This window comes from Capra hircus (assembly GCF_001704415.2).
Source record: "Capra hircus breed San Clemente chromosome X unlocalized genomic scaffold, ASM170441v1, whole genome shotgun sequence".
In the NCBI taxonomy this organism is placed as follows: domain Eukaryota; kingdom Metazoa; phylum Chordata; class Mammalia; order Artiodactyla; family Bovidae; genus Capra; species Capra hircus.
The window spans coordinates 51,668,192-51,740,280 of record NW_017189516.1 but is presented as its reverse complement, the minus strand read 5'-3'; the positions used below and the strand labels follow the sequence as shown (position 1 = coordinate 51,740,280).

At 38.3% G+C, this 72,089-nt stretch overlaps 1 protein-coding gene across 1 annotated transcript; it reads right to left on the bottom strand.

The window, feature by feature from the left end:
- Window positions 1-20,712: 20,712 nt before the first annotated feature.
- LOC108633251 (sex comb on midleg-like protein 2) lies at window positions 20,713-71,157 on the bottom strand. Its single transcript, XM_018043706.1, has 7 exons — window positions 70,989-71,157; window positions 47,991-48,036; window positions 45,524-45,589; window positions 39,533-39,603; window positions 38,456-38,690; window positions 35,025-35,113; window positions 20,713-20,976 (listed from the first exon to the last, which is right to left on the bottom strand). The coding sequence occupies exons 2-7, from the start codon at window positions 48,010-48,012 to the stop codon at window positions 20,713-20,715; spliced, it is 747 nt and encodes a 248-aa protein (XP_017899195.1). The 5' UTR covers window positions 48,013-48,036; window positions 70,989-71,157.
- Window positions 71,158-72,089: the final 932 nt, after the last annotated feature.

Here is a 72,089-nt window from a genome sequence, read left to right as displayed (position 1 = left end):
CCCATGTTGTGGAATGTGACATGCTGGATAAGAAGCAAGGTCCAATGCTATAAAGAAGCCAGTATTGACCATAGGAACCTGGAATGTAGGTCCATTTGAATCAGGGGCAAATGGAGTGCGTCAAACGGTGATGGCAAGAGCTGACTTCGTACATTCTAGGAATCACTGAACTAAAATGACTGCGACATGGGCTGAATAACTCGCAAATGACATTATATCTACTACTGTGGCACGAAATCCCTTAGAAGAAATGGATAGCCATTCATGGTCAACAAAAGGAGTTCGAAATGCAGAGGCCTGGTGTGCTGCAGTCAATGGGGTCTCAGAGTCGGACACGACTGAGTGACTGAACTGAACTTCACCAAAACAAACATAAAAGTCCTTTTTGACCTCTGCACCCCACTCCTCACTCTTCATTCATTTTAAAAGGTTTATTTGCTTCACAACTAATCACTACAAGGAAAAAAAATACAAAGGAAAACAAGATGTCTGATTTTTAGTGGTAACTGTTCTGGTTTCTATGGAGATGGGACTTGTCTTTTCAAATTTAACCTTTGCTAGACCTTGCAGCCAGTTACCTATTGCAACCTGAGGACTGCCCAGTTTCCTGCTCACTGAACAAACCCTTAGCTCCTCCACTGTCCTTCCTGATTGTCCTTCTTGACCCATGTAAGGTTTCTCTCAACACCAAGAACCACAGCTTTACAGTATTAAAAATACTTTAAGCATATAATAAAAGGTAACTAACACATAAAAGGAAATTCACTCAAAAATAAAGATCTTACTTAAAAGAATTTGCTTTTAAGTGACACAACTGAACTTACTTACAAAACAGAAAAAGACTTAGAAAACAAACTTACGGTTGGGAGGGTAAGGGATAGCTAGGGAGTTTGGGATGGACGTGTACACACTGCTATACTTAAAATGGATAACCAACAAGGATCTATTGTATACCACATGAAACTTTGCTCAATGTTATGTGGCAGTATGGATGAGAGGGAGAACTGGGGGAGAATGGATACATGTATATGTATGGCAGAGGATGAGATGTTAGATGGCATCACTGACCCAATGGACATGAACTTGAACAAACTCCTGGAGATAGTGAAGGACAGAGAAGCCTGGTGTGCCACAGTTCATGGAGTCATAAAGAGTTGGAAATGACTTAGTGACTGAACAACAACATGTGCATGGCTGAGTCCCCTTCGCTGTTCACCTGCAACTGTCACAAAACTGTTCATCGGCTATACCCTAATACAATAAAAAGTTTAAAACAAAAACAAAAAAGAACTTGCTTTTGGGGTCTTCAGAGTGCATTTCCATTTGGGAAGTGCTGCCATGTCTTTGGAGAAGGCAATGGCACCCCACTCCAGTACTCTTGCCTGGAAAATCCCATGGATGGACCTGGTAGGCTGCAGTCCATGGGGTCGCTAAGAGTCGGACACGACTGAGTGACTTCCCTTTCACTTTTCACTTTCATGCACTGGAGAAGGAAATGGCAACCCACTCCAGTGTTCTTGCCTGGAGAATCCCAGGGATGGGAGCCTGGTGGGCTGCCATCTATAGGGTCGCACAGAGCCGGACATGACTGAAGTGACTAAGCAACAGCAGCAGCAGCCATATCTTTTCTGGTAGTCATGTCCAACTCTTTGCAACTCCATGGATTGTAGCCCACCAGGCCCCTCTGTTCACAGAATCTTCCAGGCAAGAATACTGGAGTGGGTTGCCATGCCCTTTTCCAGGGGATCTTCCCAACCCAGAGATCAAACCAGAGTCTCCTGCATTGCAGGCAGATTCTTTACCGTCTGAGCCACCAGGGAAGCCCAGACAACTAAGTCAAAATCAAATACATTGAAAAGATCTGTAGCTTTGAATCAGTCTTTCCCCCCATTTCAAAACAAGGCTTGGAGATCTAATATAAAAAGATTAAAGAGAGAAGAAATTCTTCAAACACCTGCCTTATAAAATATAATCTGCATAGAATATTCCAACTTAAGGTGATTTAAAACATGTAATAATGTTTCTGGGAAAATTTTTCCAAACAAAATTGAAAGGATACAGGATAGCTCTCTAACTTATACAAATTGCAAAAGTCCAGTTAAATTTGTTCATCTCCAAGCCTAGGTGACAACACCGTCTTCCTTTAGCATACATGCAAAATTAAAATAAGAAAATCTATTAGTTGAATTTATATTGTTTTTTCCTACCCTGTTATATAATTATATCTTATATGTATTTAGTCTAGAAACAAAATCATAAAAATGCAAGAACAAGCTAGAAATCACAATTAGAATTTAGAAGGGTTTTAAAAGAATTGTTTTAAAAACATATTTGTTTTTGACTTGCAGATCATAGATGCTTTGTAAACCAGTCCCTTCAGCTTCAAGGGTGGTGCTTTCCATGATCATTTTAATTCAGTTACTACTCCTATCTGCTCAGTTCATAAGAAAACAAGATTTTGGTTAAAATGACATTACTGAAGAAGATAACAGTTACCAAAACTAACAAAAGAAAATTTTCAAAGGAAAGTTTGCACAAAAAGAAGCAACTTTAGTTGTGTCAGGTCAATTCATATCATCTAACAAGACTCAGCTTTTAAAAGTCACTCCATTTTTAAACCATAGTTTTTTCTTATCGAATGACTTCTATAGAGTGACTTTCATTATGCTCAAAAAAAAAAATCACAGCAGTCACCACCATAATTTCCACAAAACACATTAAATGTATGATACAATATTTAATTAGCAAAATATGTTATATACATTTCTATATCATAAAAATCCTCTTAATAAGTCTCATGTAATACCAGTGAAAAACCATGCTGAATTCCTCAATGCTATAGAAAAGTATCTGGCAACTTTTCATCACTAACTGGAGATTTAAATGATCAAGTTTGATTTACAATAAGGTTGTTCTTTTCTATTTTAAAATATTTTTATCACGGAAGTAACCAAAATCTGACTTTTCCTTGTATTATAAAACAATTTTTAGAAGTGACTAACCAAATAATTGGTGCCAACAATTTAGCACAGAATATTCAGAACAAAGTAGAGGATTTTATTGTTGTTAACAGAAATGCCTGCGATATTTAGTATACAAAAGCTAACAAATCAGACAATGAATCTTTAACCACACTTCAACTGCAACAGAAAGAAACTCTGGGGGTAATTCCTACCTTTAGAAATATTCAAGAGAAACAAGTTGGTGCTGTATTTACCATGAGGGTGATTTAGGTTCCACTTGATAGCCTTTCTCCTTTACCAGGAATAAAACTGCCTTTCTGGAGAAAGTGAGTTAACAAAGCCCATGTTGCTGGAGTAAGCCTGAATTTCTAGCAAATAGAGATGAAGCTATTTGCATTTGCTAGTTTGGGGAAGGGGAGAGTGGGAGGAGGGGACTAAGAGGACTGCTAAAGTAATTCACATATTGTCTGTGGGCCGTACAGACAGTGATCATCAGTCACCTGCTCAAACTTCCTTCACTCCTGCCTTCAGAAAAGAACCAAAGGTTATCCTGGGTCAGAGAATCTGGAAACAAATAAGAAGACAAGCAAAAATCTAACTGCCAACCCGATTGTGTCCACAGAAAAAGTTATCCCTGCTGGATTACTAAAAACCAAGACATTTTAATAGTCTCAAGAGGACTTGTTAAAATATATCATAAAACAGAAGAAAAAGCTTCAGGCTCTGCTTGCAATTACTGCAATACTTAGCTGAAGTACTTAAAGGACGGACATTTGTTTTTTCCTTCAAGACACTCCTTTGCATCATAATAGCTATCTTATTTGCACAAGCAAACATTTGTTCCAAGCTGTTCATGTGAAAAAGAAAGTATCAACTGTTTAAAATTTCTTGGCTTGTAAGTGAATAATTTGGGCTGACAGCATTTCTAACTATTTTATACCAAACAGGAAAAGCACTAAATATACTAAGCATCAATCGAGCATCAGCTGCTCAGTCTTGTCCAACTCTTTGGGACGCTAGGACTGCAGCACACCAGGCTTCCCTGCCCATCACCAACTCCCAGAGCTTGCTCAAACTCATGTCCATCAAGTTGGCGATGTCATCGAACCATCTCATCCTCTGTCGTCCCCTTCTCCTCCTGCCTTCAATCTTTCCCAGCATCAGGGTCTTTTCCAATGAGTCAGCTCTTCACATCATTTTATTATAAGCTACATTAAGGGTAAAACTCTAAGCAAATACTCAAATGTTTATTCAGAATCTTTCTGACAGAACTGATACACCTTGAATTTTTACAGCCTTAATTTTATGCACCTCTGTTATTTCTGACACACCATAAGAGAAATGAAAAGTGCTGCTTTATGTGATATTTACTCAACACAGTCATATAAAGAGGGAAAAAATTGGAAAAGATGTCTGAAAAACTATAAAATCTTAATTTTAAAATTTAGAGAGGTGAAGCACAAGTTATAGAAACCACATAATCCTCTGGTTACTTGAACAAAGAGCAAAAGCAGCCATAATTCGTGGCTTTGGTTTTTAAAAAATGAGAATGAGATGGGGGTGGAGAGTAAAGCTACTTCTTGTCCACACATAAAAGCTTTGAAATACTTCTCAAAAAACTAACTTTGAAAAAGAATGTGTGTGTGTGTGTGTGTGTGTGTGTGTGTGTGTCTGTGTGTATACTGGCTGTACAGTAGAAATTAACACAACATTATAAATCAACTATACTTCAATAAAATGTTTTTAAAAGATTAACTTTTAAATAGTTCCAAAGGAAAATGTTACAAAGGGCAAATTAAGACTATAATGTAAAATGACTAATTATATATTTTAAAGGATCAGAAGTTTAGATTTTAAAACCCACTCCCTTAAAATTTTAATTAAAAAACTAAACCATATACATGTGTGCGTGTTAGGGGAAGCACACTGACTGAAACTGCCCACCCTGGCCAGGCATCATAGTAACCATTTGCATGAGCTGTTTTACGACAGGAAGTCCTGGTAAAGAACATGGAACTAATAAGCCACCAGCAACCGGAAGAGTTTGGAAAAGGTCAAAAGGAGATACCACATGTCCAACCATCTCCCAGAATCCTTCTCACTGGCATCCATCTTGGCTGAACAAGGCATGCACCACCAGGAAGGACTCTGAGTCAGAATGACTGGCTAAAGATAACCCCGAAACTAATTCCATCACCATAAAACCAGAGACTGTGAGCCACATGGCAGAGCAGTTCTCCTGGGTTCCCTTACCATATTGCTCTCCTCCCAGGCACCTTTTCCCAATAAAATCACTTGCTTTGTCAGCACATGTGTCTCCTTGGACAATTCATTTCCAAGTGTTAGACAGGAGCCCAGTTTCGGGCCCTGGAGGGGTCCCCCTTCCTGCAACATGTGCATACACACAACATAAAATAAACCATCATTCAAAGAAGCAGCTAGTGTCCATGATAATCAATTTAAAACTTATTTTTCACTTGAATCTTAAGAAAAAAGTTCTTATTCATACAATTTATGTCTGAATTACCAACAAAGAAAATCTAATGTGCCAGTTCTATCAATTATTCATAATCAGAAATGTTTTACAAAGTTGTGAATGAAATGACATGTTACCAATGAGTTCCATTTGGAAATTAAAAGTTGTTTCCGTGAAAGGTAGGGAGTGAGGGACCCAAATAAACTGAAGGATTTGATCAAGAAAAGAGTTAAAATGATCACTGACAGCACACTGTGCCATAATACAAGAATGCTTGGCTACACTTTTCTGATTCTAGGTTTTCCCCTCCTCCACATTTCCCTTCAGACCAGAGGAATTCCTCTATACCCTTGGGATCCAGAAACTTTATACTCTAAGCATCTGGAAGCTTGCTGCCCTCTTTCCTGATCTGTATGGCCACAAATGCTTAAAGAATTAGACTACACGATGACATTTCACACCAGTGTGGGTCATTAATCTATAATCAATGAGGCATAAATCTGAAGCTAATAAAATTAATTTATTAATATTTCAGAAATTATACAAAGTTAAAGTTTAATTTATATAGTTAACTTTAAGAGTATTTAAGTACTTTTAAAGTCAGGTAGAATGGTTTGTAAGTATTTATAAAACAAAAAACTTTGAATATCTCACAATATTACAAAAAGTTAACAGTGAATCAAATTTTTTAAAAGAATCCTGTTTCTGAGTTTCCCTAATTTCTCAGAACACTAAAAACCTACATTTACTGTGTTTATAAAACAAAATGGCAACATAATTGTTTACAAAATTTTCCAAATAAAGACAAGAAAAAGAAGGTTTAAAAAAAAAAAAAAAACATAGCCTTTAAAATAATGATTGACCCAGCTCTGATTCAAAGTTGCTAGATTCCAAGTCTTATTCTTCATGTATTAAACATTTGGACTTTAATGAAATGACTGGCTATAAATTCCAGTAAGTGTATATGCTGGAAACAAAAGGAGGGCAATATGAAAAGAAACCAATAGTTAACCAACAGTTTACAGGGCATTCCTAAATTTATATCATTTATTTAGAAGAGAACTAAGATGTAAGATACAAAAGAAAGGGAGAAAACCAGAACAGAGAACAGCAAGATCAAATAAATTTTGCAAGAAAAAATCTACAATGGACTTTGTTTTAGTTTACTTGACTCAGCCTTAAGTTGCCAAGGACACAGCAGCACACACTTCCTTCCTCTTTCTCAGCAAATGCCCCGTTCAGGTCTCTAGAATAAATCTGATGAGCTGTGACAGCACCAAATAGAAGTAAAGGGCTTTGAAAGTAAAGGGTGAGAGTCATTAACAAGAGTCAACAAAGGAAAATTTAAATAAACAAGAGGGGAAAAAGCCACTCAGCTTGCTTTATTTCTCAGCATGTTTCTCAGAGGATTTCTATACCAATGATAGGCCTGATAAGAACTTAGCTCGTTCTGATTATAGAAGTGTTAACACCAGGGAAAAAATAGTTAGAAAAAGTTTTAAGGTAAATTAAACTTTATTACTATTCTTGAAAAGAAGAGCAGTAAAGCTTAAATAAGGTTTTTAATGCAAAGTCAAATAAAGTAGCACTCATGGAAGTGTCACTATATTTCTTTAAGAATTTATGCAAGTGAATTGTGTTTGCATGCATGTTAAGTAACTGCAGTCCTATCCAACTCTTTCTGAGTCCATGGACTATAGCCCGCCAGGCTCCTCTGTCCATGGGAATCTCCAGCCAAGAATACTGGAGTGGGTTGCCATTTCCTCCTCCAGGGAAATCTTCCTGACCCAGGGATAGAACATGCATCTCCTGCATCACAGGTGGATTCTTTACCATTTGAGCCACCAGGGAAGCCTGAATTGTCTTTACTCATTAATTATTTGAAAAGGTTTTATGTGCTATAGTCTTAAAAAAAATGGAAAAGCAACTAAAAAAAGGTTGAAAAAAATTCCAAATTGAGAAATATTCAAAACAAATAAAAACAATACAGATTTGAAAAATTCATGAAATTCTACTAATTTAATATCATTTGTCCCTTTGAAATTATTTAACTAAGCTCAAGTTATTTAATATTCAAGTCAATAAGTTTAATATTTCTGTACATTCTCTTAAAAAACCATCAGTTCAGTTCAGTCGCTCATTCGTGTCCAACGCTTTGCAACCCCATGAATTGCAGCACACCAGGCCTCCCTGTCCATCACCAACTCTGGGAGTTCACTCAAACTCACGTCCATCGAGTCGGTGATGCCATCCAACCATCTCATCCTCTGTTGTCCCCTTCTCCTCCTGCCCCCAATCCCTCCCAGCATCAGAGTCTTTTCCAATGAGCCAACTCTTCGCATGAGGTGGCCAAAGTATTGGAGCTTCAGCTTCAAAATCAGTCCTTCCAAAGAACACCAAGGACTGATCTCTTTTAGAATGGACTGGTTGGATCTCCTTGCAGTCCAAGGGACTCCCAAGAGTCTTCTCCAACACCAAAGTTCAAAAGCATCAATTCTTCGGTGCTCAGCTCTCTTCACAGTCCAACTCTCACATCCATACATGACCACTGGAAAAACCATAGCCTTGACTAGACGGACTTTTGTTGGCAAAGTAATGTCTCTGCTTTTGAATATGCTATCTAGGTTGGTTATAACTTTCCTTCCAAGGAGTAAGCGTCTTTTAATTTGACATTAAAAAGCAAATGACTGACAAAAAGCTTTTATTTTTATGACAAAGGGTTGATTATGTGCAACAAATGAAGCAGTCAAATCAACAAGGAAAGGAACAGTAAGAAAAAAGTGGGAAAAGGTAATTAGCAGGAAAATTATAAAGGAATACTAACAGTTAAAATACATGGAAACAAAAAGATTCAACTTCACTAGTAATCTAAGAAATAAAAAATTTAAAAATAACATTTTTTAAATTAGCAAAAATAAGATGATAATGCCCAAAGTTGACCAGAGAAAGAAAAAACATTTTCACCCACCACTGAGGGGAATGGATGTGAGTATACCTTTCTGAATGACAATCTGTCAGCCTTAGAAACATACCCTCTAACTCAGCAAACTTATTCTATGTAGATAATTAGAGAAGTGTGCAAAGATATATTCTTCATATCATCTAATTGAATAACATAAATGTGTAAAAAGCCTAAATTCAAACAAAACAGAGTTTGGATAAATTATGGTACAGCCACATAATGAAGCACAAAACAAGTAAAACTGAAATTAGAGGAAAGTACTTCACATGGTAATACAGTCACAGGATATCATGAAAATAGCAGACAAAAGAGTGGAGTATGCAGTATAATCTCTTTTCAAACTGAAGCCATGAATTAATCTAGACACAAATGTAACATACCAATACATTATGGTTTAAACAACAACAACAAAGCCACAGATAAAAGTCCCCATTACCATCCTTTCCAGAAATAATCACTATTACGAATTTGTATAGCCTTTCAGATCTGTTCTATGTATTTATTTACATATATCTATAGTTAAATATCGGAGAAGGCAATGGCACCCCACTCCAGTACTCTTGCCTGGAAAATCCCATGGACGGAGGAGCCTGGTGGGCTGCAGTCCACGGGGTCACTGAGTCAGACATGACTGAGCGACTTCACTTTGACTTTTCACTTTCATGCATTGGAGAAGGAAATGGTAACCCACTCCAGTGTTCTTGCCTGGAGAATCCCACAGACGGCAGAGCCTGGTGGGCTGCCGTCTATGGGGTCGCAAAGAGTTGGACATGACTGAAGCGACTTAGCAGCATAGTTAAATACAGAAATACATTCTTATTTTAACTTAATGGTATTCATATTGTATGTACTACGGAGGTTGTTCTTTTCAATTAATACATCATGGAGAGTTTCCTTTCTTAGTAAACAGGAACAGTCTCATTCTTCTAAACTCTTCTATATGATTTTTAAGAATAAATATACTATAACAACATTTTTCTACTGCTTTGCTGTGTCTGTATTCTTAAGCTATATGTGCAAAACAAAAATTTTTTTAAAGCATTATGAAGCCAAATACAGATAAAACTGTTTGCCATGGTTATCTCAGTATGGTTTTCTCATTGTTCTGCTTTAAGCATTTATTACTTTTTCTATTAGAGAAAAAATATATTAAAAATAATAAAAAAATAATTTTAAAACATTTTGCTTTCAAGGATGTATCACATTAGGATGTCTATGATGGGCCAATGGTTAAGAATCCACCTGTCAATGCAGAGGACACCAGTTTAATCCCTGGTCTGGGAAGATTTCACAGGCCACAGGGCAACTAAGCCCGTGTGCCACAGCTACTGAGTCTGTACTCTAGAGCCTGCAAGCCGCAGCTACTGAGCTCAGGCTCTGCAACTACTGAAGCTCACAAGCCAGCACTACTGAAGCCTGCATGCCATGGAGCCCAAGTTTCACAAAAAGAAAAGCCACCACAATGAGAAGCCCATGCACCACAATAAGAGAATAGCCCTGCTCACTGCAACTAGAGAAAACCTGCACAGCAACAAAGACCCAACACAGCCAAAATAAGAATTAAAGATTTTAAAATTTAAAAAATAAAAAAAAATTTAAAAAAAAGAACAACAACAAAAAAAAGAATATATCACATTATGTCTAAGAAATGATACTTCTATATTATAGCTGCCATTTAATGAATAATATATTGGCTAAAGTAAATGTTTTCTCTACTCAAAAACAGAGTATTTCAGCTTGTGTAAGTATAGTACTAACACTATTAATCTATCTGCAATTAATAAGCAATGCTTGAAAAAAATAAAAATGAATCATATATGCAATGTCTCTGAATATCAACTAACAACTTTTAACCATACTCTTCCCAGAATCCTAAGGTTCCTGTGGGAACATCCATGAATCTTTACATATCAGAATGTGGCACCAGGGGGTATATCTTTGTTTCTATTCTACTGCTTCCAAATACTATTTTGGCACAGGTTGGACTGTGTATGAAAGTCACTCAGTCATGTCCGACTCTTTGTAACCCCATGGACTATAGCCCGTCAGGCAACTCCATTCATGGGATTTTCCAGACAAGAATACTGGAGTGGGTTGCCATTTCAATTTGCAGGGGATCTTCCCGACCCAGGGATCAAACTCAGGTCTCCACCATTGCAGGCAGACTCTTTACCATCTGAGCCACCAGAGATGCCAGGTTGGATTATTTGTATTCAAAAAGTAGTTATAAATCAAGCCACAAAGCTACAGTAATCAAAACAGCAATGGTATTGGCACAAAACCAGACATACAGATCAGTGAAACAGAACAGAGAGCCTACGGTCAATTAATCTTTGACAAAGAAGGCAAGAACAAACAATGCAGAAAAAAATAATCTTTTCAACAAGTTGTGTTGGGGAAGCTGGACAGCTACATGTAAACCAATGAAATTAGAACACTTCCTCACACAATATACAAAAATGAACTAAAAATGGTTAAAAGACTAAAAAACACATGATACCATAAAACTCACAGAAGAGAATATAGACAAAACATTCTCTGATATTAATTGTAGCCATATTTTCTTAGATAAGTCTCCCAAAGCAAAAGAAATAAAGAGAAAAAAATAAACAAATGGGACCTAATCAAATTTAAAAGCTTCTGCACAGCAAATGTGACCATCAACAAAATTAAAAGGAAACCTATAGAATGGGAGAAAATATTTGCAAATGATATTTGCAAACCACCAACAAGGGGTTAAGATCCGAAACACACAAAGAACTCATACAACTGAACATCAAACGAATCAAAACACCAAACAAATCAAAACATCAAAAACACCAAACAAATCAATCAAAAAATTGGAATATGAGAAAACTCATACAGACATTTCTCCAAAGAAGACACACAGTTGGCCAACAGGCACGTGGAAAGATGCTGAAAATCACTAATTATCAGAAAAATTAAAATAAAAGACACAATGAGGTATTATCTCACACTAGTCAGAATGGCTATCATCAAAAAGCCTACAAATAATAATCAAGCATCTTCTCCGACCACAATGCTATAAGACTAGGTATCAATTACAAGGAAAAAAACTGTAAGAAACATAAACATATGGAGATTAAACAATATGTTCATAAATAACAGATTACTGAAGAAATAAAAAAGGAAATTAAAAAATTTCTAGAAACAAATGACAATGAAAACGCAACAACTCAAAACCTGTGGCATGCAGCAAAAGCAGTTCTAAGAGGGAAGTTTATAGCAATACAGTCCTACGTCAAGAAACAAGAAAAACATTGAACAGACAGCCTAACTTTACCCCTAAAACAACTGGAAAAAGAAGAACAAAAAAACTCCAAAATTAGTAGAAGGAAAGAAATCATAAAGGTCAGAGCAGAAATAAATGAAAAAGAAATGGAAGAAACAATATTAAAGATAATAAAACTAAAAGTTGGTTCTTTGAGAAGATAAACAAAATTGACAAACCTCTAACCAGACTCATCAAGAAAAAAAAAGAATCAAATCAACAAAATTAGAAATGAAAAAGGAGAAGTTACAACAGACAATGCAGAAATACAAAGGATTATAAGAGACTATTATCAACAACTATATGGCAATAAAATAGATAACCTGGAAGAAATGGACAGATTCTTAGAAAAGTTCAATCTTCCAAGTCCGAACCAGGAAGAGACAGAAATTATGAGCAACCCAATCATAAGCACTGAAATTGAAGCTGCGATCAAAAATCTCCCAAAAAACAAAAGCCCAGGACCAGATGGCTTCATAGGAGAATTCTATCAAACATTTAGAGAAGAGCTAATGCCCATCCTTCTAAAACTCTTTCAAAAATGTGCAGAGGAAGGAACACGTCCCAAACTCATTCTACAAAGCCACCATCCCCCTGATACCAAAACCAGACAAAGACAACACAAAAAAAGAAAACTACAGGGCAGTATCACTGATGAACAGATGCAAAAAACCTCAACAAAATTTTAGCAAACAGAATTCAGCAACACATCAAAAAGCTTATACACCATGATCAAGTTGAGTTTATTCCAGGGATGCAAGGACTCTTCAATATATGCAAATCAATCAATGTTAACCATCTTAACAAATATAAAAATATAAAAATCACATGATAATCTCAACAGATGCAGAAAAAGCCTTTGACAAAAATCAGCACCCATTTATGATTAAAACTCTTCAAAAAATGGGCATAGAAGGAACCTACCTCAACATAGTAAAGACCATATATAATAAGCCTACAGCAAACATTATTCTCAATGGCGAAAAACTGAAAGCATTTCCCTAAGATCAGGAAAAAGACAAGGATGTCCACTTTCATCACTATTACTCAACATAGTTCTGAAAGTCCTAGCCATAGCAATCAGAGAAGAAAAAGAAATAAAAGGAATTCAGATCAGAAGAGAAGAAGTAAAGCTCTCACTGTTTGCAGATGACATGATACTGTACATAGAAAACCCTAAAGATACTATCAGAAAATTCCTAGAGCTGATCAGTGAATTTAAGCAAAGTTGCAGGATACAAAATCAATACAAAGAAATCACTTGTATTTCTATATATAGTAACAATGAAAAATCAGAAAGAGAAATTAAGGAATCAATCCCATTCACCATTGCAGCAAAAAGAATTAAATATCTAGGAATACTTACCTAAGGAGACAAAAGAACTGTACGCTGAAAATTATAAGACCTACAAGACCTTTTAGAACTAACACCCAAAAAAGATGTCCTTTTCATTATAGGGGACTGGAATGCAAAAGTAGGAAGTCAAGAAACACCTGGAGTAACAGGCAAATTTGGCCTTGGAATGCAGAATGAAGCAGGGCAAAGACTAATAGAGTTTTGCCAAGAAAATGCACTGGTCATAGCAAACACCCTCTTCCAAAAACACAAGAGAAGACTCTACACATGGACATCACCAGATGGTCAACACCAAAATCAGACTGATTATATTCTTTGCAGCCGAAGATGGAGAAGCTCTATACAGTCAACAAAAACAAGACCTGGAGCTGACTGTGGCTCAGATCATGAACTCCTTATTACCAAATTCAGACTCAAACTGAAGAAAGTAGGGAAAACCACTAGACCATTCAGGTATGACCTAAATCAAATCCCTTATGATTATACAGTAGAAGTGAGAAATAGATTTAAGGGCCTAGATCTGATAGATAGAGAGCCTGATGAACTATGGAATGAGGTTCATGACATTGTACAGGAGACAGGGATCAAGACCATCCCCATGGAAAAGAAATGCAAAAAGGCAAAATGGCTGTCTGAGGAGGCCTTACAAATAGTGTGAAAAGAAGAGAGGCGAAAAGCAAAGGAGAAAAGGAAAGATATAAGTATCTGAATGCAGAGTTCCAAAAAATAGCAAGAAGAGATGAGAAAGCCTTCTTCAGCGATCAATGCAAAGAAATAGAGGAAAAGAACAGAATGAGAAAGACTAGAGATCTCTTCAAGAAAATTAGAGATACCAAGGGAACACTTCATGCAAAGATAGGCTCGATATAGGACTGAAATGGTATGGACCTAACAGAAGCAGAAGATATTAAGAAGAGGTGGCAAGAATACACAGAAGAACTGTATAAAAAAGATCTTCATGACCCAGATAATCATGATGGTGTGATCACTCATCTAGAGCCAGACATCCTGGAATGTGAAGTCAAGTGGGCCTTAGAAAGCATCACTATGAACAAAGCTAGTGGAGGTAATGGAATTCCAGTTGAGCTTTTTCAAATCCTGAAAGATGATGCTGTGAAAGTGCTGCACTCAATATGCCAGCACATTTGGAAAACTCAGCAGTGGCCACAGGACTGGAAAAGGTCACTTTTCATTCCAATCCCAAAGGCAATGCCAAAGAATGCTCAAACTACCGCACAATTGCACTCATCTCACATGCGAGTAAAGTAATGCTCAAAATTCTCCAAGCCAGGCTTCAGCAATACGTGAACTGTGAACTCCCTGATGTTCAAGCTGGTTTTAGAAAAGGCAGAGGAACCAGAGATCAAATTGCCAACATCCGCTGGATCATGGAAAAAGCAAGAGAGTTCCAGAAAAACATCTACTTCTGCTTTATTGACTATGCCAAAGCCTTTGACTGTGTGGATCACAATGAACTGTGGAAAATTCTGAAAGAGATGGGAATACCAGACCATATGACTTGTCTCTTGAGAAATCTGTATGCAGGTCAAGAAGCAACAGTTAGAACTGGACATGGAACAACAGACTGGTTCCAAATAGGAAAAGGAGTGTGTCAAGGCTGTATATTGTCACCCTGCTTATTTAACTTCTATGCAGAGTACATCATGAGAAACGCTGGACTGGAAGAAACACAAGCTGGAATCAAGATTGCTGGGAGAAATATCAATAACGTCAGATATGCAAATGACACCACCCTTATGGCAGAAAGTGAAGAGGAACTCAAAAGCCTCTTGACGAAAGTGAAAGAGGAGAGTGAAAAAGTTGGCTTAAAGCTCAACATTCAGAAAACGAAGATCATGGCATCCAGTCCCATCACTTCATGGGAAATAGATGGGGAAACAGTGGAAACAGTGTCAGACTTTATTTTGGGGGGCTCCAAAATCACTGCAGATGGGGACTGTAGCCATGAAATTAAAAGACGCTTACTCCTTGGAAGAAAAGTTATGACCAACCTAGATAGTATATTCAAAAGCAGAGACATTACTTTGCCGACTAAGGTCCATCTAGTCAAGGCTATGGATTTTCCAGTGGTCATGTACGGATATGAGAGTTGGACTGTGAAGAAGGCTGAGTGCCAAAGAATTGATGCTTTTGAACTGTGGTGTTGGAGAAGACTCTTGAGAGTCCCTTGGACTGCAAGGAGATCCAACCAGTCCATTCTGAAGGAGATCAACCCTGGGATTTCTTTGGAAGGAATGACGCTAAAGCTGAAACTCCAGTACTTTGGCCACCTCATGGGAAGAGTTGACTCATTGGAAAAGACTTTGATGCTGGGTGGGATTGGGGGCAGGAGGAGAAGGGGACGACAGAGGATGAGATGGCTGGATGGCATCACTGACTCGATGGACGTGAGTCTGAGTAAACTCCAGGAGTTGGTGATGGACCGGGAGGCCTGGCGTGCTGCGATTCATGGGGTCGCAAAGAGTCGGACACGACTGAGTGACTGAACTGAACTGAAATAATGAAAGAAATCAAAGATAACATAAACAGATGGAGAGCTATTCCATGTTCCAGGGTAGGAAGAATCAATATTGTGAAAATAACCATACTACCAAATGCAATCTACAGATTCAATGTGATCCTTATCAAATTACCAATGGCATTTTCACAGAACTAGAACAAAAATTTTCACAGTTCGTATGGAAACACAAAAGACCCCGAAGAGTCAAAGCAGTCTTGGGAAAGAAGAATGGAACTGGAGGAATCAACCTTCCTGACTTCAGATTATACTACAAAGCTACAATCATCAAGACAGTATGGTACTGGCACAAAAACAGAAATATAGACCAATGGAACAAGATAGAAAGCCCAGAAATAAACCCATGCACCTATGGATACCTTATTTTTGACAAAGGAGACAAGACTATACAATAGGGCAAAGACACTCTCTTCAATAAATGCTGTTGGGAAAACGGGACAGCTACATGTAAAAGAATGAAATTAGAACACTTCCTAACACCACACACAAAGATACACTGAAAATGGATTAAAGATCTAAATGGAAGACTAGAAATTATAAATCTCTTAGAGGAAAACATAGGCAAAACACTTGATGACATAAATCAAAGCAAAATCCTCTATGACCCACTTCCTGCTACTGCTACTGCTAAGTCACTTCAGTCGTGTCCGACTGTGTGTGACCCCATAGACGGCAGCCCACCAGGCTCCCCCGTCCCTGGGATTCTCCAGGCAAGAACACTGGAGTGGGTTGCCATTTCCTTCTTCCAATGCATGAAAGTCAAAAGTCAAAGTGAAGTCGCTCAGTCGTGTCCGACTCTTAGAGACCCCATGGACTGCAGCCTACCAGACTCCTCCATCCATGGGATTGTCCAGGCAAGAGTACTGGAGTGGGGTCCCATTGCCTTCTCTGGACCCACTTCCTATAGTAACAGAAATTTTAAAAAGGTAAACAAGTGGACCTGATTAAACCTAAAAGCTTTTGCACAGCAAAGGAAACTATAAGCAAGGTGAAAAGACAACCCTCAGAATGGGAGAAAATAACAACAAATGAAACAACTGACAAAGGATTAATTTCCAAAATATACAAGCAGCTCATACAAGCAGCTCTTGCCTGGAAAACCCCATGGAAAATAATAGCAAAAGAAACAACTGACAAAGGATTAATTTCCAAAATATACAAGCAGCTCTTGCCTGGAAAACCCCATGGATGGAGGAGCCTGGTAGGCTGCAGTCCATGGGATGGCTAAGAGTCGGACACGACTGAGTGACATCACTTTCACTTTCCTGCACTGGAGAAGGAAACGGCAACCTACTCCAGTGTTCTTACCTGGAGAATCCCAGGGATGGGGGAGCCTGGTGGGCTGCCGTCTATGGGGTAGCACAGAGTCAGATACGACTGAAGCGACTTAGCAGCAGCAGCAGTGTGTGTATGTATGTATGTATGCGTGTGTGTGTGTGTGTGTATATATGTATGTATGTATGTGTGTGTATGTATATATGTATGTATGTGTATGTGTATGTGTGTGTGTGTGTATATATATATATATATAAAGTGAAGTGAAAGTCGCTCGGTTATGTCCAACTCTTTGCAACCCCGTGGACTATACAATCCATGAAATTCTCCAGGCAAGAATACTGGAGTGGGTAGCCTTTCCCTTCTCTAGGGGATCTTTCCAATCAGGGATTGAACCCAGGTCTCCTGCATTGCAGGGTGACTCTTTACCAGCTGAGCCACAAGGGAAGCCCAAGAATACTGGAGTGAGTAGCCTATCCTTTCTCCAGCAGATCTTCCCCACCCAGGAATCAAACCTGGGTCTCCTGCATTGCAAGTGGATTTATTACCAACTGAGCTATCAGGGAAGCATATACACACACATAAACACACAGTTTATAGGATTACAAAAATACATAATTAAAATATACAACAGTAATAACATGAATTTCAGGGGCATAAATGGGTAGAATATTCTAAGTTTCCTTTATTGTCTTGATGCAGAATAAAGATATTAATTTCAGACTTCCTTTAAGAAAACATGTTAAAATTCCTAGAGTATTATAAAAACAGAAAATATAGTGTATAACTTCCAAACAAGAGGGGAACAAATGGAATAAGAAAAAATAATCCAACGATAAAAAAGAAACTAGAACATGGAAAAGGCAAGACAAATAAAAAGCACAAAATAAGATGGCATATTGAAAACTCAATATATTTGTGATTACAATAAATATAAATAGATTAAAAGCTCCAGTTAAAAAAATAGACTAGCCGACTGGTAAAAAAAAAAAAAATTAAAATCTAACTATCTGCAAGAAACGCATCTCTTTAGGACAGATAAAAGTTGAACATTATAAAGAGAGAGAATTATGTCACATTTGATAGTGTTGAATACTTATTTACTTAAAATCTTTTTCTCTTCTGCTGTTGGGGGAATCAATCTAACGAATCTTCTGCTGCTGCTGCTAAGTCGCTTCAGTCGTGTCTGACTCTGTGCGACCCCATAGACGGCAGCCCACCAGGCTCCCCCGTCCCTGGGATTCTCCAGGCAAGAACACTGGAGTGGGTTGCCATTTCCTTCTCCAATGCAGGAAAGTGAAAAGTGAAAGCGAAGTTGCTCAGCCGTGTCCGACTCTCAGCGACCCCATAGACTGCAGCCTACCAGGCTCCTCCATCCATGGGATTTTCCAGGCAAGAGTACTAGAATGGGTTGCCATTTCCCTCTCCAATGAATCTCCTACATTTATATATATTGTTTCTCAGTGTCCTAAATTGAATTCTATCATCTACCCATCTCTTACTCTTGTGCTTCTCAAAGTTTGGGCTTCAAACCACGTGCAATGGAAACACCTGTGCCCCACTCCGGACCTACTAATTCAGAACACCAAGTCATGAGTATCAGGGTATCAGCCTTTTAACAAGGTCTCCCAGTTGATTTAAGTATAAGAATTATTGATTTAAATGTTGACCCACAAGGTTCTGTCAGTCCTCATCTACCTTCTGTTACACATGCACCAAAAATCACATCCAAAACTTCCACCAGTTATTAACAGGATGTATAAGCTGCCTTACCTCCACAATCCCCACCACTGCCAAAAACTATAATCCCACCTGACACAAAGAGTACTTATCTGAATGAACGTGATGATTCTTAAAGCCGCTTTGTCAACCAAGACCTAACTTGTAGGCATAATACCTGCATGTGCATCAATCCAATGGACATGTCCACCTGGATGTCCTAAATTACCCTGAATCTATCAGTTAGGATTAAATTCAGCTAACAGTAACAGAAAAGCCTAAAATAGTGGTTTATATAACACAAAGTTTATTTCTCTCAAATAACAGTCTGGAATAGGTTAGTATAAAAATTCTGCTCCACAAAGTTCTCAGAGAGTCTGGCTCTTTTCTGCTTTCCACTTCAAAATGCCTAGAATATGGTTCCCATTTTATAGTTCAAGATAGAGCTCCATCCAAAACAACCACATTTCTAACAACGGAACAGAAGCAAGAAGGGAGAAGGGTACATTCACCTCTCTGTAACACATTATCTGTGCTTTTATCCCACTGAGAAGGATTTAAGTGTCAAGACCATAACTAACTGCTAAAGCTAGAAATCTAGTCTTTATGTTAGGCAGCCAAACTGTTACTAAGGGGAGAAAAAGGGGGGAGACCAGATACTGAATGACAATAGCATTCTTGACTACACCTTCAGAAGTTACAATGTCCCAACCTGAACTCATCAGTTTCCATAACACACTGCAATTTCACACCTTTGTGATGTCTCTATCTCCTACCTTTATCTTCATTCTGCCTGGCAAACTCCTTCTCCTCTCTTAATACTCACATCATGAATCTTTTTGTGAAGCGTTCCTTTACCCAACCACCTTTACCGCCAGCCTAAACAAACCAGATGTCTTTCGGCCACCTTCGTATCTATCATATATCTCTATCATTACACTGTTAATTTTGTATTGTATCTTTTTCAAAGTCTATCCCTCCATTCATCCCTCTCCCAGTAGAAGGTGAACTTCTTGAGAGCAGAGACTATGCCTTATTTTACTATCATATGCACATAAATCTGTATCATACTAAATTTTACAAAAATCAACCATTAACATATGTTACCTAAAATTATGACAGCAGGGAATGGGTAAAAAGAGGTACCTAATAAAAAGAACATCATGGTATGCAGTACTGTAGAATAATGGGATGTCTTAAAGTTCCAAATTACATAAGATTCTACTAGCAGTTACAAGAATATTATGGCTATATGCTCATACTTAAGTACTGCCTTCCTCTACACACATTACCTGTTCATTTTCTACACTCATCTTTCTTTTCCTTCTGGTATAATATAGTGGGGTAAATTTTAAGTAGATTTATATTTGATTCCACTAATAAGTTCACATTTAACTTGGATCAAACGATTGGGTTCTGTGCTTAGACTCCAGTTAAATCTCAGCAGTTATTTCATCACAGAAGACTGGGTCAGGTATGTCTATGTCCTTGGAAGAGTCAACCAAAGAGCTTCAATGTTTTGATGTATTTTTTCTGAAAGAAAATATCTAGGCTAGATAACACAGTACTCAACTTAGGAAGCACAACATTACAACTGATAAACACTTGACTGAAATAACATACTAAATAATATACTAATTTATAATGGCTTTCATAGTCAAAAATTTTTAACATGCATAAGTAAAATCTTTATAGAAGTGAAATCTTAACACTATCAAAGCACCAATTTAACTTGAAAAATCAACCAAAATCATGTAAAACATGTATAACAATTGCTATGCCCAACCTTTAAAAAAACTTCAAGATATTAACAATGGAATGCCATGTGTAATTTTAAGTAGGATATCAACTATAAACGTAGCTAAGCACCCCAAAATGCTTACAGCAACAAAGCTTCAACGGTGTAAATGTGGCCTGCAGCTTTGCCCATATTGGCCAGTGTGGTCTATCAATTCAGACCATGATATTGTGCTGACCCTCAAGAATTCTAATCATAACCTTTTACCCGAGTTCTCTAACCTGAACAGTGTCCTCACTGTTCTGCCTGCTGTTCCTCAGCTGGGCATGAAGTCCTACCTTCAATGTCAACAGCAGTTAAATCTAACTTCAATAAAATAAAAGAACATGTATTAGTTAGTTATTATCTTACCATTACTTCCTAGTGGTTGTAATGTATCTCCTGTCAGGTTACACCACCCAACTGGGAAAATATCTCGACAATCATACTTGCACCAATAATTGAAAGCTCCGCTCCAGCCATCAAATGTGATATAAACTTCATCTCCTTTAACATTTCCAATAGTTGCAGGGCAGATCAGATAAGGGTTCTTTCTGTCTACAGCTTCAAGTTTCATTCCCACTTTAAAATTATTTAGAGGTGGCTTTGGTGGTTCCTACCAAAATATTAAAAAAAAAAAGTTTTCATTGTTAAGATGTATTAAGAAGCATTTGCTCAACTGTATTCTTACAATCTTCAGCAACCAAAAATTAAGCTTCATGTTTATCAATTAAATACAGGAAGAGACAGTTCTCACAGATCCCTTTGAAACTCTGCTCTACAATATCTCACTTACTCTGGAGCATAGTCAAGAACCTAGAAGAAAACAAAACCAGCCTGATGGTCATTCATTCATTCAAGAAATATGTATTACATACTACGTACCAGGAATTTACCATTCATAGGTGAACAAAAATATCAAGATCCCTGTTCTTGTAGACATTACATTCTAATAGCAGTGGTTGGGAGGCCAGACAGAATGAAGGGGAGGAAGCAATAACAAGAAATTTTAAAAGAGGGAGTCAAACAAACCTAAAAATATGTAAATTATAGAGTAATTTGAAAGATAAGCCCGAAGAGAAGGAACAGCAACAGATAATATGTAAAAAGAAACTCAAAATATAAAATGTAGATACAAGAACATCAAAGTCACAGTCTGGGGTCATTTGTGATATGCAATCCAGAAACAAATATTTAAAAGCATTCCTTAATTACAAAAAGCTGAAGTATACAAATGCTAACAGGATTCTTAGACCAAGGGCTACATTAAAAGCAACATCATCTTTTTTTCCACTCTGCTTTTTATCCCAGTAAATGGCACCATCAGCAACCCAGTTACCCAAGTCAAAAACCTGGAAATGGCCCTAGACCTGTGGTTCTCAGCCTGACTAAACATTAGAATTTCCTGGGGCCACACTGCCAGAGATATTGATTAAACTGGTCTGACATGGGCAGGGTACATTTTAATTGCCCAGATGATTCTACTGTGCATCCAAGGCTGAGAACCACTACCCTAGATGCATCTTTTCCCCCGAACACTCACATTCAGAGACTACAACCTGCCAATTCTACCCCCTAAATCTTTAGAATAACAACATTAAAAGTTAACTTTCTCTTCATTAAGACTTCCAGAAATTAGAAAATAAATAATATTAGGGAACACATTATAAAAAGGTTAACCTTCAATTTCCTCTATTTCTTTGCATTGTTCACTTAAGAAGTCTTTCTCCCTGCTCTTCTCTGGAACTCTGCATTCAGTTGGATGTATCTTCCCCCCTTCTCCTTTGCCTTTCCCTTTTTTTCTCAGCTATTTGTAAGGCTTCCTCAGACAACCACTTTGCCTTCTTGCATTTCTTTTCCTTTGGGATGGCAAAGCAAAGACATCACTTTGGTGACAAAGATCCATATAGTCAAAGCTACGGTTTTTCCAATAGTCATGTACAGTTGTAAGAGTTGGACCATAAAGAAGGCTGAGTGCTTTCAAACTGTGGTAATGGAGAAGACTCTTGGGAGTCTCTTGGACAGCAAGAAGATCAAATCAGTCAATCCTAAAGGAAATCAATCCTGAATATTCACTGGAAGGACTGATGCTGAAGCTCCAATATTTTGGCCACCTGATGCGAAGAGCCGACTCACTGGAAAAGACCCTCATGCTGGGAAACATGGAGGGCAGAAGGAGACGGGAGCAACAGAGGATGAGATGGTTGGATGGCATCACTGACTCAATGGACATGAGTTTGAGCAAACTCTGGGAGATAGTGAAGGACATGGAAGCCTGGTGTGCTGCAGTCCGTAGGGACGCAAAGAGTCAGACACAACTTAGTGACTGAACAAAAACAACCACCTTCACTGTTGAGCATATGCACAGTTTAAATATTCTCTATATATTCATTTAATTCTCACAACAGACCTATGAAGCCAGTGCAGCTATTATACCCATCTTGCAGACAATAAAACTAATGTACAATGGCCTAAGACTACACCATAAGTATCAAAGCTAGATTTTAAGTCTAAGTAGCCAACCTTCTGGAACACTCTACACCCCAACATCTGCCAAGCCAATTCCAACTCTCCCGCACCTCAAAGCCCAGTTCTCCTGGTCTCTTTAAAGCTTCTCTGAACAATGCCTGCTATTCCGAGGCCCACCAAAGTGGCACTCATCTTCTATTGTGAAACTATTAAAATATGTTTACTCTTCTGAGATCGTTTTCATATTGTTATTTCCAGCACAGTACTCAATGGCAAGCATTTTTTAAATGAATGAACCGAAGAATCACCTGGAGTACAGTAAACAAGCTCTGAACTACCTTTCAACAAGATATAATTTTTAAAACCTATCTGGTAGATGGGTTCCTTTTAAAAATGTCCCCTTTATTGGCATACAATTGCTGATAGTAGTCTCTTATGATCCTTTGTATTTCTGTGTTGTCTGTTGTGATCTCTCCATTTTCATTTCTAATTTTAGTGATTTGATTTTTCTCTCTTTGCTTCTTGATGAGTCTGGCTAATGGTTTGTCAATTTTATTTATCCTTTCAAAGAACCAGCTTTTGGCTTTGTTGATTTTTGCTATGGTCTCTTTTGTTTCTTTTGCATTTATTTCTGCCCTAATTTTTAAGATTTCTTTCCTTCTACTAACTCTGGGGTTCTCCAACTCTTCCTTTTCTAGTTGCTTCAGTTGTAGAGTTAGGTTATTTATTTGACTTTTTTCTTGTTTCTTGAGGTATGCATGTATTGCTATGAACTTTCCTCTTAGCACTGCTTTTATAGTGTCCCACAGGTTTTGGGTTGTTGTGTTTTCATTTTCATTAGTTTCTATGCATATTTTGATTTCTTTTTTGATTTCTTCTGTGATTTGTTGGTTATTCAGAAGTGTGTTGTTCAACCTCCATATGTTGGAATTTTTAATAGTTTTTCTCCTGTAATTGAGATCTAATCTTAATGCATTATGGTCAGAAAAGATGCTTGGAATGATTTCGATTTTTTTAAATTTATCAAGTTTAGATTTATGGCCCAGGATGTGATCTATCCTGGAGAAGGTTCCATGAGCACTTGAAAAAAAGGTGAAATTCATTGTTTTGGGGTGAAATGTCCTATAGATATCAATTAGGTCTAACTGATCTAATGTATCATTTAAAGTTTGCGGTTCTTTGTTAATTTTCTGTTTAGTTGATCTGTCCATAGGTGTGAGTGGGGTATTAAAGTCTCCCACTATTATTGTGTTATTGTTGATTTCCCCTTTCATACTTGTTATCATTTCTCTTACATATTGCGGTGCTCCTATATTGGGTGCATATATATTTATAATTGTTATATCTTCTTCTTGGATTGTTCCTTTGATTATTATGTAGTGGCCTTCTTTGTCTCTTTTCACAGCCTTTGTTTTAAAGTCTATTTTATCGGATATGAGTATTGCCACTCCTGCTTTCTTTTGGTCTCTGTTTGCGTGGTATATCTTTTTCCAGCCCTTCACTTTCAGTCTGTATGTGTCCCTTGTTTTGAGGTGGGTCTCTTGTAAGCAGCATATAGAGGGGTCTTGTTTTTGTATCCATTCGGCCAGTCTTTGTCTTTTGGTTGGGGCGTTCAACCCATTTACGTTTAAGGTGATTATTGATAAGTATGATCCCGTTACCATTTACTTTATTGTTTTGGGTTCGGGTTTATACACCCTTTTCGTGTTTCCTGTCTAGAGGATATCCTTTAGAATTTGTTGGAGAGCTGGTTTGGTGGTGCTGAATTCTCTCAGCTTTTGCTTGTCTGTAAAGCTTTTGATTTCTCCTTCGTATTTGAATGAGATCCTTGCTGGATACAGTAATCTGGGCTGTAGGTTATTGTCTTTCATCACTTTAAGTATGTCTTGCCATTCCCTCCTGGCCTGAAGAGTTTCTATTGAAAGATCAGCTGTTATCCTTATGGGAATCCCCTTGTGTGTTATTTGTTGTTTTTCCCTTGCTGCTTTTAATATTTGTTCTTTGTGTTTGATCTTTGTTAATTTGATTAATATGTGTCTTGGGGTGTTTCGCCTTGGGTTTATCCTATTTGGAACTCTCTGTGTTTCTTGGACTTGGGTGATTATTTCCTTACCCATTTTAGGGAAGTTTTCAACTATTATCTCCTCAAGGATTTTCTCATGATCTTTCTTTCTGTCTTCTTCTTCTGGGACTCCTATAATTCGAATGTTGGAGCGTTTCATATTGTCCTGGAGGTCTCTGAGATTGTCCTCGTTTCTTTCGTTTTTCTTGTTTCCTCTCTGATTCATTTATTTCTACCATTCTATCTTCTATTTCACTAATCCTATCTTCTGCCTCCGTTATTCTACTATTTGTTGCCTCCAGAGTGTTTCTGATCTCATTTATTGCGTTATTCATTATATTTTGACTCTTTTTTATTTCTTCTAGATCCTTGTTAAACCTTTCTTGCATCTTCTCAATCCTTGTCTCTAGGCTATTTATCTGTGTTTCCATTTTGATTTCAAGATTTTGGATCATTTTCACTATCAATATTCGGAATTCCTTCTCCGGTAGATTCCCTACTTCTTCCTCTTTTGTTTGGTTTGGTGGGCAACTCTCCTGTTCCTTTACCTGCTGAGTATTCCTCTGTCTCTTCATCTTGGTTATATTGCTGCGTTTGGGGTGGCCTTTTTATATTCTGGTAATTTGTGGAGTTCTCTTTATTATGGAGCTTCCTCACTTTGGGTGGGGTTCTATCAGTGGCTTGTCAAGGTTTCCTGGTTAGGGAGGCTTGTGTTGGAGTTTTGGTGGGTGGAGCTGGGTTTCTTCTCTCTGGAGTGCAGTGGAGTGACCCGTAATGGGTTATGAGACATGAAAAGTTTTGGGATAATTTTGAGCTGCCTGTATATTGAAGCTCAGGGGAGTGTTCCTGTGTTGCTGGAGAATTTGCGTGGTATGTCTTGTTTTGGAACTTGTTGGCCCTTGGGTGGAGCTTGGTTTCGGTGTAGGTATGAAGGCATTTGATGAGCTCCTATTGCTTAATGTTCCCTGAATTCAAGAGTTCTCTAATGTTTTCAGGCTTTGGATTTAAGCCTCCTGCTTCTGGTTTTCAGTTTTATTTTTACAGTAGCCTCTAGACTTCTCCATCTATACAGCACCGATGATAAAACATCTAGGTTAAAGATGAAAAGTTTCTCCACATTGAGGGACACTCAGAGAGGTTCACTGAGTTACAAGGAGAAGAGAAGATGGAGGGGGTAGTTAGAGGTAACTGGAATGAGATGCGGTGAGATCAAGAGAGAAGAGAGCAAGCTAGTCAGTAGTCACTTCCTTATGTGCGCTCTATAGTCTGGACCACTCAGAGGCATTTACAGAGTTATACGGGGAAGAGGAGAGGGAGGAAGTAGACAGAGGTGACCAGGAGGATAAGAGAGAGGAATGAGTAGGAGAGAGACAAATCCTGCCAGTAACCAGTTCCTTAGGTGTTCTCTACCGTCTGGAACACACAGAGATTCACAGAGATGGATAGAGAAGAGATGGGGGAGAAAAGAGACAGAGGCCACCTGGTGGAGAAAAAGGAGAGTCCAGAGGAGGAGAGAGTGGTCAAGCCAGTAATCTCGCTCTCAGGTAAACTTGGGTAGTGAAGTTTGGGTTTTTAAATGTACAAAATTGACAACAAAAACCTAAGAGCAAAGATTAAAAATCTAGAGTAGAGGTTGGATTTTCAAAGATACAATATTAAAGAAAAGCAGAAGGAAAAAGGAAGAAAGAAAAAAATTATTAAAAAACAAACAAACAAACAAAAGAAAAAAAAAACACACCAACAACCATCCAAAGAGTATATATGGTGTTTGCCTTAAAAAAAAAAAATAGTAATAATAGGTTATAGAAATAAAAATTAGAGGAGAAATAGAAGACTTAACAATTTTAAAAAAGCTAGAAAAAAAAAGAAAAAAAAAACAAAAAAGCAAAGAGCAAAAAAAAAAAAAAGGAATGATTTTAAAAATATTAAAAATATATCTAGCCCTTCTCTGATGTTATGGGCCGTGTGGGCTCACTTCCAAGGTGGTTCCCTCTGTTTAACTTCTTCTGTTTGCTGGTTTTTTAGGCTCACTAGTTCAGTCACGCTGTGGGGAGGGGGGATGCTGCAAACAAACAGCACTGTCATGTGCACACCGCATCTCAGCCCCACTTGACCTGTCCTTTCTCGCGGCGCACAAACCGCTCCGGCTCTACGATGCTCAGCCGGGAACCGTCTGGGGCCGGCCCTAGGCTGCATGCACTTCCCCGGTCCAAGCCGCTCAGGTTCGGCGCTCAGGCAGCCCTCAGAGGCACAGATTCGGCTGGGACTGCGCTTTGTGCCCTTCCCAGGTCCGAGTAGCTCAGGAGTTTGGCGAGCGCGATCTCCGCGGCTTGTCACCTTTTCCGCCGCTGCCGCTCAGGTCTCTGAGTGGACCGCTGGTGCACCCCATGAGGCAGACTGTGACTGTCCAGCACCCCCAGAAGTCTTAGCAAAGGAGCCTGCTTGCAGTTAGGTAAGTAAAGTCTCTCCGGGTCTGCAATTGCCCCTTTCCAGTCCTTACGGCTCTGGCTGCCTGTCCCCGGCGAGGGATGGTCTGCAGCCGGCTTTTTCCGTTCCGTCCTTTGTTCTGTGCTCGGTCCTGGCGGTGTCTTATGTTCGAGTTTTTCGTGTGGTAGCTATCCCACAGTCTGGTTTGCTAGCCCAAGTTAGATCGTTCTGGTTGCGCGTGGGGCGTTCCTGCCCAATTCTTACAAAGCTCTGCAGCCCGCGCCTCCCGCGCGTCCCTGCCCTGCCCCCACTTCCCAATGGCGGACGCAGGCGTCTGTGCTGCTTTTCACCCACGCTTTCTCTGATCCCTTAGTCGTGTCTGACTCTTTGCGACCCTATGGACTGTAGCCCACCAGGTTCTTCCATCCATGGAATTCTCCAGGCATGAATACTGGAGTGGGTAGCCATTCCCTTCTCCAGGGGATCTTCCTGACCCAAGGATCAAACCTGGGTCTCGTGCATTGCAGGCAGATTCTTTACCATCTGAGCCACCAGGGAAACCCCTATTTCTTCTAAATTTCATGAATACCCTATCAAATTTTCTTACACAAATAAGTGTTAATAGAGCTCTAGAAAAAAACAAATTTTAATTTGTTTCGTAACAAATTAACTCTTTTTTCATAACATAGTAAATGAAAGGGCTTTATCACAAAACAACCAACCTCCTTCCAGATTTAGATAATTTGCAAAATGGTTCCCTCTGCTGTCAACAAAAGGTAACGATACAAAAGTTGCTTTAAGATATGTTTTAAAAGAATATAGTTTGTCATTATCCATTCTTGAATGACTTCCTAAACACAAAGATACAATCTGTAAAAGCAAAAGCTTATATAAACAGGGATCATTCTCTTTTCTTTTACTGTAAGAAAATGATTCTGTTCTAAAAGGTGGCTAGCAAAGAATGGCCTTTTAACCTCCCTTCTTGCTTACCTACAATATGGTTCTTCTTACAGGCTATTTTCCCCTATATCCCACTGATTGAAGCCAGTCTTAGCATTATCTACATTACCCTTCTGCCTGAAATATTTTTACCCTTGTAGTCTCAAGGTTCATTCTCTCCCTTTCTTCACATCTTCACTCAAATGGCACCTTCTCAGCAAGACCTTCCTTGCCAAACTATCTAAAACGTCACCCCTTTGTTCTCCTTAGCATATACAACTATCAAGCATAATACAATGCATTTATTATGATTTACTATAAATTTACTCAGCTAGAAGGTAAGCTCCATAAAGGAAGGAGTCTTTTATAGCTAAGTTTACAGCTATATTCCTGGAGTCTACCTCTGATCACAAACTCCTATCCTTAAATTTCTACTTCCTTACTTTTAATCAATTACTTCTTTGATTTCATCAAGAATTCTAGTCCTTTAACCTTCATTTATTCATTTATAAATATTTACTGAGTGCCTACTAAGTCCCAGACACTACTGAAGCTTTTTGATATATATTGGGCTGGCCAAAAAGTTCATTTAGATTTTCCTGTACACCAACGAAATTTTTGGCCAACCCCATATTAGCTGGCAAAATAAACAAAAAACCCCACCTGTGCACTGCTCATATGCTAGTAAAGAGAAAGATGAGGAGCATAATAAGTTAAATATATTCTATGTTATAAATGATAAATACTTTGCAGAAAGAGAGAGCAGAGCAGAGTTTAAGGGAGATCCAGAAAGCAATGTAGGGGAGGGGTTGTGAGATTATAAATAGGACAATCAGGGCTTCCCTGGTTGCTCAGTGGCAAAGAATCTACCTGCCAATGCAAGAGACACAGGTTTGATCCCTGATCCGGGATAATCCCGCATGCTGTGGAACAACTGAGCCCATGCACCACAACTATTGAGGCTGCATTCTAGAGCCCAGGTGCCACAACTACAGAAGCCAGTGTGCCCTAGAGCCTGTGCTCTGCAACAAGAGAAACCACCACAATGAGAAGCCTGCACACTGCAACTAGAGAGTAGCCCCTGCTCACCAAAACTAGAGTAAAATCCATGCAGCAACAAACACACAGCATGCACAGCCATAAATAAATAAATAAAATTCTTTAAAAATAAATAAATAGGGAAATCAGGATGAGCTTCATCTGGAAGGTGACATGTGAACAGAAGCCTGAAGGAGATTATTAGCTAGTTATCTAGAGGAAGAGTGCTTTAAGCAGAGACAACAGCTAGGAACCAAGGCCCTAAAACAGAGACGTGTCTGAAATGTTCAAAGAACAAGGAAGCAGAGTGTCGCTAAAATGTAGTATGCAAGTAGGAGGGCAGTAGGAAACAAGGTCAGAGAGATAATGAGGGGTCATATCATGTAGAATTATGGAGGCCACTGTAAGAACTCTGGCTTTTACCCTGAGTAAATCAGGGAGCCCCTGGATGACTTTGAGGAGAGGAGCGATATAATCTCACTTATGTTTTAAAAGGAATACTCTGGCTGCTATGTTGACAACAGACAGTAAAGAGATCAATAAAGAGGTTACTCAGTAATCCAAGTGAGAGATAAGGGCAGCTTGTACCAGTCTGACAGCAATCGAGATGGCAAGTAGTAGTTGGATTTCAAATATATTTTAAAGATAAAGGAAGTGGAGTTTCCATATGGACTGGATGCAGTGTTTGACAGAAATAATCACCAAGGTTTTTGGCTTAAGCAAATGGAAAGACAGTTGCTATTCCTTGATATGGGAAAGGAGGCAGGTTGAGCAGTTAGATGTCTATTAGACACATCCCCAGGGAGGGATACTGAGTAGGTGGGCTGGGTATAGAAGTCTGAGTTGGGAGCAAAAGGTCTGGACCAGAAAGGCATCTGCATATAAACTGTACTTACAGTCACGAATTAGATTAATCACCAAGAAATTAATACAGATCAGTTTCTCAAACACGACACTATTGTCATTTGGGATCAGAACATTCTGTTGTGGGGGCTGTTCTATGCATTGTAGGATGTTTAGTAGTATCCCTGGTCTCTACTCACTAGATATAAGTAGCACCCCCCACACACACACTCACAGTTGTGATAACCAAAAACATCCCCTGTTGGGAACAACTGTATGAAGAAAAGGACCAAACACTCAACTTCTATCACACCCTTTCACATCCAGGTTACAGAGCATCATATCACCATTTTCTTCTCAGCACCTCAAACCAACTTATCCCCTTGTCCTGGTTCTATTATCTCCAAACCTTAGTTCAGTATCACCCTCCACTTTACCTATTTATACTTAGCTGCTGAGCACTGCTGGAGAAAATTCCCACATGCGTATTACATGCAGTGCTACACATGTTTAGTCTTCGTCCTCAGGTGAACCCTCCAAAATACTGTCATATGTCCCTAGGTCGATGCCCCTCCCATCCCATATGGCAGCTATTCCAAACCTTTATAATTTGCCTTAAGACCAATGTTTCCTCATTGAATGTTTATTATTTTATTTGTTAACTGACTTTCTCCCCAACCACAGAGTAAGCTCTCTGCCTTGGTGGTGGAATATAGTAGACTTTCAGTCTATGTATGCCTTTGTCGGTTTCCCATTTCAGAGTAAACTGAGGCCATTAGGAATGAACTCTAACAATATTCTGCCTTCACAATTATAAACTTCACTCTATCCAAGGACAATTTTCAGTTGGTCTTCGGTTCTTGCTAATGTAACTGATGAACTTCCTCTATAAAATAGTCAAGAATCAGCCTTCCTTTTAACTGACCTCTACTAAGTACCTGATATGTGTACTTCTATATTATAAAGGTGAGTGGGTATTTCTCAAGGTTCTAAACTTGACACTCTTCTCTCCTTCTCTGTTTTGCCTTTGAACTGGCTCATTCACGCTCAAGGCTTCTATCACTACCATTTACGCTAAAAAATCCCAAATCCATGTACCCAAGCCAAATCTTATTTCTAAATTCTAAATATATTTTATGTCAATGTCTGGTGGTAGTCATTCCTCCTCAAACTTGCCAGAGGCACTTTTCAACATGTCAAAAACTAAACCCATCTTCTCCCTAAGTATTCACCTTCCTGTACTACTCATTCTTTCTTCATTCATTGAACAAATAAGTATGTACCAGGACCTAGAATAGGCAATGAGAATACAAAGTAATATTAACTTCTGAAAAGGAACTATAGTCTAGGAAGCAAGAGAGTGAAAATAATAATATAATCCATTATCTACAAAGACTGACATATGCACAAAATGCTACAGAAGTATAAGAATAGAGAGGTGAAATTAGGGAAGGTATCTTGGAGGATTTAATGCCTGAGATGAATGTTACAAGAAAAATAGGAGTGAACCATAGATAACCAGTCTTTTTAAAAGGGGAACATGGTATAGACAGGCTATTACAAGCAATTTAGAACTTAAGATCCAAAGCAAGAAGTGGCAACTGTAAACCAGATCACAGGGTACCTTAAAGACCATATTAATAAACATATTTCATCCTGAATGAAAATGGGAACTCCAAAGGAGTTTTAAGTATGGAATAATGCAGCATGGCTTCTGTATCAGATATTTCTAGCATTGTATGTAAGGGTGTTAGAGGCAGTTATAAGGCTAGTTGAATAGTCCAGACAAGAGAAAAGCCTGCAGGAGTGGTAGTAAGTAGGAAGAAGAGACACAACAAAGATAATCAGCAAGCTAAACAGGTGGGCCTTCCTAATTAATCGGCTATCCAGAGTGCAGGGTCAAGAAGGAGTAGGGATTTAATATGGCTCCTAGTCAAGTTTCAAGCTTGGCTGAAAAAAGCACCCCACAAGTAAGTAAGGGTGAGAAAAGAAACCCAATAGAAAAACAGGCAAAGGCTATAATCAGCCAATTCACAGGAAAATAAAAGGCCATTAAACACATTTTGAAAGTTCCACTTCACTGGTAATTACTTCCATACAAATTACAATGGGATACCATTACCATCTCCACCTCCAAAAAAGATTCACCAAATTTTAAAAGATGGATAATATTCAATGCTAGTAAAGGTATGGGAATGTGACTATATCTAAACACTAATAGTGGAGAATAGTTTGGAACACCCTTTTTAGGTGCAATTTAACAATATAGTTAAACACTACTTGAAGGACATTGGAATTCTACTTCTATTAATAAGAGTGTAGCCATTCATACTTATATAAAAAGTTCTATACAAGAATGTCCACTGTAGATGATTTAAACAAGAATATGGAGACAACCTAAACATTAATCCTTCAGTTCAATTCAGTTCAGTCGCTCAGTCGTGTCTGACTCTTTGCAACCCCATGAATTGCAGCACGCCACTCAAACTCACATCCATCGAGTCAGTGATGCCATCCAGCCATCTCATCCTCTGTCATCCCCTTCTCCTCCTGCCCCCAATCCCTCCCAGCATCAGAGTCTTTTCCAATGAGTCAACTCTTCACATGAGGTGGACAAAGTACTGGAGTTTCAGCTTTAGCATCATTCCTTCCAAAGAAATCCCAGGGCTGATCTCCTTCAGAATGGACTGGTTGGATCTCCTTGCAGTCCAAGGGACTCTCAAGAGTCTTCTCCAACACCACAGTTCAAAAGCATCAATTCTTCAGTGCTCAGCTTTCTTCACAGTCCAACTTTCACATCCATACATGACCACTGGAAAAACCATAGCCTTGACTATGGTTTGACCTTGACCTTTGTTGGCAAAGTAATGTGTCTGCTTTTCAATATGCTATCTAGGTTGGTCATAACTTTAGGGAGAGGTTAAATCAGTTATGGTAATCCATACCACAGAAGAGAGCAATACAACCTATAATATGTATGAAACAAAATGGAAATTTCCAAAGCATACACACTTTAGGGGAAAAACTAAATCATAGACTATATTCCAATTTACATTTAAGAAACAGAAGTCCATATATGTTTGTAAATGCACAGATAAAGGTCATGAAGAACTTTTTGGAGAGAAGAGTAGAATGGAGGAATGGATAGGATAAATGGACACTCATTTTCCACTTTAGTTAAGGATATAGCTTGATTCCTCCACACACACAAAGATAAATTACTTTTATAATTTTAAAAATGAAAAACACAATGTGTGACATGTGACGTGACTAGCTGATAAAACAATTCCATAATTAAAATAGATCCAATGGCTTTTCTAAAGCCACAGTGTAAGCTAATAAGTATTTAATAAAGACTATTACGAAACATCTCTTTTGTTATTAACTATCGTCAAATACGCTTTACACAGTGCCCAAAAGGACTGCATTCACTTGTGCCCCTTGCTGGTAAGGCAAGCCCACTTATAGCATTTCATCCTGCTCAAAGCGGTACTCAAAGAATTTTTCTCTGCAATGTAGAAATCATGTCAATTGACATTTCACATCTTTGTACGTTTAATCTTCTTGAAAAAGTTTTAAAACTATAATCAATGTTTACCATTCCTGATATGAATGGCTGTAATAAAATTTAAGTGACTGAAAAAACAATGAGGACAGAGTGAAAAATTTTTGACCTATAATTTAACTAAAACTTAGCTTTCATTCACTGTTTCTTAACACAGTGTACTCTCTTTCAACATTTTCTCAAGAGCATAAACTATTTTTGGAATTTTCCCTCTTTGTTATATAACAAGTATTTCCTTATAAAAAAAATTCTGATGACTGTTTTTAACATTCTTTTTACTTCTGCAACCAAATCTGTCCAAACAACTTTCAAGTTTTCTTGTCCCATCATTTTCTCCAATATCAAAGAGATGACTAACATTACAAACTGAGAAGTTTCACTTCTGAAGGTAAATAAAAAATAATAACAAACATCTGCTTCCAGTAAAGTACCCATTTGTATCTGAGGTCAAGAAAGAGGTACTTATTCACTTTGACTACTGAGTGATGAAAACTGAGCCTTTTTTATGACTCGCTGTTATGGGCTGAACTGTGTCTCACCTCCTATTCCACCAAAATACATATGTTTAATTCCTCATCCAATACCTCAGAATGTGACTATATTTGGAGACAGGGTCTTTAAAGAGATAATTAAGTTAAAATAACGTCATTATGGTGGGTTCTAATATGAACAGTGTCCTAAGAGGAGGAAATTAGGACACAGATATGGAACCAATGTAAAAACTCAAAGAGGAGAAGATGACTATCTATAAACCAAGAAGCATGAGAGAGTCAAAGTGAGAAAATAAACTTCTGTTTAAGACACTGTTATGAAATGAGTTACATCTTTTCAAAATTCATAAACTGAAGCCCTAATTCCCAATGTGAGTATAGTTAGAAGCGGGGCCTTTAAGGAGGTAACAAAGGTTAAGTGAGGTCATAAGGGTGGGGCTCCAAATCCAGGACTTCTTTACAAGAAAAGAAAGGAAAACCAGAGATTGCTCTCCTTCCACCACATGCACAGAGCAGAGGCCATGTGAGGACACAGTTTAGACTATAAGCTGAGAAGAGACACCTCACCAGAAACCAGCCCTGATGACACTTTGATCTTGGACTTCTAGCCTCCAGAAATGTGAAAAAATAAATTTCAGTTATTTTAAGCCACTGAGTCTGTGGTACTTTGCTACAGCAGCCTGAGCAGACCAACACATTTGCCAATCAAGCAGTTTGCAAAGTACTTTCGATACACGTTAGAGAAGACAAAGCATTTAAGAATCCCCACTAAATTAAAAAAAAAAACACACAGCCCAGTTGATGGAAGCTTTTTATAACATCTTTCTTACCTTCTTAAAGAATGCTTCAGGTGCCATTTCAGATCCAGTCAGTGTTCGCAAGAGGAACATTGGCCAAGATGATGTGTTCATCTGGTACCCTATTTTATAAAATAAAGCAGGTATTTTTTAAAAGCTTCTCTGTGATATTACAGCAAGTTGGCATAAGAAACGTTCCATTTACCATTCTTCTCCAAAGAATGACTTTCTTACCGAGGAACGCAGGAAATGGGCTAGAGGAGCAGGTGCACCCTCCAATCAGTGCTACTGCATCCACTGTACTGCTAGACAAGAAGGCTACAGTGGGGGTAGAAAGTCTCAGTTTTAAAAACACACTAGCTAGGGTTCACAAACATACACATATATGCTGGGAATGGGCCATAATACTAGGAGAGATCCAATTCAAAACCCAGGAGAGCTTCCATTCCCCACCAACCGCCACACATGCAGAGTAAAAAGGCTCCAAAAGACTACCAGCCCCTTTTTCCTCAGAGCCTCTGCCTAACTTCCTTTGAGAAAGACAGTTTTCTGTCAAACTCAGTAAATGTACACTTATGATGGTATATTTCACTGTATGTAAATTTTACCTCAAAAGAAAAACAAACTGTAAATAAACAGTGAACTCTAGTTAATGATATGCATGCTAAAGGATTTAGGGGAAATGTACTGATGTCAATAACTTATCCTGAACTGCATTTAAAAATATAATTCACTGATGAACTGACAGAAAGGCAAGTAAGCAATAAAGCAAGTATAGTAAAATGATAATGGGTAGAATGTAGGTAGTGGGTATGTGGGTGTTCACCAGAAAATTCTTTCACCTTTTCTGTACGTTTGAAATTTTTCATACATTAAGTTGGGAAAAAAGACAGCTCTCACTTTAGCAGTCCCTACACACACTAAATGATTTTATATTAGGATTTGTATCAAATGCTATCAAAATAGACTCAACATGTGTATTCTCTAGAGATCTCATCAATTAACGGTGACTATCACAGCATGTGGCATGTGCAGCAGGGAGCAGGAGTCTGCTAGCTTTACTATTTTCTGGGGGCAATCTGTTACATGCAATACTTGCCTGCCATGATGCCAGAATTGGTTGGTGAGAACTTGGCATGTATCCCTGATGAATACATGCATTAAGATAGGGAGGCACATGAATCACATTGCCAATGGGTCCATCAATAGCATAAAATATACAAGAAAGTTCATACAGAAAGTCATTTTATAATAATCATGTATCAAAACACCCTAAATCTGACTAGGAAAATAATTGTTGCTAGGGAATTGTAAAGGGTTGTTACACACTCCCTTAAAATAAACCAGTATTACTAGTGATACCTAATATTAAATAGTTATCCAGAGCATGGATTCTCCACACTATTGTTAGAATAGAGCATGACAATCATTCTCTAGTCCTTATGCCTTTCTCTTAACCTGTATCTTATCCTATTACATGAGGTACCATGACTTTGTTTTAATTTAGCATTTTCCTTAATTCTGAATTGCCTAGAGTCAAACACAGATCAAAGTGCATGTAAAAAATTCAAACACAGCTAAAACTAATTCATGATATTAGGAAGTCTGGACAGTAATTACCTTTGGAAAGGAGGAGGATATGACTGGGGATCAGCAGGAATGGGGCTTCTAGGGTACTGACAATGCTCTCTTTCTTTATTTGGGTGTTGGTTTTTATACGTGTTCATTTATAAGCTCGGAGAAGGCAATGACACCCCACTCCAGTACTCTTGCCTAGAAAATCCCACAGACGGAGGGGCCTGGAAGACTACAGTCCATGGGGTCACTGAGGGTCAGACACGACTGAGCAACTTCACTTTCACACATTGGAGAAGGAAATGGCAACCCACTCCAGTGTTCTTGCCTGGAGAATCCCAGGGACGGCGGAGCCTGGTGGGTTGCCGTCTATGGGGTCGCAAAGAGTCAGACATGACTGAAGTGACTTAGCATTTATAAGCTGTATACTTTTTTCCATGTATGTTAAAACTTTAAAAAATAATTTTAAATAATATCCTTTAACATTTAAATAAATAAACCTTTTAAAAAGTAAAACTATGTAAGTGTTATATTAAAATGGAAACTATGCAAAAGCATCTCATGAGCAAATTGGCAAAAATTGTATTTTTTTATTATGTGGTGTCACAATGCATACTAGTCAGCATGTATTGCTATATATTTCATATTTTTAATTAATAAACTCTAAAAAGTAATTTGAAAAAATAATGATTATAAATTTGGTTATGTGTCTGAAATGCTGACAATCACCACAGCTGTTTCCTTTAAACAAAATACAAACACATACTAGCATACTGTCAATAGAGAAATAAAACCCAAACAAGGAAGCACTAAGCCTCAGATGTATATCTGTTACAGAAGTCTGTATGATTTAAGATATTATAAAAATAAGCAATAAAAAAATTTGAATGTTATGAAGAAAAGGGGAAAAGCAGAAAACACACATATCCTAAACCATCTTCTTGGGAATAACACATACTTGATTAGTTTTTAAAAATACTTTAAACCAAGTTAGTATTAATTAACCATTAGAAGAAAGACAATATAAAACGATGTTGTTAGAAAAAACAGTTATTACTGTCTTAAATTTTTTATTCTCACAGCTTCTTCCACTAGTTGGAGACAAAAAAAATTAACTGTCTCATTGTGCATTATAATAGAGCATTTATATTTTAGCATTATAAAAAAGAAACAAAAACCAATACCCACCACTCACTCAGAATGTGTAAGTAATAAACTAAATACTTATATTCTACAGAATACTGTGGTACACCAAAGTATTAAAACAGAAAAACTTTTGCACAAAATTAGGGTCACGTACTTTGTTTCTTTTAAAAACTGGGTCAAAATCAAGAATTTTATATTAAAAACCTTTGCTGAAGTGTTACATCAATCTCTTCCTTTACAAAGACCTAAAGTAACTGATTCCTACCCCTCTCACTATGATTTCTTCCCATACAGGTGTAAAGAAATTCCCAAGCCTGACACTGGAGTCCCAGTGTAAAATCATCTCCTTCTGCCATGCTAATCCCCATAACAAAAAGGATGAATGGCTCATTAGACAATACTGAGGGAGGAAGTGACTCATATCGAATGCTACAAACTTCTCCCCCAGAAGGGTTTCTGAATCTGCATGTGTAATCTGCTTTTGACATTTCAAGTTTTAAGGCAGAAGGAGTCTTGCTCTGGAGTGGGAACCTTTAGCCACACATATGCCAAAATATGTACTTAAATGAAACTCTATAACATATGGTACTGAGTTACTTTCTCAAACCTTCTCCACAGTAACCAGCTAACCGTCTGTTTGCCAGAATGCCCAGGAGAAGAGATTTTTAAAAGGTCAGTTAAAATTATTTCTACTGAATATTACATTAGCAAAAATATTTTGTTTTAAAACTGTTTATCCTTACCCAGTGGAGGCTGAAGTAAGTCCCCTTCCTTTTCACATGTCCCAACAGGCTGTATGTCTGGAGAATCAACCAGCCGCCAAAAGTCATTTTGGTTATCACTACCATCCAATCTTAAACGCAGCCTGGCACCTGTAACTCCAACAACTGTAGCAATACATACTGAAGTCGTATTGCGAGGGTCATGGGCTTCCAACTTCATGCCAACTTTGAAGTCATTAGCTGGTGGAATCTTAGACTATATACATAAACACATACAAATAAAATTCTGTTAAAACTCTTTAACTGTAGGAAAATACGGTCAGTTATGTTACCAGAATACATGAGGAACATTTTAAGTAACAGTTACAACAGTTGGTGAACAAAATGAGAGCTGTAAGGGTTAAGAAAAAGATCTCCAAATTCTCTCCTTGGCTTGACACACAGCCTGACATGGTTGCCCACTGCTTGTCACTCACTCATCTGCCCACTTCCAGGCAAACCAAATACAACCTCTAAAATGCATCCTGAGTGCCTTTCTAATATAAGAATTTGATTAGGCCTTTACTCTTAAAGTAAGCCAAAAGGCAGCTTACCACTGCCTAATGTAAAGTCCAAACAGTCAGTACAGTTTAAAAGCCACCACACTTTAACCTCACTCCCATACTTAGGTCTCTATCTACTTAGTGCTCCAGCCACCCATACTATCCCTCAACACTCAGGTTCTTTTACGCCCATGTCTCTTTCCTTTGGATGTTCTCTCTGCCTGGAATATCCTTCCCCTCATTACAACTACCTCATTACAACTACCTCAGATAGGACCTCTTCTGTGAGTCCTTTCCAGTATAGTTATCACACTTTTTATCATTAATTATTTACATGGCTATCCTTCCCTCCAGATGGGCAGTCATAAGAGCTTAGTATACCTGACATACAGTAAATTCTTAATCAATGAATGCAAAGAGACCATCTGGTTCTTAAGCAGCACTCCCACAATCCCACATTGCTTCACACTAATAGAACCTAATAACAGATTCCCTTCAACAAGTTAACAGTTTACAAAAATAAATATAACATGGTATCTACAGAATTTTGGCATACCTGTCTGAAATACTCTGAAGGAGCACTTAAAGATCCAGTCTCTTCCAAGTATTTTTCCCATTGAAAATTATCTGGAAAAAAACATGCAAAAATAGGTGGTTTTTTTGGTTTATTTTTGGGCCCCACCAGCATAGCTTATGGGATCTTAGTTCCCCAATCAGACAGCAAACCCAGGCCCATGTCAGTGAAAGTATCAAGTCTTAACCACTGGATTGCCAGAGAATTCTCAGGGTTTTTAAAACATATATAATATGTATACTAACTTTCAGGAATAAAATGGATTTTAGTTCCATATCTCTTTAAAGAAATACTTCTCAAAGGACAGATACAAACTTCCTCATCTGACTACCAGCATGGAAATAAAAAATAAGACCATTTCCTGATAATAATGGTTCTGATATAAATGATAACCCAGATTTTCTTGATGTAATGAGGACTGCATCACAGTGATTCTAAAAACGTGAACTTTAGAAACAACTAAAGGACTTTTTATAGAGTAATAGCAAATTCTACTCATATGTCTCTAATACTAATTTACTCAAAATATGTCTTTATCATTTCATCTCACTACTCTGAAGCTATTTCTTTGTTTTTCACAGGGATCTAAAGGTGTGTGGCATAGCAGAAATAAAGCATTAATTTATGGAAAGAAAAACTCTGAGAACCAGCGTTGTTTCTCAATTGACTATTAGATCTCCATCCAGGGTGTCAGAATATGGTGGCAGAATAAAGCAGAAACCAGTCATCAGTGCAATGACTAACACAGATTGTTGTAACAATCTATATTTTCTGCAAACTCCTTCTGTTCTTTCTCTCACTTAGTCTTGATGACATATAATGCTAGAAGTAAAGGTCAGAAGGCAGTACACTTTTCCCGGACACTTCAATTGACTGTGTCAGTCACAATGCCCTGAAAGACTTGACAGCAGTATTAAAGGTACTATTAACTCATATAAACTTTAATTCTCATCAAACATGAGGGTTTTTTTTCTATACTCCCTATTTAATTAATCTCTTTACTATAAAAATATTAGGGCTCCACAGTTCCCTCCCTAGGGGAATCTGTGTTACTAGCCCCTTATACATTCTTCAAAGGCTGTAACAGTTCCACTTACACACACACACATTCATACACTGCTGATAAATGTTTAACAGCCAGCTTTCCAGAAAATACAAACAAGAAGCCTGACTGGAACTGTTAGTGTTTGCATATTTCTGTGATGTAAATACCACCACCACAGCTGATTGCAAGATGCCAAGGTAAAGTTACCAACCACACAGTTAGGAAGAAATGTGAGCTGATGTGAAATGTGAGCAGGATTCAGAATATCACTGTTACATGAAATTATATGCATTTAGTATGTGTGCATACATATGGTATTAAGCATGTCATTTCATAACACTGTATACACCCTTTTAGAGATTTTTCCACTTTAAAAAAATACTGGGTTTAATTCTGCTTCCAGATCATGTAAACCAAGCACTACCACAGTGCTGAAGAGCATGCAGCAAAATGTCAAGAACACAGGCTCTTGACATGAAAATGCTATCTTTCAGTCTAACTCTGCCTTTTACTAGCCAGTGACTCTGAGCAAGTCACTTCATTTTCTCGGCCTCAGTTCCTTTATCTATGAAATGAGGAAAGTAATACATATGGTATAATGTATTTTTGAGAACTAACTGAAGTAGTATGCATATAAATAACTTGATAAATACATACTACTTAGTGAAATAAAGATGACATAAAACTAAATGTCATCCATTGGATCACTGAAAAAGCAAGAGTTCCAGAAAAACATCCACTTCTGCTTTATTGACTATGCCAAAGCCTTTGACTGTGTGGATCACAACAAACTGTGGAAAATCCTTCAAGAGACGGGAATACCTGACCACTTTACCTGCCTGCTGAGAAATCTGTATGCAGGTCAAGAAGCAACAGTTAGAACCAGACATGGAACAACAGACTAGTTCCAAATAGGGAAAGGAGTATGTCAAGGCTGTATAGTGTCACCCTGCTTAGTTAACTTATATGCAGAGCACATCATGTGGAATGCCGAGCTAGATGAAGCACAAGCTGGAACCAAGATTGCCAGGGGAAATATCAAAAACCTTAGATACGGAGATGATATCACCCTTATGGCAGAAAGCGAAAAACTAAAGGGCCTCTTGATGAAAGTGAAAGAGGAGAGTGAAAAAGTTGGCTTAAAACTCAACATTCAAAAACTAAGATCATGGCATCCAGTCCCATCACTTCATGGCAAATAGATGAGGAAATAATGGAAAAAGTGACAGACTTTATTTTGGGGTGCTCCAAAATCACTCAGATGGTGACTGCAGCCATGAAATTAAAAATCGCTTGCTCCTTGGAAGAAAAGCCATGACCAACCTAAACAGCATATTAAAAAGCATTACTTTGCCAACAAAGGTCCATCTAGTCAAAGCTACAGTTTTTCGAGCAGTCATGTACGGATGTGAAAGTTGGACTTTAAAGACAGCTGAGCACCAAAGAATTGATGCCTTTGAACTGTGGTGTTGGAGAAGACTCTTGAGTGTCCCTTGGACAGCAAGGAGATCCAACCAGTCCATCCCAAAGGAAATCAGTCCTGAATATTCATTGGAAGGACTGATGCTGAAGCTGCAGCTCCAATACTTTGGCCACCTGATGCAAAGAACTGACTCATTTGAAAAGACCCTGATGCTGGGAAAGATTGAAGGTGAGAGGAAAAGGGGATGACAGAGGATGAGATGGTTGAATGGCATCATCGACGCAATGGACGAGAGTCTGAGTAAGCTCCAGGAGTTGGTGATGGACAGGGAAGCCTGGTATGCTGCAATCCATGGGGTCACAAAGAGTCGGACATGACTGAGCAACTGAACTGAACTGAAATGTCATAGTTGTGCCTAAACTTAAGAATACTGGATAGCTATATTAAAAGTGAAAACTGAGATCCATGGCTCCAAAATTTAACTGACCAGGTTACTTCAGTGACCTCCTAAGCACTAACCTGAGAATCAAGAGACCCAAGGTTCTAAATGAAGCTCTACCACCATATGATCTTGGAGAGCATTAAAAAAAGAAGAAGAAAACAAAACATGAAAGAGGGGGAAAAAATTTGACTAGGATGTCACTAAAGAGCCACCATACTAGGATGAAAGGAGTATAAGTTGGAAATAATAACTGAGAAATCAAAGCCATTTCACAATTAGACCTCAAAGAACTTAAGACTTTTCCACAGATCAGTTACATTTGTAAAATTTTTCAGTGACACTGGAAAATACTTAATTCATCTAAGACAATGTTTAAAATATTCTATCACCATTTCTGTCTTCAGTCAGTCAGTTCAGTTGCTCAGTCGTGTCCGACTCTGCAACCCCATGAATCCCAGCACGCCAGGCCTCCCTGTCCATCACCAACTCCGGAGTCCACCCAAGCCCATGTCCATTGAGTCAGTGATGCCATCCAACCATCTCATCCTCTGTCGTCCTCTCCTCCTGCCCTCAATCTTTCCCAGCATCAGGGTCTTTTCCAATGAGTCAGCCCTTCGCATAAGGTGGTCAAAGTATCGACAGCTTCAAATTCAGTCCTTCCAATGAACACCCAGGATTGATCTCCTTTAGGATGGACTGGTTGGATCTCCTTGCAGTCCAAGGGACTCTTCTCCAACACCACAGTTCAAAAGCATCAATTCTTCTGCACTCAGCTTTCTTTATAGTCCAACTCTCACATCCATACCTGACTACTGGAAAAGCCTTGACTAGATGGACATTTGTTGGCAAAGTAATGTCTCTGCTTTTTAATATGCTGTCTAGGTTGGTCATAATTTTCCAAGGAGTAAGTATCTTTTAATTTCATGGCTGCAATCACCATCTGCAGTGATTTTGGAGCCCAGAAAAATAAAGTCAGCCACTGTTTCCACTGTTTCCCCATCTATTTGCCATGATCTTCGTTTTCTGAATGTTGAACTTTAAGCCAACTTTTTCATTCTCCTCTTTCACTTTCATCAAGAGGCTCTTTAGTTTTTCTTTACTTTCTGCCATAAGGGTAGTGTCATCTGCATATCTGAGGTTATTGATATTTCTCCTGGCAGTAATGGGCTAAAATTTGAACTAGCAAATCCTTTATACCAGTGCTATATAATACAAGTGCCTTCTATTGCACTGCTAGTAACCTTTGGAGCCTTAATTTTTTTCTTTGTTCATAGGGCAAAAATTTTTAGTCCAAACACTATTCAGCTTGGATGCCCATATGATGAGAGTCTACCAAAAACATAGTGGAAGCACACATAGCAAAAGGCTTTACTAATTTAGATTTGATACATCTATAGTACCACAGTGAGAATTCCTGACCAAAATAGTTCAGAAAGTAGAAGACAAGCCTGAAGTCCCTATCCGTCTCTACATTTTTATGCTCACTGACAGATTAGCAGCTGGGGGTGGGGATTTACTGTTTCAGAAAAGAGCCCTGGGAACTGATAGGACTTTTCAGGAGACAGATGTATATAATGTTGTGATCTATTTCTGCAAATGTCTGTCAAATTGACTAAGTAATCTCATTTTTAATCAGAGTTTCTCAAGCAGAAAAGTTTGAAAATTTTGAAAAGGTACTAGTTTCAACTTTTAAGAATATATTCTTCAAATTGATTTTCATGAAATTTCCAGAATAGGCAAATCTATAGAGATAGAAAGAAGGTAAATGGTTGCCTAGGGAGAGGCACTGCGAGGAAATGGAGAGTGACTACTAGCTAGGTACTAAGGTTGCTTTTTAGAGTGATGAAAATATTCTAAAACTGATCATAGTAATGGTTACACAACTGGGAACACACTACTGAGAACCACTGAACCGTACACTTGAAATGGGGAGATTGTATGGTATGTGAATTATATCTCAATAAAACTATTATATTAAAAATGGAAAGGAATTTGTAAGGATGAGGAAGAGTACTCTAACCTAAGAGCCCCCATTTCCTTGGAGAGTTTTGGGGATTGGAAGGAAGAGCTGAGGAACAAGTAAGGCCAATGAGAAAGAGAACTAAGGAAACACTGAGGACCCAGCTACAGTAATAAAGAATGACTCCATGGGATTAACTCTACAGGCAATCTTTTCGTAGGAACAGAAAGTCATGGATGAACTACTTACTCCAAGAGTGGGGCTGGCAGGGAAGGCACAACAGAAACCCAAGGGGCAAGAGGCTTGCCTGGAAATTGCTGGTAAACACACTAAGTTTGCTATTGTATTTTTTTAATTCAGCCTTTTGTCTGCATATGACTTATTTCCTCACTTTCCATAAGAGCAGGTGCAATGGGTCAGAGTCTGTCTCCTGAGTCTCTGATATAGTGCTATACACATGCTATTAACAATAAAAGCTTAAAACATGAATTAATAACTCAGACAATAAAGTTAACATTTACTGAACACTTACTACAAGCCTAGGCATTATATTAGGTGCTTTACATTCCTTTTCTTTAATTCTAATAGTTCCATGAGTAAGTAGTTATTATCCCTGTGCTACACAGGAGAAAAGAGACTAAGAACATTGAATAATTTACCCAAGGTCACAAGGCTAGCAAAAAATGAGGCCAAGATTCTAGAAGAGGTCTGTCAGATCCCCTAAATGCCTAAGCTTTAATCGACTAGACTGTCTTTTGACCATCAAAAAAGACATTCACATTGACTCTAGTGTTAGAAAGGTTTTCATTAAAAATCAAATTATTTTAAATTGGTAATACATGGTAATTAATAACTAGATATCTTTACCTTGGCAAAACTGCACTGAAATACATAGTTATCTTTTAACTTAATCCCTCTCTATGTGAAACCAAAGTAAAATTTTCAAAATTAAATACTATCTTTTCGGTCTTTCCTATTGCTTACATTTTATATTTACAAGAGCTTACTATACATAAATTATACCAAAAGCAATAAGAAAAGAGTTCATACTAACACTGAGTGAAGAAAAAATACATGTTCTACTGAACTAATTTAAAACCTACCATTTTGTACAGATGTGCCTGATTGAGGAGCTCTCTCTTGATTCTCCTTCTTTACACCCATTGAGTCTTTAAAAAAAGAAAGAAAGTAGTGAGCAATACCAGAAGAACAGAGCAACAGTTTGAAAGAGTACTTACAAAAATCTAAACTGCATTTTCTAACAGGAACCAGTTTCAATCTTATAATTTAATCCTCACTTTCTGCATAGGACTTCACTTTCTTTTTTTTTTTTTTTTACAATACTGTATTGGTTTTACCATACATTGACATGAATCCACCACAGGTGTACATGAGTTCCCAAGGACTTCACTTTCTAATATATAAGGTACTTTATAATTTATTTGTTTATTGCATGTCTCATTTCACTCAAATGTAAGCTCCTAAAGGTCAGACATTTTTTCATTTTGTCTCTTATTCACCACTTTTTATCCTCAGTGCCCAGAAAAGGACTTGGCACACAGAACATTCTTGAACATTTGTTAAATAAATGAACAAACCAAAATGAGCTGAGCTGATCCTTACAATATTCAGATTAATGTGTCCCAGCAATAAAGTGCATACTTTTGAGAATTTAAAACAACAGAGAAGCTAGAATACAATGTAACTCAATGAACTGTTTGTTGTTGTTCAGTCACTTAGTTGTGTCTGACTCTTAGTGACCCCATGGACTGCAGCACACCAGGGTTCCCTATCCTCCAACAGACTAGGAATAGTTTTTCTCTGTGCTAAGCTGAGGAGCTCAAACAGCAATGGACCTTGGACCTTCACCAAATCTAAGATATATTTCATCCATATTTATTATAGTATGTATTTCTTAAATGACTCATTGTGATTATTATGCTGAAAAACTAACCACAATCTTCAATGTTATCAAATAAGCAGTCACTCTTCTTAACTTCCCCATTGTCTTAAATATTTTAAATGTATCTGTTTCAATCAGCACCCAAATAAAGTCCATACAGACAGTGGTAGGTACATTTCTTAAATTTCTTTTGATCTGTAGGCTCCTCCTCCTCTGTTTATTTTCCCTTCCTCTAGCAATATTTTTGCTGGTGATATCAGTTCAGACTTTTCCAGTCTGCTACTTCCTCATGATACTGGGTTCTTCTGGTCCTTGTAGTTTCTCTAAATTGATACAGCTATTTCAAGCCAGAAGAGCTTAACCAGATTCAGGTTTAACTTTTTTACAAGGGAAGAGAGAAAATGACTTCATAGGTGGTGGTGTGTACTTCTCACAGGAGGTTCCTAATATACCTAGTTCTCTTTTTGTGATATGAGCAGCCACATATGACTATTGCCTAGATCCATTAGCTCATCAGTGGTCGCATAAGGGAGTTATTCTAATTTTATCATCCTATCTTTATTAGCCAAAAAACTTCTATAGAGAGAAAACTCCTCTCTTCAACCATTCAGTTGCACTGAGGTAGAGACCACAAAAGGAAGTCACAATCAATGCTTTATTCTTTCTCCTTTATTTTCTAGTTTTCAAAACAGTGAATTGTATCCCCACCATTCTCCACAGATGACCAATAAGTATTGTTTTGTTTTTTTAGTATCGTTATGAACCAATGGATTTAATAACATGGTGTGTTTCCATCTAGTGCTGTTTTACCCTTACTGATGCTTGAACTGTCAAGTGACATGCTTCTTAAAGAAGAATATAGGAAGGATGCCAGGCGTACCATTAAAGGTATCAGATCTACTTTCTGGTTATGACTGACTCTTCAAGATATGTGAACACTCAAGAGGGATGTATGGGCTACTTTCTATTTAGATAATTTGACTAACATAAAGTAAGTACACATTTATATTTACTAAATAGTTCTACAGTAGTATTTTCTAACAGAGAAGAAAGTGAAATTATAAAGGCCTGGTTCCTGCTCAAGGAAAGCTAAGAATCTAGGTACAGAGACTATACTAAACTAATACACTTGACAAAAACAGAAATAGCAGAGCACAACATTCAGCATGCAGCCAGAGTAAAAGTCATGAGAGAAAGAGAACTTAAACTGGGTCTTGAAGGAGGAACAGGATTCAGGACAACAAAAATATGAAGAATATATTATGGGAAAGAATACAACTCAAAACAGAGAGTGACAATGACTGCGACACACTCATGGGACAGTGAGCTGACTTCTCACTAGAGCAGGACAGGTTGAAGCATTTTTTTATCATCCATATTTAAGTAAGAAAATCTGGACTGTGATCTTGGCTGTCATAGATTGTTATATGACCTGTACACTTAACCTCCCTGAGTGTCAGCTTTCTCATTTATAAAACTAAGAAGGGAAAACAAGATTACCTTTAATAGCTATTCAGTTCTAAAACTCCAATTCTTAGCACCTAAACTAACATCTTCCATTAATTTCATTTTTCAAAAAAGCTTTTTTTTTTAATATTCAGTCTACCAAAAGATACTAATTTCAAATGATTAACTAAAAGTATCATCTTTAGACAAGTAAATCTTACCTTCTTTCACTGTTTGCCCCATGGTATCTCTCTCTGGTGTGCTTTCCTACAAGGAGAAAAATCAATTACTGCCTCCTTTTAACATAATACATTTCTGCAGGGTGGTATTATTAGAAATCAGCTATAATGGGACTACATCAAATTAAAAAGCTTCTGCACAGTGAAAGACACTAAACAAACTGAAAAGGTGACCTACTGAATGGTTAAAAAAATTTTGCAAATAACATACCCAATAAGGGCTGGATATCCAAAATATACAAGGAACTCATACAACTTAATATCAAAAAACAAACAAACCGATTTAAAAATGGGCAGAGGATTTGAAAAGATTATTTTTCCAAAGAAGATACGCAAACGGCCAATAAGCACATAAAAAGATGTTCAACATCACTAGTTATCAGGGAAATGCAAATCAAAACTTTAATGAGATATCATCTCACAGAACGGCTATTATCAAAAAGACAACAAATAACAAGTCTTGGTAAGGATGTGGAGAAAAGGGAATCCTTATGCACTGTTGGTGGGAATACAAATTGGTGCAGATACTATGGAAAACAGTATGGAAATTCCTCAGAAAATTAAAAATAGAACTACCACACAATCCAGCAACTGCACTCCTGGGTATTTATCTAGAGAAAACAAAAACACTAATTCAAAAATATATATGCAACCCCATGCTCACTTGTATTATAAACATTGTAACATTATTTACAATAGCCAAGATATGGAAGCAACCCAAGCATCCATCAGCAGATAAATGGATAAAGACGATGTGGGGTATATATACACAGTGGAGCATTACTCAGCCATAAAAAAAAAAAAAGAATAAAATCTTGTCATTTGCAATAGCATGCATGGACCAGGAGGGTATTATGCTAAATGAAGTATGGCAGACAGAGAAAGACAAATATTGTATGATTTCACTTATATATGGAATCTTAAAAAACGTAACAAAACAAAACAGTCATAAATACAGAAAACAGGTTGTTGCCAGAAGGGAAGGGGTTGGGAGAAAGAAAGCTGAGGGAAATTAAGAGGGACAAATTTCCATTTGCAAAATAAATGAGTCACAGATATGGAGTGAGCAGGCCCCTGATGGCTCAGACAGTAAAGAGTCTGCCTGCAGTGTGGGAGACCCAAGTTCAATCCCTCTGTTGGTAAGATCCCCTGGAGAAGGAAACGGCAACCCACTTCAGTATTCTTGCCTGGAGAATCCCATGGATGGAGGAACCTAGCAAACTGTACAGTCCATGGAGTCGCAAAGAATCGGACATGACTGAGCGACTTCACTTTCACTTTCATCTTTGTATGACAACAAATCATGATTATAAATAGTTATCCTGGTGATCATTTTGAAATGTACAGATATCTGGAATCACTATGCTGTGTAACAGAAACTAACATAGTGTTGTAGGTCAATTATGCTTTAAAAACAAAGAAACAAACTCAGAAAAAAGATCAGATTTGTCATTACTAGAAGTAGAGGGGTTGGGGGGAGAGAAGGAGAAATTGGCTGAAAGCAGTCAAAATGTGCAAATAAAATAAATGCTAGTTATAAGATAAATAAATGCTAGGGATGCAATGTATCACATGATAAATATAATTGACACTGCTGTGTATTACATATGAAAGAGATTAAATCCTAGGAGTTGTCATCATAAGGAAAAATTTGTTTTCTATTTCTTTAATTTTGTACCTTTATGAAATGATGGATGTTCACTAAACTTATTGTGATAATCATTTCATGGTGTATGTAAGTCAAATCATGCCAATTTTATCAGTAAAATTGGAAGAAAAAGTAAAAGTTCAATGCATGATACTGGATGCTTGGGGCTGGTGCACTGGGAAGACCCAGAGGGATGGTACGGGGAGGGAGGAGGGAGCGGGGTTCAGGATGGGGAACACGTGTATACCTTTGGCAGATTCATGTTGATGTATGGCAAAACCAATACAATATTGTAAAGTAATTAGCCTCCAATTAAAATAAATAAATTTATATTTTAAAAAATAAAGGTTAAAAAAAAGAAATCAGCTATAGAGTTAGATCCTTTTAATTTCTTTCCCTTGAATAAAAATAAGTTCAGTAGATTAGTAGTTGCCAGGGGCTGGGGGAAGAGGGACTCAGGAGTGACTGTTAATGAGTATGGTTGTAAATACGGGTAAGGGGTTTCTTTTTTAAGGTGAGGAAAAATATTATGGAATTATATAGTGGTGATGGTTGTAGAACCTTACAAATACACTAAAAACCACTGAATTGTACACTTTAAAAGATTAAATTTTATGGTTAAATGAATAAAAAAGAGCAGATGGTAAGCTAGTAGAGTTGAGATTCAAACTAACAACTATCCCAAAAGCTGACTTACGCCCATGTTACCAAGAGGTGGAAGAATTATAACTGTGTTGATGAAACCTGTAAGAAGTGCCAATCTTCTAACAAGATAATTACTTGTTAAAAGGCCTCTGTATTTTGAGCCACTAAATCTTTCATTAATTCAAACTTTTTCTGCATGTCCTTGATATGCCAGGCACTCTACAAAAAAATATAATATACTGTCCTTGACTCTCTAGTCAAAAATAGGCACATGAACAAAACACATTGAGTGTTATAAAAGAAAAAGTACATGAAACATTGAACATGACAAAGGGATAGCTACCTCTCACTACTCTGTGTGCCTGTAGTCAGAACATGATGATATACGTAACAGAAGGTAATTTGTTATTTAAAGGAAGCCTATGGGGAATATGTTCTCTAAGCCACCCAGAACATCACCTGCACCTCTAACTCAACAGATTAATACTCAAGCATCACCTCCCCAAAACTTGCTTTTTCTAACATTTTTGTTTCTCTTACTAGCACCACTACTCTTCCAGGTGCTTGGCCTTAAAACCCCAGCTATGACTAAATGAAGTTCTCTTATTTCACTCACATATTCAGTCAGTGGCCAACATGTGCTCTCTCATTTCCCTTTCCCCTGCTATTAACCAGTTTCGTTGTTATTTAGTCACTAAATCCTGTCTGACTCTTTAGTGACCCCACGAACTGTAACCCACCAGGCATGGGATTTCCCAGGCAAGAATACTGGAATGGGTTGCCATTTCTTTCTCCAGGGGATCTTCTCAACCCAGGTATCGAACCAGAGTCTCCTGCATTGCAGGTGGATTCTTTACTGCTGAGCCACCAGGGAAGTGGGAAGCCATTAACTGGTTTACACCCTCATTAGCTCCTGCCTGGTCTAATACCATAGCACCCTAACTGGTCTTATCACAAGGGTCTACCCCCACCCCCAAACTACCCAATACACAATGTCATACACTGTCTGAACTGTTTTCTGCCCAAATTACCCTCCTACGTTAGTAATCTCATTGACTACTGAATTGAACAAATCTTCGTTGGGACATATTTAAAGCCCCTCATAATTTCAAAGCCACCTGACATCTACTATCTATAGCTATCCTGTGGCCTAGCCCAAAACTCATCATGTTATTCTATCTACATGGGACACCCTTTCCTCCTCTTCTGCTTCTGGAAATCCTATCCATCCTTTAATGCCCAACATAAATGCAAGCTCCTTCTTGAAGCCTTTCTTGTTCCTTTCTATATTACCACCATCTTTTTGCAGGTGTGATCTGGTTATTTATATAAACATATTTACAGAATTCTTGTTATATGCTTGATGCTGTTTGGATAGAAGATACACAATCTACTACAAAAGAGCTATAAATCTAGTGGGAAAGACATATTAACAAATAGTTATCAAAAAAAGCAAGACAATACACAGGCTCTTCAGGAAGGTAGAAGGTACTATTAACTGAGAATATATCAATAAAAGAAGGCTTCTCAGAGGTGTGTAAACTGGTTCTTTAAAGGTGAACATTAAAATGAACAGAGAAGACAGAGATGAATTTCAGATTGAGGGTACAAAATGAGTGAACACTAAAGAAGATCCTGCCTGGTCTACTTGATTATGAAATGCTGGAGCTGCTCCAGTTCCTTCTGGGCTCTCATCTCCCTCTACAGTCTCCCAGGAGCCAAGCATACACAGACAACTTGCAAAGTATTACCTTTCCCTCCCAGATCGCACCTCCGAAAGTCAGACTGAAATAATTAAATGGACTTGATATTTGATACCACTGTGGAGGATACTGTCAATTAAGGACTACAGCCTAACAGCAAAAAAGAAAAAGTGAAAAATATAAAGTGTGCTGAATTGGAGCAGAAAGTAAAGGGAGATGAGCCACAATCCAGGTAGGGACCAAAGGAAGTTAACCAACTCTAGTCAGAAAGCAAAAACTTGTGAATTACATTAAAGTAAATCCCATTACTACACAAAGGATTTAGTTCAAAAAACTGAGGGATGAATCACACACAGAAGATAAACCCAGGTTCCTATGTTCTTCTCTAAAATCTCCATAAGTGAGTTCTTAATCCCAACTGGTATCAACTGTTCCCATTAGTTGAGTGATTTTGTAAATCTTAGAAGGTAAAAATATGTGTTTAGAAATAATTAAAAACAAATATTTTTTGTATCTTCTTCCCCCCCCTTTATCTTAATTGAGGTATAGTTGATTTACAGTATTTGTTAATTTCTGCAGTATAGCAAAGTGACTCAGTGATACACACATATACACTCCTTTATATATACTTTTCCTGAAGACATGTACCATGTCAGAGGAACCAGAGATCAAATTGCCAACAACCGGGGGATCATCAACAAAGCAAGAGAGTTCCAGAAAAACATCTATTTCTGCTTTATTGACTATGCCAAAGCCTTTGACTGTGTGGATCACAAGAAACTGTGGAAAATTCTGAAAGGGATGGGAATCCCAGACCATATGACCTGTCTCTTGAGAAATCTGTATGCAGGTCAAGAAGCAACAGTTAGAAATGGACATGGAACAACAGACTGGTTCCAAATAGGAAAAGGAGTATGTCAAGGCTGTATATTGTCACCCTGCTTAGTTAACTTATATGCAGAGTACATCATGAGAAACGCTGGGCTGGAAGAAGCACAAATTGGAATCAAGACTGCCGGGAGAACTACCAATAACCTCAGATATGCAGATGACACCACCCTTATGGCAGAAAGTGAAGAACTAAAGAGCCTCTTGATGAAAGTGAAAGAGGAGAGTGAAAAAGTTGGCTTAAAGCTCAACATTCAGAAAACGAAGATCATGGCATCCGGTCCCATCACTTCATGGCAGATAGATTGGGAAACAGTGGCAGGCTTTATTTTTCTGGGCTCCAAAATCACTGCAGATGGTGACTGCAGCCATGAAATTAAATGATGCTTACTCCTCGGAAGGAAAGTTATGACCAACCTAGGCAGTATATTAAAAAGCAGAGACATTACTTTGCCAACAAAGGTCCATCTAGTCAAGACTATGGTTTTTCCGTGGTCATGTATAGATGTGAGAGTTGGACTATAAAGAAAGCTGAGCGCCGAAGAATTGATGCTTTTGAACTGTGGTGTTGGAGAAGACTCTTGAGAGTCCCTTGGACTGCAAGGAGATCCAACCAATCCATCCTAAAGGAGATCAGTCCTGAGTGTTCATTGGAAGGACTGATGTTGAAGCTGAAATTTCAATACTTTGGCCACCTCATGCAAAGAGCTGACTCATTTGAAAAGACCCTGATGCTGGGAAAGATTGAGGGCAGGAGGAGAAGGGGACAACAGAGGATGAGATGGTTGGATGGCATCACCGACTCAATGGACATGAGTTTGGGTAAACTCCATGAGTTGGTGATGGACAGGGAGGCCTGGAGTGCTGCAGTCCATGGAGTCACAAAGAGTCAGATATGACTGAGCAACTGAACTAAACCATGTTCACAAGCTTCAAGATTTCTTGAATAGGCTTTAAAATGCACTAATCCTAAGATAAACTGGATTTAATCATGATTAAATTTTGTTTATCCATAGGTACAGTATAATCAGGCTTCCCGTTACAACTTCCCATTACTAGTTCCCATTCCCAATCAGGCACTACTGGTAATGTACCCACCTGCCAATACAGGAGACATAAGAGACAAGGGTTCTATCCCTGGGTTAGGAAGATCCCCTGGAGAAGGAAATGGCAACCCACTCCAGCATTCTTGCCTGGAGAAGCCCATGGACAGAGGAGCCCAGCGGGCTACAGTCTACAGGGTAGCAAAAAGTCAGACACAACTGAAACCACTTATTAGCATACTGTGTAATCAAGATGGCACAGTATTGGCATAAGGGCAGATATATAGATCAATGGATAGAACAGAGTCCTGAAAGGTTCACACACATATCATCAACAGATTTTCAACAAAGTATCAAGGTAATTCAGTGGAGAAAGGATGGTTTTGGGTTTTTGTTTTTTGTTTTTTTTCCAACAAGTGGTGCTGGAACTAGTCTACATACAAAGAAAAAAAAAAAGATGCAACAGGCAAGGGCTTAATCTCCAAAGTATACACAAACACACAGTCAAAGGCTGTGGAAAATTCTTAAAGAGGTGGGAATACCAGTCCACCTGGCCTGCCTCCTGAGAAATCTGTATGCAGGTCAAGAAGCAACAGTTAGAACCGGACATGGAACAACAGACTGGTTCCAAATAGGAAAAGGAATACGTCAAGGCTGTGTATTGTCACCCTGCTTAGTTAACTTATATGCAGAGTACATCACGAGAAATGCCAGGCTGGATGAAGCACAACCTAGAAAGAAGATTGCCAGGAGAAATAGCAATAACCTCAGATATGCAAATGACATGACCCTTACGGCAGAAAGTGAAGAAGAACTAAAGAGCCTCTTGATGAAAGTGAAAGAGGAGAGTGAAAAAGTTGGCTTAAAACTCAACATTCAAAAAACAAAGATCATGGCATCTGGTCCCATCACTTCATGGATGGGGAAACAATGGAAACAGTGACAGACTATTTTTTTTTTGCGGGGGGGGGGGGGCTCCAAAGTCACTGCAGATGGTGACTGCAGCCATGAAATTAAAAGACGTTTGCTCCTTAGAAGAAAAGTTATGACCAACCTAGATAGCATATTAAAAAGCAGAGACATTATTTTGCCAACAAAGGTCTGTCTAGTCAAAGCTATGGTTTTTCCAGTAGTCATGTATGGATGTGAGAGTTCAACTAGAAAGAAAGCTGAGCATCGAAGAATTGATGCTTTTGAACTGTGGTGTTGGAGAATACTCTTAAGAGTTCCTTGGATTGCAAGGAGATTCAACCAGTCCATCCTAAAGGAAATCAGTCCTGAATATTCATTGGAAGGACTGATGCTGAAGCTGAAACTCCAGTACTTCAGCCACCTAATAAGAACTGACTCATCTGAAAAGACCCTGATGCTGGGAAATATTGAAGGCAGGAGGAGAAGGGGACGAGAGAGGAGGAGATGGTTGGATGGCACCACTGACTAAATGGACCATGAGTTTGAGTAAACTCCGAGAGTTGGTGATGGACAGGGAAGTCTGGCGTGCTGCAGTCCATGGGGTTGCAGAGAGTTGGACATGACTGAGCGACTGAACTGAACTGATACACAAACAGCTCATACAACTGAACAACAACAGAAAAAAAAATCAAAATATCGGCAGAAGATCTTAATAGACATTTCTCCAAAGAAGACATATAGATGGGCAGTAGGCACATGAAAATATGCTCAACAATACTAATTATCAGAGAAATGCAAATGAAAAGTACAATGCAAATCAAAACCACACTGGTTAAAATGACCATCATTAAAAAGTCTACAAATAACAAATGCTGGAGAGGGTGTGGAGAAAAGGGATCCTCCCCTACACTGTTGGTGGGAATGTTAAGTTGGTGCAGCCACTATGGAGAACAATATGGAGATTTCTCAGATAACTAAAAATAAAATTACCAAATGATAAGAACAAAATAATGCCAACTTGCAGTGACATGGATGCAAGTAGAGATGATCATAATAATTGAAGTAAGAAAGAGAAGAACAAATACCATATGCTATCACCTGTATGTGGAATCTAAAATATGGCAAAGGGGGAAGGAAGAGGAGGGAGGCTCAAGAGGAAAGTGATACATGTATAATTAGGGCTTATTTGTGCTGTTGTATGGCAGAAACCAACACAGGGTTATAAAGAAAGTTTCCTCCAATTAAAAAATAAATTTTAAAAAAAAGGAATCATCAGCTCAATACCAGAAAAACAAACAACCCAATAAAAAAGTGGTCAGAAGACCTAAACAGACATTTCTCCAAAGAAGACATACAGATGACTAAAAAATACATGAAAATATGCTCAACATGGCTCATTATTAGAGAAATGCAAATCAAAACTAAAATGAGGTATCGCCTCACACTAGTTAGAATGGCCATCATCAAAAAATCTACAAACAATAAATTCTGGAGAGGGTGTGGAGAAAAGGGAATGCTGTTGCACTGTTGGAGGGAATGTAAACTGATACAGCCACTATGGAGAACAGTATGGAGATGCCTTAAAAAATTAGGAATAAAACCACCATATGATCCAATAATTCTACTACTGGGCATATTCCTTGAGGAAATCATAAGTGAAAAAGACACATGTATCCCAAAGCTCACTGCAGTACTATTTACAACAGCTAGGACATGGAAGTAACCTAGATGTTCATCAATAGATGAATGGATAAAGAAGTTGTACATATATACAATGGAATATTACTCAGCCATTAAAAGGAATGCATTTGAGTCAGTTCTAATGAGGTGGATGAACATAGAGTCTGTTATGCAGAGTGAGGTAAGTCAGAGAAAAACAAATATCATATATTAATGCATATATATGGAATCTAGAAGGATGGTACTGATGAACTTATCTGCAGGGCAGTAATGGATATGCAGACATGGAGAACAGATTGGTAGACACAGTGGGGGAAGAAGAGAGTAGGACGAATGGAGAAAACAGCACTGAAACATGTACATTATCATATGTAAAACAGACAACCAGTGGGAAATTGCTATATGACAGAGGGAGCTCAAACTCAGTGCTCTGTGACAACTTAGAGAGGTGGGATGGGGTGGGAGATGGGTTCAAGAGGGAGGGGACATATGTATACCTGTGGCTGATTCATGTCAATATATGGCAAAAACCAACACAATATTGTAAACCAATTATCCTACAATTAAACATAAAGATTGCAAAAAATAATAAAAAAATCAAAAATAAGATAAAATATGGCACAAATGAATCTATCTACAAAACAGAAACAGACTCACATAGAGAACAGACTTGTGGTTGCCAAGGGAGAGGGGGGCAGAAGAAGGAAGAACTGGAAAAGTAGGATTAGCAGATGTAAACTACTATATATAGGATGGATAAACAATAAGGTCCTACTGTATAGCACAGGGAACTATATTCAACAACCTATGATAAACCATAACGGAAAAGCACACAAAAAAGAATGTATAAGTGAGTCACTTTGCTGTACAGTAGAGACTGGCACAACACTGTAAATCAACTATACTTCAATTAAAAACAACAAAAAAGAAAACAATGCTTCACCCACAATAAACAAAAATTACCTTGAGACAGTTCATAAATCTAAACATAAAGCCTGAAACTATAAAATATCTAGAGGAAAACACAGAAATACTGTAATTTTGAATTAGACAATGATTTCTTAGATATGACACAAAAAGCACAATGTATAAAACAAATAATTGATAAATTGGACTTCATCAAAACTAACAACTGCTCTTCAAATGACACTATTAAGAAAACAAAAAGATAAACTACAGAACGGAAAAAAATGTTTGCAAAACACAGATCTGATAAAAGATCTGCATCCAGAACATACAAAAAACTGACAACTCAATTTTAAAAAGGCAAACAGAGCCCAATAAAAGCATAATTGGCAAAAGATTTGGACAATCTCTTCGCTAAAGATACACAAATGGCCAACTAGCATGTGAAAAAAATGTTTAAAATCATCAGTATTCAGGGGAGCACAAGTTAAAGCCACAATGATATATCACCCCATAAATGGCTAAAATTAAAAAGACTGACACTACCAAATGTTGGTAAAGATGAAGAACTGGAACTCATTCATTGCTGATGATAATAGAAAACAAGTATTTCTATTAAAATAGAACCTTCTTAGAGCTAAACACAAAGTAAATATTCTTAACTTTAAAACTAATGTTTTGGAATCCAAAGCACTTACTTTAGAAGCAGAACCACACATCAAAGAATAAAATATTCTACTTATCCCTAGATAAAAACAGGAAGAATTCCAGACCCCTTTAGTTTGAGATTAGCCATATTAAATAAAACCAACTCTTTTATTAGAGTTTAGAAACATTTCCTTTTCAATTATCATGGTCATTCAGCACCAATGAGCAGACCTATCCTCCTGTGAAGTCCAAAGTCATGTCAAATAAAGACTTCAACATACAAAAAGAACCCAAACTCTTTAGGAAATGAGTCAGTGACTCAATAAACCTTCCTTTTCAGTCATTATGGTGTTAAAGTTCACTCAGTTGTTAAGAAGACATCAAAAGTGAGCTTGTGTCCATCGCAGTAATTTAAGGATTCTTTCAGGGTCACGATAAAATCAAAATCATTTACCCTAAACACTCTTCTTCATTATAAACAGCCTTTACTGCTTTCCCTCGAGCCACATAGCTTCCATGTTCATTTCAATGTTAAATAAAATAGTTTTCCCCTTAAGAGACTATGATCCTGCTCTGTTTTATTTCCTTTATATATATATCACAGCATCTAGAACAGTGCTAGGCAAACTGAACACCTGAGTGAATATTCACCAACCTTTAATAAAACATTATTTCTTTTCAAACACGTTGAAAGTCAATCATCTCATTGGAGACTTACTTTATTTCTTACTCTCCCCAAGTTCAATACTTGGCGTATGCAAATGTATAAATTCTCAATTTATGCATCAAATGTACAATCAAAGTGAATGCTTAAGCTTACTTTTGAGCAAATAAGGATTTCTGTGTTAGAAAGTATCACTATATCTTAAACTTCAAAGGGCCTTGCACTATACACACTAAACTGTACAGCAAAGTATTACAGTGTCCTCCTTGTTATAAAAATTCCCAAACTTTAAAAGAAAAAGAATTTACCTCTCTGATGGGAAAATGGATAATTCCATTGCAAAGAAACAAATATACCAACTATTTCTCTACTGGACTCTCAAACTACAAAAGCCAATCCATTTAGACCTGTAAACAGAATAATCTTTTTTGTTTTAAACACATACTTTTATTTACAGACATGTACCCATAATCCCATGGGTCAAGCAAGGGTTTATGCCCATCAGAATCAACAAGGCAAGACCTCTGCCCTCTGGGAGCTCCCCTGCAGGGCTCCCAGGCTGTGTTTCCAACCAACGTTTAGCAGATATCAAAGCAAGTCTTGTATGTTTACCTGCTCACCTCTCCTCACACACTACAAAGTGACTGGGAATCACTTACTCTTCCTTGTAGTTCTCCCACAACTAGCACAAAGACTTGCACCTAAAAAGAAGTACTCAAACGTTCTAATAGTAACTAAAATCTCACTCTAAGTGTATACATAGGTCTCTACAGGATTACATGAATAACAGATTGAAGTTATTTAAGCATGGAGAGAAACATAGGACATATACTAGGCTGTTGTTAAGGCTTACTTGGGAAGGTAAAGATAAGATGATGGTATGTGTGGAGGCATTATAAATGTATTTTGTGTGATATAATTCTATTTGTATAAAATTTTGCATAAGTTTACATAAGGTAATGCAAAAATATTTTGGTGATCCTCCTTTTGTGCATCATAGGGTGGTGAGATTTTAGGTGAACTTTATTTTCTTCCTTATATTTTTACGTATGATTTGAATTCTTACCATAGTATATATTAAATACCCAGAGAAAGTTATTTTCATTTGCAGGAGAATGTACCCTGTCAGCTATTTTTTTCTTTTTTAATAATCCCTAAATGCCTGGCTTATCACACAAGTTTTAATAAATAATGTCATTACTGTGATGGTTACTGGTAGCCATAACAATTACACAGAAATATTATTTCTAGTGCTCAAAGCCATTACAAATTACTTCATCTCCCTGAGTCTTGGTTTTCCCATGTATAAATTAAGACCATTACCATCTACACTTTGTACTATGGCCATGAAATTAAATGCAGTCATGAAATTAAATGAGATAGTGCAGGTAGAGTATCTAGCATAGTATCCTGAACAACTAGAAACTCAAAGACTGTTTTCTATCCCATCCCATCTGTCCTAATTAAAACTCCCCAAGATGAATGAGTTTTAGCATTAACACAACAACAATTATGCTGTAAAATGAACCTATATTCCTACTTTGATTCCTGAGAATTACTTATTCACTTTCAAAGTATAAACTAAAATGTTAAGATACTTTTAAATTAAACTAATAAATATACATATACATAATAGCCAGACATATAATTACCAAACAAAGCAGCCACCATCTCCCAGCTAGCACTATCAGAAAGCCTTTACATTCTAGCTGGAGTCAAAAAATCTTGATGTCACTCCATATTGGATGACTCTGAGGTATAATTATTCATGAATGTATTATTTCCTTTAGGGTTCGGTTCAGTTCAGTTCAGTTCAGTTCAGTTCAGTCGCTCAGTCGTGTCCGACTCTTTGTGACCCCATGAATCACATCACGCCAGGCCTCCATGTCCATCACCAACTCCGGGAGTTCACTCAGACTCACGTCCATCGAGTCAGTGATGTCATCCAGCCATCTCATCCTCTGTCGTCCCCTTCTCCTCCTGCCCCCAATCCCTCCCAGCATCAGAGTCTTTTCCAATGAGTCAATTCTTCACACGAGGTGGCCAAAGTGGGGTTGGTGAGTATTAAAAACAGCTTTAGGTTTTTTGTGAACTAAAACAGCCTTTATGAACTACTAGAAGCTAGAATGGTTTGGGGATTTGTTTTCCTTTTTTTTCACACATTCATCAACTCTCTTAAAAATTAGAACACAGATAGGTAAAAGGGGGGGTAGGAAATCACATATAATGATTAATTTCTCTCTGGTCTACAAAAGTCTCACTTCAAGATAAACATATACACAAAACTGAATGGGAAAGACAAGCACTTGCCTAGCACTGAATACTAGGAGAACTCTGTATAGATTTTGATGTAAAGGAATATTGGCTAATTTAATAGAAAGTATCTTTGACTAAGTAATTTGAGAAAAAACAGGTTGTATTGTCCCTCTTAAACTGCCCCCAACATTATAATGTAATTCACTTATGTCTTTCAGATACAATAGGACAGACATTATAGAAGTTAGAGGACTACATCACGTTCTTTTGGTAAACACTGGATAGCATCACTTCACAGTTGAATCTTTAGAACACCTCAAAGATACTGTGGAGTTAGAACACATGACTTATATACCAGATATGCAATATAGCACAGCTGTTATCTTTCTGGAAAATATTAGGACCCTGATCTTCTTTCAAAAATAAAGACATACCTCATTTCCAATAAAGACATACCTCATTTCCACAGTGGCAGTCTTTAGAAGAAACTGCAGAAAAGCTTAACTTTGCTCTCAGTATACTTTGAACTGCCTCAGCACTTTAAAAAAAAAGACCCCCAAAGTAGTTCTCCATGTTACATGGGAGAGAAAATTTTAGTGAGAAAAAAAATTAGAATTTTTGTTTTACTTTTGCCAGAACTAAGAGAAGTTGTTTCACTAAATGCATATAAGGAGCAACGTCGTGCCATAAAAATTAAAAAATAAATTCAAATATAAGCCAAAAAAAGTACTAGGTTATAGTATCTGACACTGGCATTTCCTTTACTAAAGACCACAATTACATTAAATCTAGCAGTTGTACCTAGCTGGCTTTGAACAAGGATAGATAGTGGGGGGCAGGGGTCTTTTACAAAACCATTTGTTTTGCAAATTATATCTTGTAACAGAATTAAGAGCTGATAATAAATCAAAAATGCTTTAAAAGTCTTACACTGCTTTAAATCATTTTCTTAGTATGATTAAACAATGCAAAACAATGGATTAAAGTGGAATTATTCAACCTAAAACTCCTATTGCCCTTATCTGATTCTGGAGAAAATTCTACAATTTTTTTTAAAAAAAGACCATTTTAAAGAACTATTTAGCAAGTTAATGGGTCCATAATTCTAAGATTACAGGGCTCTTCCATTATTTGTTTGTGTGTTTTTTTATTTTAGCCTTTCCCTTGTGTTTTGTTTTGAAAAAGAGGTAATACACCTTGAGTCTCTAATTAGAGACCACCATCTGAACAGTCAATAAAGGATAACATTTTGACAAGGACAGGAACTAAACAAGTGTGACTAGCAGGAAATTTCCCAGAGCGCTTTAAAATTAGGCTAAGAGTCAGATGTTCTAAAATGGATGGAATTACAGAATCTCAACCTGAGAGAACATAAACAAAATACAGATGCAAAGCTGAAAAACTAAATGTATTCCCTCAGTAACAGCAAAGTTTGCTGCCATATGTGCAAACAGAAGCCCCAAAGGTGGGGATAACCTCCAAATTTAAGCATTCATTATTCACCTGTTCATTCAACCTCCCATTTGACACATACTAAGATCCAGATTTTTTGAAAGAGTTGTGACCTTAAAAAGAGACAACACTGAATTTTTATAGGTGTAGAAAAGATCCTCAACTATATCTTTACCAAAGTAATGTTTCCTGATGACCAGAGTTTCGGTAATACATATAATGATAACATCCATAATACAGAGTTGCTGGGTTCCCTTACTTTCTGTGATCTGGCCTCTACGTTTCCTCTTCTAAAACTGCTTTCCAAGGCCCCAGTTACCTCCCAGACATCAAACCCTATTTCAGCATTGAGTTGTACTTCTCCTTGACACTTTAGGAGCCCTCTGTGATAGATCCATCAACCCTCATCCCAGACACCTCTCCTCTTTGAGCCCCACGTGTTATTTATTCCCTGGTTGTCCTACATCTATTATCCCTCTGTGTCTACTTCCTCTTGCTGTCCTAGCCTTTAATCTTCTCTAGTCACTCAGTGTCTTTCTCTACATTCTAGAAACTTTTAGAATCTAGAATCTCATTCTATTTCATGGTTCATGCAAATTTCTATGTGGATAACTCCTATATTAAAACCTCTCATTCCAACCTCTCTCCAAACTGTCTACTCTAGCCAAGTGAACATCACTCTGAATGCCTCACAACGTCAAACACAACATACTTCTAAAAATCAAATTCAGGGGATACACGGAGGTCCAGTGGTTAGGACTCTCAGCTTCCACTGAAGAGGGCCCAGGTTCCAGCCCTGGTTGGGCAACTAATATCCGGCAAGTTGCATGGCATGGCCAAAAAAAAAGCAACAAACGAACAAAATCAAACTCTTTTGCCCTCCAAAATGAGTTTCTCTCCCTCTGTTGCCTACTCTAGACATTACAAACTACCAATCTTTCTGAATTAGAAGTCATCTTTGAGTACCCTACTCCTCTGTCCAATATCTTATCAGTTACCAAGTTCTGTTGATTCTTGAAGCTTAGAAAGAAAGTAGTGAAAGAAAAATGTTTCAAATCTATGTGTGTCAGACACCAAAACAAAAGACAGAGCTCCAAACACTGTTTGTGCTTTACAAGGGAGAAGTAAGGAGACAGATACCCTGCACAGAATGTATCCTTGAAGACAGGGAAAAAATGAAGATTATGGTCCCTGGGGTCTACTGATGGTGGTGCTGGCAGTGGTAATAATAAATACTAAGAGCTGTCACTTACTGAGCTCCTGCTAAATGCGTGGTACCCTACTAGAAACCTACTCTGGTTCACTTTTGTATTCTGTAATATCTATCCACGAGGTCTATCACAAAGTAGGGCCCCCAAAATGTTTGCTAAATTAGTAAATCTGTTGTGCTACAGTATACTTATATCTAAACCATATAGTCCTAGAATATTGTAGTTTTTAAAAAAATTTTTGGTGAGATTTTCTTTTGGCTGTCCTTGTTCTCCATTCTCTCCTGCAATGTCTACTCTATATCTTAGAGTCTAAATCAATGGGCCAAGGATAAAATTCTGTGGGATCTGAGACAGTCCCCCACTCCCACAACTTTCTCCTTTCCAACATCTGATAGATCTTCATTTTTTTTTACTCTGAATTTGATTTCTAAAATGTTTGAAGTCTCAAAAAGACAGGCCCCAATACAAATGTTATTATAAGTATTTTTCCAAGGAGAAGAACTATGTGTACTATGCTATAACAGAATTCAGTTTATAAATTCCAACTACATAACAGTTGAACTAAAACATGTGCCTTAAACCAATATTCACAAAAAAGAGAGAAAAGACACAAAACCTACACACAAAATAATTTAGTGGCAAAAATATTTCATATATCCCCTTGAGCATAATCAAAAGTATAAGAAGTTTCAAGGCTAAAAACCTTGAACATACGGTTGCTGGTGGTTTTAAAGAAAAGGTTGAAATAGGTGGTCAAAGTTACATACACACATAAGTCAGCACAAACTATTAATGAAATAGCACAGGTAGAACCCTTTTTCCTTTTTAGTCTGCTGCTGCTGCTGCTAAGTCTACCTTGTTATAAAGATACTGTTTTCAAACTTGAAACACAAATGCAAAAGTTCTTTATTGCTCAGTCAATATGCAAGATAACAGGGAGTCTAAATTAACTGCATAAAACAACACCTTTAAGTTTTTCATTTTGACATGAAAAGTTTATTATTTTGATTTCAAGAAGTACTACACATTTATACCTAAATGCAAAAGCACTTACTGACTTAATTGAAATATATTATAGCTATATATTTTTCTACTGACAAAGAGAAGCTGGCTCTTTTAACTAAAAATTTGTTCCTGGTAAGATGATTACCTTGATACAGTTTCAAAAAGTGTATATAGTTGATCCTCGGTATCCACAGATGCAGAACCCATGGATACAGAGGACTAACTGTGCTAATCCATTTTATAAGGTACTTGAGCACCCGTAGGTTTTGATATCTGAGGGGGTCCTGATACCAACACCCCATGGATACAGAGAGACAACTGTAGGATATCCATTGCACAGCATAACTTGTTGAACTGGACATGATTCATCACTTTAAGATTTTACAAGCACCTACTCGATTTACTCAGTAATCAAATTTCCCATTTTCTGATATATTTATCAAATTAATCAGGAAAAAACCTCAATTCTAAGGCTGCAATTACCTTTAAAAATAAAATTCCATCTCTGAATTGTGAATAATCAAAATCAATGTTTTTAGCAGTGAAGATGTATCAAAACAAGTTTCCTGGAGGAGCAGTTTTAATTATGCTTTAGTAAAGTCTGACCCCAATGAATTAGAAATTAGTTATTTTTCTGTGTCAAAGCAAACTTAAGAAGAAAACAACTATTTTTAAGAATTTTTAATTTATCTAAAGAATTAAAGTCTCCTAGTTAAATAATTAATCCCCTACAATTTTAAAACAATATATATATGAAATCTATGCATTTAGTTAAAAAGTATGTCATGTCAGAAAACAGATAAATGAAAAGGCTGCCAAAATCCCAGTTTATAGTTGTAAATTCCTAAGGTTTTAAAGCACAGCCACAGGCTAACTGCCCAAAGACCTGCTGCCCACAGACATTTGCAGATGACTGAAGTTAATAGCCGGGCATGTCAATTTACTACAGGCAGCTCTCAGTGCGGACATTGTGACAAAAGAATTGGGTCAGGTTACAGCCTGTTCCTATTATCACGTCTAGATTTATGGTTTCTAACACTGGCCCTACAAGAAATAATGGAAATGATGACAGCAACAATCCCTGCTAGACAAAAGATTACAGAAAAGCAAGTAATAAACCATAATCTGAAGTGACCAGAAAACTAAACATCCCTGACCATACTTCAAACACGAAGCAGGTGTCAGTAAACAACCCATTTAAATATTTCTACAATCTCTCAAAATCTCAACACAAAAAAATCTCAAGAGTCTATAATCTAAAACCAAGCAATATATAAATGTATCTAAATTACTGAGTACTGTATTTTAATTCTTTTAATAATCATCAAAGACAGTGTAGTTCATTTGAACAGGTTTATCAAATTCTACCAAATTAATAAAAAACAAAGGGAATAATGATCATTACCTTTCAAATACCTTTAAAGTATATTGGAAAACATTCCAAATAATACTTCACATCTTTCAAAAGGAAAAAAAGGCAGTTTCACAGCAAACGGCACAAGTTTACAACTGTATTCAGGGAGGCAAGAAAACCGAAGAAACCTGTGATTCACTCACTGCTTAATTTAAAACTAAAAGAAGTTTGTCAATACATCTGCTTATAAGACTATGTCAAGGCTACAAGTTACCCAAGCAAATAGAGCTGTTTGTCTGAAGTTCAGCACCAGTTAACTGTTATGAGAAACAGAGGTCAAGAAAAATCCAATATGTATTCTAAACACAAAAAGCAAAGAGAATTCCATCAACTTTCCCAAGAAAAGAAAGTGTTCTCAAGATATGCCCTAGAATTGCAATATATCTGTCCCTTCTGAAGTTTACAATGGGACGTTACCATAAAAGGTGGGCACTCTCTTTCCACTCTTACAACAATTTGCTCCTATAAACTTAGGAAGAGGAAGAGTCACAGCCATAAACACAGGTCACAAGTAGTAGGTAGTCAAATGCTCTCTACCTTCAAATGTTTCCCAGCTCTTTACTCATACAAAGCATATTCTTTTTTTAACTCCTTGGTTAAATAAGAAATTCACTAGTCTATGTCAGATGAATATGAAATTAAACTGAACAGCACCATCATATAAACTGCTTATAGGCGCCTCAAATCTTTCACTGTTAACACAGTAAGATATTCTCATTTCTTTAAAACCTTTCCACCACATGCCTAAAAAATGAAAGCAAGAGAAAAGTTTAGGGATATATGTTTAGCAGAAGTCACTTAGCATAAAATAACTAGTATTATTATTTCTAAAGTAACCAAGGATTACTTATATTAGACAACATAAAGACAAAATAAGCAAAAATGCCTTCCTCATGAAAACCAAACAGCACATGCATATTTCAAATCTTAATTTTTTTTTTTTTAATTTTCTGAAGTTAGCCTGCTTTAAGAACCGCCACCTCTGGTATCTTAAAAAATGTCATCACTACAGTAAAGACATGTCTACTCTTAAGAGTAACCAAAGCCCAAACTAGTTAGAGCCTAGAAAACTTCCCTGCCACTAAATTACGCCAAGCTATTTTAATCTAAAATAAACAACAGCGATTTCTCTCATTTATTTCCCCAAGACAAAAGGATTATAAAGATTAAGAGCCCAAACTAAGGAAGGGTAAACTTTTTCTTTCAAATTGACCCACATTTGCCGTTTTCAAAACGTCCAGGCTTTTGCTTCCTAAAATCATCACTTCAAATTCTAAGATATGATGGATGTAGTAATTTTCAGACATTAATAATGTTCCTTAAATTCCTAAGGGTATTTGATTTTCTCACTCCAAACTACAAAATACCTGGTAATGCCAGACCAATATTCATACCATACCCTCATGGCTCTACTAGCTGATGGTTAGCAGAGTTCACTTAATTCATATCTTACATATCCTAAAACCCCGGAATATTACTAGGAACAGACAATTTGACTCCCAGGGAGATGAGCTAAAAGAGAACATGACCTCCGATTTCCATTCACACCTGGCATAAACGTAAAAAGGAACAGAGTAACCTGGCCAAAAAAAAAAAAAAAACTGAGGTGACTAATGACTCAAATAGCAAAGGATCCTTTGCACCCTTCAGTGTTCCTGTTTCTAAAGTTCCAACAGTCATTTCTATTAACCAAAACGAGGGGGGGGGCGGTAAATTTTCAAGTGCAATTTTCCTCCTCCCTCCCTCTCTCCCCACACTCTACGAGCCCAAGCTAAAATTGGGATTTGGGCCTTCCTTAAATGGAGCAAGGGGCTACATCCTTCTCATTCAAAAAACTTGGCATTTACTCCGCCTTCACAAGGCACTTTACTATCATCAATTATTTCCCAGTGAGGCAGTGCAGGATTACCCCGACCATTTCACTGATGCGGAAACAGACACCAACAGCAAAGGGAACAGGGGCAGGAAGAGGGGTGATAGGAAGCATCTGGGAGGAACAGGCAGGCAGCTAAAAAGGAACAAACCCTAAAGAAAATGAGAGTCACATCTGGCTTATAGCTGACCATCATAACCCTTGTTATTTTTTAGCTCAGAGAGACTTCTGAAATGTTATGAAAAAAAGAAAGGGCTCTAAATTGTCACTTAATATCTAGTTACAGCCTAAACTACTCAGTCACAGAAGTTACTTAGCATTAAAAAATACACACTCTCCAAAACCCATACTGATTTCAATTTATACCAGTAATTCATTTTCTCCCTCAAGCCTAACCAGTATGACATCTGTTTGACCCAAAAAATAATCTCTCATAAAAATATATAGCTTTGGGCTTCCTTGGTGGCTCAGTGGTAAAGAATCTGCATGCCAAAGCAGGAGACACAGGTTCGATCCCTGGTACAGGAAGATTCTACAGGCGGTGGAGCAATTAAGCCCACAGCTACAAGTACTGAACCTGTGCTCTAGAGCCCAGGAGCCACAACTACTGAGCCCATGTGCCACAAATACTGAAGCCTGCATGCCTAGAGCCCATGCTCTGCAAGAAGAGAAGCCACCACATTGAAAAGCCCATACACCGCAACTAGAGTAGCCCCTGCTGGCCACAAGTAGAGAAAAGCTGGCATAGCAATGAAGACTCAGCACAGCCAAAAATAAGTACATTAAATTATTTTTTAAAATATATATATATAGCTGTGTATAATTATAAAAGAGGCATAAAGTTAATATCACATAAGTCTAAAATAATTCAAGTTAAGACTCAAATTTTGTTTAGAGAATTATGACCAAAACCCTGACTCCCTGAATTTGCCACTGAAAGAAAAAGGCTTGTTCTACATTCATAATGATTTCCTTAACTAAACCTTGAGATTTTCAGTAATAAACTACTAATGGGAAGCGTTAAACACCCTAGAAACCAGCACACATAGCAGTAGATTGAACTGAACGCCATACTACAGGCAGCACAGGTACTTAATAAAGATGTGTTGACTGAACCACAAATCAAAAGGACTGACCAACTGCTGCCTCAAAAGGAAAACCACCTCTTAAGACTGACTCCAGTTTTTTGTACATATGACATCATTAACTTTAAAGCATTCTCACACATTAACAATGTAGTTTGCCCACATTAATCTTTTTTCAAAGTATCAATTTCAAAACAAATCAGGTTCTCTAGGGGGAAACAGGTACACATCCTTGGAAGATCATAAGGTTGTGTGATATACATGAAATTTACTCAAAAATGACAGAGCCACTGAAAGTACTGTTCGGCTAAGTTTTTGAAAAAAATCCATCCAACTGTTTTGAAGAATGTGGATAGACATAGACAAACAAATTCAAGGCATCGTGTAAGTACTGATGAACTCTAGTCTCAAAATCCCAAATGGACTCAATTCCAAAAGCTATTTTCACATTCCTGCCATTGAATATACAAAACCACAAACATAGTTAAAGAAAACATTCATCCTTGGAAACACATTTAATGAATAATTAAGAAAAAGAATGGTAAGAAAGGCAAAACTGTCCTTGTTGAACATTTCCAAGCAGTGTTATTGAAAAGAAATAAATATGCGTCTATGAGTTATAGTTCAAATACAACTGATTGTCATAGAAGTTGTACTCCATAAATGTTACACATTTTATAATACTCTTTCCCCAAAACAGACATATGAACATCTCGGAAAGAAAACCATCTCCAATAACTTTGTACATCATATGATTATAAGGAAGTATTCACTTTCTCTGCCTCAGTTTCCCCTCCTAACCGCCCACCATTCACTCTTAGAGACGTCTGTCCTAAAGTCAACCTACAGGTAAGTTGTAAATGCTAATCTTCTAATTCTTCAAAGTAGAGGCTAGTTCCAAATTGTAATCACACTTTATAATGAATGACAAATGTACTACAACCTTTTAAAAAAAATCAGTAGTCTTAAACGTAAACTTGTCACTACCTGTGCTGCCCTAACATTTGGGGTGAGGGACGAGGGGAAGGCGGCGCGAATTTACAGCTCAGCCCTCAAAGTTACGTACAACTTCAAGACGCAAAATCTATTCAACTCTCCTACTCGCTCTCCCCCTGGCGATTCACACTAGAATGTAGCACAACCACTATCCAGGTGGAAAAAGCGAGAACGCTATCTCGAAAAAGAACAGCGGTCCTGCGCCCCAGTCTTGCCGCGATACCGCGGCGGCCGCCTCGCCGCTCCCGAGAGCTGCAGACCCACTCTCCGGCCCCCCACTCCCACCCGCACCCCACCGCCAGAGCTTGCCGCGCCCTCCCGCCCCCTATCTCCCCCGGGAGCGAGGCACCGGCGCTGCCCCCCGCCCATCCGCCCCGAGCCCCGGGCCGCGAGTCTAACGTACACACCTGGCACCGGGGCCCAAGCCCGCGCTCGGCCACAAGCGCATCCTTCCCAACTGACATTTCCTTCAGAAACTCCAAAAGTTCTCTCACAAGTCTCCGGAAAACTCCGGGGCCAGTTTCAGCACAGACCACCAAAGTCATCCCTACTCCTCAGCCCCGCCGCCCACCTGCGTTGTCCCGGGACCCCAGCCCGGCCCCACCCACGGGTGGAGGATGCTCTAGAAGGTGCTGTCCGCGCTTCGGGTCAGGGGACCGTTGGAGTGAGGCCTCCGAACGCCGCGGGCGGGATGGGCCGGTGCCGGGCGACCGGGCCCCAAGTGAGTGTGAGGGGCGGCGCGAGAGCGATTGAGGGGCGTCGCGGAAAGCGCTACGTGGGGCAGGGGAGCCCCGGCCTTGGGGATGAGGCCGCCGAGGGGTAGAGGAGCCCGGACCTCGGGGGTGAAGCCTCGGAGAGTGGCTGACTGGAGTGCGGGACCGATCTGGGGCCGGACCCCGCGGAGCGGTGAGGGGGCGTTCCTCGGGGGACGCGCCGCCGGAGACTCCCTACCTTCTGCGGAAAACAGCCAGAGCCCAGAACGCAAAAACTCCGCCTCTCTGGTCTTCACGGAGCCCGGAGTCGCTTCACACCTCGAGTCTCGTCGGCGAAAAGGTCGAAATTCTGTCACACAGGTCCCGCGAGCCAGCACCGGTCTTCACACCGCCGCCGCCATGTTTGAGAAGCCGCGCGCGAAGCCGCGCATGCCCCGCAACTGCCACAGCGGCCCCGCCCCCTCCCCTCCGTCCGCGTGCCCTGCGGTTGCCGCAGCCGCGCACTTTGACCGTTTGCCGCGTGCGGGGCCCGAGCCAGGGGCTCTGCCGGAAGCTCCCGCGGCCGGTGGCCAACAGTGAGACTCTGCAAACCCGGGCAAGAGCTTGGCAGTTTTCCCTCGTCCGCCCCCCTCCCCCGCCAACCCCGCCCCAATCTGCCCTCCCGCCAAAAAAAAAAGTCGCAGCCCCTGCACCCAAGACCGTGGTGGGCCCCCAACTGGGAGCCCAGGATGCGCATCAAGTTTCATCCAAGGGGAACTCGCTCCCCTTAGCCATCAACTGTGACTCTCGGCCACCGCCCACCCTGGCCACGCACCGAAAAGGCAGGAGCTTCCCTAGGAGCTCGAGCAAATTCGATGAGCAAGGAAAAAGCAGTTCGTTGGAGCAGTTTGAGCAAAGCCACTCCTTCGCGGGTTGCAGCATAGTCCTTGAAACAGCTTTTCTTTTTTTTCCATGAGTTTTTGCCAGCAATCCCCTCCAGCTCCACATTCCAGATTTAGTTGTTCCTTTAAACCCAGGCTTGATCTAACGGGAACTAGATTAACCTGGAGAGTAAAATTTGCTCACAAGCTTGAAGGTACTCGGGAGCGTCTTCGGGAGTGGGTTTTGGGGTCTCCTCTGCTCAATCCCCCTGGCCCCGAACCCAGCGGTTTGCGCAGGTGGAGGTCGCACCTAGGGTCAGGGAGCGGGCGTTAAAAAAAAAGCTCCAAAAGGAATCTCTCCCGCACAAAATGTAGCAGACAAAAAACCAGAGAAAAACATCCCATTCCTGGTTGTGAGGTTGGGTATAGGCAGATTTAAAACTTTTGTCTGAAAAATCATACAATGTGCTGTGTTAGCT

Coding starts and splice junctions, on each gene's coding strand:
- LOC108633251 (XM_018043706.1), bottom strand. CDS start 48,012: ATGGGGCAAACAGTGAAAGAAG. Junction 38,691..39,532: donor CTTCAGAGTATTTCAGACAG/GTATGCCAAAAT, acceptor TTATGTATATAG/TCTAAGATTCCACCAGCTAA. Junction 35,114..38,455: donor CTTACTTCAGCCTCCACTGG/GTAAGGATAAAC, acceptor TTTATAAAATAG/GGTACCAGATGAACACATCA.